The sequence below is a fragment of the Calliphora vicina genome, chromosome 5 (assembly GCF_958450345.1).
Source record: "Calliphora vicina chromosome 5, idCalVici1.1, whole genome shotgun sequence".
Lineage (NCBI taxonomy): Eukaryota > Metazoa > Arthropoda > Insecta > Diptera > Calliphoridae > Calliphora > Calliphora vicina.
The window spans coordinates 69,949,584-70,005,619 of NC_088784.1; the positions used below are offsets into that span (position 1 = coordinate 69,949,584).

The 56,036-nt window shown below is 30.9% G+C and overlaps 9 protein-coding genes across 11 annotated transcripts; 4 read left to right on the plus strand and 5 right to left on the minus strand.

The window, feature by feature from the left end:
- Positions 1-3,315: 3,315 nt before the first annotated feature.
- Positions 3,316-5,545, plus strand: LOC135960090 (putative ATPase N2B). Its single transcript, XM_065511296.1, has 5 exons — positions 3,316-4,008; positions 4,080-4,513; positions 4,582-4,753; positions 4,827-5,084; positions 5,153-5,545. Exons 1-5 carry the CDS (start codon positions 3,601-3,603, stop codon positions 5,273-5,275), a joined length of 1,395 nt encoding a protein of 464 aa, XP_065367368.1. The 5' UTR covers positions 3,316-3,600; the 3' UTR covers positions 5,276-5,545.
- Positions 5,546-7,463: 1,918 nt separating this feature from the next.
- On the plus strand, positions 7,464-11,490 carry Dera (deoxyribose-phosphate aldolase). Its single transcript, XM_065512251.1, has 3 exons — positions 7,464-7,579; positions 7,646-8,229; positions 10,920-11,490. Exons 1-3 carry the CDS (start codon positions 7,552-7,554, stop codon positions 11,271-11,273), a joined length of 966 nt encoding a protein of 321 aa, XP_065368323.1. The 5' UTR covers positions 7,464-7,551; the 3' UTR covers positions 11,274-11,490.
- LOC135960853 (uncharacterized) lies at positions 11,322-12,646 on the minus strand. Its single transcript, XM_065512252.1, has 2 exons — positions 12,334-12,646; positions 11,322-12,239 (listed from the first exon to the last, which is right to left on the minus strand). The coding sequence occupies exons 1-2, from the start codon at positions 12,352-12,354 to the stop codon at positions 11,487-11,489; spliced, it is 774 nt and encodes a 257-aa protein (XP_065368324.1). The 5' UTR covers positions 12,355-12,646; the 3' UTR covers positions 11,322-11,486.
- Positions 12,647-16,676: 4,030 nt separating this feature from the next.
- Positions 16,677-19,201, minus strand: Nup54 (nuclear pore complex protein Nup54). 2 transcript variants are annotated; one of them, XM_065511731.1, is made up of 5 exons: positions 19,040-19,201; positions 18,458-18,946; positions 17,246-18,180; positions 17,067-17,186; positions 16,677-17,002 (listed from the first exon to the last, which is right to left on the minus strand). In XM_065511731.1, the coding sequence occupies exons 1-5, from the start codon at positions 19,092-19,094 to the stop codon at positions 16,781-16,783; spliced, it is 1,821 nt and encodes a 606-aa protein (XP_065367803.1). In that variant the 5' UTR covers positions 19,095-19,201; the 3' UTR covers positions 16,677-16,780. The 2 variants fall into 2 exon arrangements, with proteins under 2 accessions (XP_065367803.1, XP_065367804.1); XM_065511732.1 differs by having other exon boundaries at positions 18,458-18,916; positions 19,040-19,182.
- A 473-nt stretch (positions 19,202-19,674) lies between these two features.
- On the plus strand, positions 19,675-20,349 carry LOC135961362 (zinc finger protein 821-like). The gene has a single exon (XM_065512860.1). The coding sequence runs from the start codon at positions 19,675-19,677 to the stop codon at positions 20,347-20,349; it is 675 nt and encodes a 224-aa protein (XP_065368932.1).
- A 419-nt stretch (positions 20,350-20,768) lies between these two features.
- Positions 20,769-22,509, minus strand: LOC135960462 (WD repeat-containing protein 89-like). The gene is made up of 5 exons (XM_065511754.1): positions 22,409-22,509; positions 22,163-22,343; positions 21,501-22,091; positions 21,212-21,433; positions 20,769-21,153 (listed from the first exon to the last, which is right to left on the minus strand). The coding sequence occupies exons 1-5, from the start codon at positions 22,434-22,436 to the stop codon at positions 20,922-20,924; spliced, it is 1,254 nt and encodes a 417-aa protein (XP_065367826.1). The 5' UTR covers positions 22,437-22,509; the 3' UTR covers positions 20,769-20,921.
- A 3,772-nt stretch (positions 22,510-26,281) lies between these two features.
- Positions 26,282-28,218, minus strand: LOC135960946 (WD repeat-containing protein 89-like). 2 transcript variants are annotated; one of them, XM_065512371.1, is made up of 5 exons: positions 28,134-28,218; positions 27,848-28,073; positions 27,229-27,792; positions 26,763-26,981; positions 26,282-26,552 (listed from the first exon to the last, which is right to left on the minus strand). In XM_065512371.1, exons 1-5 carry the CDS (start codon positions 28,138-28,140, stop codon positions 26,288-26,290), a joined length of 1,281 nt encoding a protein of 426 aa, XP_065368443.1. In that variant the 5' UTR covers positions 28,141-28,218; the 3' UTR covers positions 26,282-26,287. The 2 variants fall into 2 exon arrangements, with proteins under 2 accessions (XP_065368443.1, XP_065368444.1); XM_065512372.1 differs by lacking the exon at positions 28,134-28,218 and having other exon boundaries at positions 27,229-27,775; positions 27,848-27,970.
- A 5,432-nt stretch (positions 28,219-33,650) lies between these two features.
- On the minus strand, positions 33,651-36,413 carry Tmem18 (transmembrane protein 18). The gene is made up of 4 exons (XM_065511893.1): positions 36,253-36,413; positions 36,074-36,191; positions 34,310-34,458; positions 33,651-34,246 (listed from the first exon to the last, which is right to left on the minus strand). Exons 1-4 carry the CDS (start codon positions 36,316-36,318, stop codon positions 34,127-34,129), a joined length of 453 nt encoding a protein of 150 aa, XP_065367965.1. The 5' UTR covers positions 36,319-36,413; the 3' UTR covers positions 33,651-34,126.
- A 1,259-nt stretch (positions 36,414-37,672) lies between these two features.
- Positions 37,673-44,055, plus strand: DUBAI (Deubiquitinating apoptotic inhibitor). Its single transcript, XM_065510694.1, has 5 exons — positions 37,673-39,279; positions 39,396-39,557; positions 39,625-39,794; positions 39,863-40,781; positions 42,482-44,055. The coding sequence occupies exons 1-5, from the start codon at positions 38,353-38,355 to the stop codon at positions 43,031-43,033; spliced, it is 2,730 nt and encodes a 909-aa protein (XP_065366766.1). The 5' UTR covers positions 37,673-38,352; the 3' UTR covers positions 43,034-44,055.
- Positions 44,056-56,036: the final 11,981 nt, after the last annotated feature.

The window sequence follows — 56,036 nt, forward strand, 5'->3', positions numbered from 1 at the left end:
GATACATCAATATCTCCGAAATTCTTCCGGCTCAGTCGCTATTTAAAATCGAGAAAATCGGTCCACAAATGGCTGAGATATAAGGAAAAAACCAGGACAACCTCGATTTTTGACCTATTTTTGACCCATATCTGGATTACTAAATCATTAATATAGACAATATGGATATCTAATGATAGATATTTCAAAGACATTTACAACGACGTATATAAGACCATAGTAAGTTGGAAAAAAAAATTGAATAAACAAAAAAAAAATTTTAAATTTATGCATTAAACACATTCAAGACAGCAGGCTACCAACTTCAATCTGTCAAAAATAAAATGCACACGTTTATATGGAGACGATTATTTTAACGACAGCACAGCTACACGGCCACACGACTACTCATGCCGATGTAGCCGAATTAGGCTAATTTCTATTTTTATCAACTACAAAACAGAAAAAGTGTTGCTAATATAATAAAAAAAATGTAAATCAAATTAGTGCTTAAAAAAATATATATTTTTTACTTAATTAAGAGAAGTTTCTGATAACCATATTGAAATAAATTAATAACAGGTACATAATTAATTATAACCATATATATATTTTTACTCAAAATAATTGTTTCAGTCTTAAATACTTTGGAATGTTGTACGGTTATTTTTTATTAAAGTGGCACCACTGAATTATTAATCAGCTGTTTACTTTGTAGCTGTCGTCTTTAAAATAATTCAGTAGCTGCCACACGACTACAACTGTAACCAGCAGAATTTGTGTTCGTGTAGTCGAGTAGCCTGTTGTCTTGAATGTGTTTAATGCATTAAATAAAATAAATTAAAAAATTTAAAATAACAATCAAAAAAATTTTTTTCCAAAAAATGAAAAAAAAACAACTGGAAAAAAATTAAATTTTGTTTACCTTAAAATATTTAAAATTTTGAAGTATAATTTGGTGAAGGGTATACTATAAGATTCGGCACAGCCGAATATAGCACTCTTACTTGTTTTATATAAAAACTCAAAATATCTAAATTTGCTAATAACTTGGCCAATAAGCGTTTATTCAAGAAAAGGAGCTCGATCTGTGATCACTTATATTTCGTTCCAAAAATCGATTTTTTTATATAAAAACTCGCAATATCTAAAATTGTTAGTAACTTGGACAATAAGCATTTAATCAAGAAAAGAAGCTCGATCTGTGATCGCTCATATTTCTGAACAAAAATCAATGTTTTATATAAAAACTCAAAATATCTAAATTCGCTAATAACTTTGCCAATAAGCGTTTAATCAAGAAAAGTGGCTCGATCTGTGATCACTCATATTTCTGATAAAAACTCGATTTTTTATATAAAAACTCACAATATCTAAAATCAATAATAACTTGGCCAATAAGCGTTTAATCAAAAAAAGCAGCTCGATCTGTCATATCAAAGTGCAACATTTCCACTAAGGTTCGTAACAAAATGATATACAGTGCCGAACTTAAATATTCACACAGCAGATTTATCTTTAATCGTCCATATTTTTTAAACGAAGGCCCCAACATTCGTACGGCTTTCAACAAAAATATTTATTTACATATAACTTATGGAAATATATGGAAAAACTAAACATAAGGTGGCACATTTCAGAAAAATAATTATCTAATGTTTGGAAGTTCGATTTTAAGGGGGACAAAAATATTCACACAGTTTCTAATTTGTAATAGGAAAATAGTTTTTTTAAATAGTTTAATATTTTGTGGAGTAGCCTATCTTTTTAATGACTTCTTTTAATCGTCTTGACATTGAATCGACCAATTTTTTGGTTACGTCAGCTCCAATATTTTTCGATTCTTGCAACAGGACTTCTTTAAGTTGAGTCTTACTAATAATATGGTCCTTTCATACACGTCCGCAAAATTTATCCCACAGATGTTCTATGGGATTCATGTCAGGTGATTGCGGAGGAGTCTGGAGAATGTGGGGAACATGATGCACTATCCATAATTGGACGTCATGGGCTGTGTGTTTGGGGTCATTGTATTGTTGAAAATATAAATGTTCCCAAACTTTAACTTTAGAGCACACTGTAGTAGTTTTTCTTTTAAAATATTAAGGTATACAGTTTATCTGTATGCCTGTCTGTATGCTGTGTGAATATTTAAGTCCGGCACTGTATATATAAATACAATCGTACTAAAAAGTAACAATTCCAAATTTTTTATCTAAAAAGCATAAAAATTAAATGTCATACAAAATAAGTTATTTATGATTTGTATTGTCCCCAAAACACTATTTTACCACAACAATTGTTTTAAGCAAAATATATACTATATCCTATTGAATTTAATTAAATTTATTCGTTTATCAAAAAAATCGTTATAGTGGAATTATTGAGTTTTGTTATGGACCTCCTAATACAATGGCTTTATGCATAGGGTAACATAGAGACGAGACGTAATTGGCAGAAACCTAAGTCTGTTGTCAAAAACCTATGTATTTCTGGCAACAACAAAATACATGCTAGTCAATGTATTTTGTTTTTGTATCAGACATTTGTTGTATTTTTGTTTGACAAATCGGAGTGTCTCGTCTCTATGTATAATTCTCTATGGCTTTATGTTTTTACGCACTTCAAACTGCACTTTTTTGATATTTCGATTTGTAGAACTAACAGTAATTATATAAGAGTAAAGGATTCTTATCTGAACAGCTAATGAGCATTTTTGCCAATAGTACAATCAGTATTACATATTTGTATTTTTGGATAAACAGAACGAAAAGTATGTGACCTTATAATATTGACGGGTACCTTATATTTGGGTTTTCCTTATGTTTGATAATCTATTGAAAACTATATAAATATTTGGTTGGAAAGTGTAGAACAATTTTGTTTAATAGTAATATTGGTGTTTTAAATAATCTTTAACGGAATTTTATACAATTGCAAACAAATAGTACTTTAATTTAAACTACTTAATAATACAACGCTTAATTTAACACTTATCAACACTGTAACTCTCTGTCTCTCACCAAGTGTTGGTAATTTTGTTTTCATCAAAGCTCGAATATTTATATATAGAAATTTATACAAACAGTAATACACAATTGTAACAATCCCTAGTATAACTTAAATTTGAATAATTTGTTTACTGTTAATCATAATAGCAGACTATTCCACAGTTTTGGTGCAATTTAAACAATTTTGGACTTTTTTTTAGAAAAAGATTGATTAAACGATTATTCGAAAATCGTTTTATAGAACCCTACAACACATGTTGTTTATTTACGTTTTCATCAAGTAAAAAAAAAATACTCACACAGCTGATCGATTTGATGCCAGCGTTTAGAGAAAAAAAAAATAAACAGGAACCAACAAAAACAATGCACTAGTCACACCAAAAATTCACGGTCGTTGACGAAAGTTTCACCTCGCTCTTGAATGAAAATTCTAACTAATCGGCAGGTCCGCGTATTTATGTAATATGGTGAAGAACATTAGTTGACAATAAATCTGTAAATTAAGAATTAAATGCATAACAATTGTAATAAATCTACAATAAATAACTAGCGTTACATAAAAGTTTTGGTTGTGTAAACTGGCAGTTACGAATTGGTGACGTATGTCAAAATGTTCACCTCCAAGATAGTGGTACGTTTTGGGCTTTCAGCTTTGGAGCAACAACAATTTATATTGTTGGCTGCTAATGGACAACATGCAGCTAGACGATTTTATACACCAATGCAGTTGTATGAAAAGAAAGTCGAAGAAAAGCAATTAATGCCAGATAAAGCTCAAAAGAACACCGCTCAACAGTTGGAAGACTTATATAATACACTAAAGGAATACAAGCCAACGCCAGTCAAATCAGCTGTACAAAGCGGAGGTTTCTTTGGTAAACTGTTAAGTAAACAGAAACCTAGCGGCAGTGCAGTTCAGTTGCTAAATACTGCCTCTCCGAAAGGTCTTTACATTTATGGCAGTGTGGGCGGTGGCAAAACTACCTTGATGGACTTGTTCTATGATTGTTGTACCAATGTGAGTTAATTGAACATGTGGAACTAGATATTGTTTAATTAGATTTCAAATAATTCCAATTTTCTTTTTAGATTGACAAAAAACAGCGAGTCCATTTTAATTCCTTTATGTCCCAGGTGCACGGACGCATTCATCAGGTGAAACAAGAACGTGGCCCTAGAGATCGTGCTTTTAATACCGAAAAACCTGAACCCTTTGATCCTACATTACCAGTAGCTGAAATGATTGCTGCAGAATCTTGGTTGATTTGTTTCGATGAATTTCAGGTCACTGACATTGCTGATGCCATGATTTTGAAGAGTTTATTTACCCATCTTTTTAACGAAGGAATTGTTTGTGTAGCCACTAGCAATCGCCATCCAACTGAATTGTACAAAAATGGTTTGCAACGCAGCAACTTTCTACCCTTCATAGACGTTTTGTTAAATCGTTCCGATTTGTCGCCAATGGACAGTGGTGTTGACTATCGCCGTATCGCTCAGTCAGGTGATACAAATTATTTTGTGTAAGTACATATTTTATAATACAAAATTCTTAGTTTTAAATTAATTATTTTGATCTTAACCATTTTAGAACAACCAAAACCGATGCTAAAGCTCAAATGGAACGGATGTTTAAAATTTTATGTTCCCAAGAGAACGACATCATTAGACCTCGTACCATTACACACTTTGGACGCGATTTAACATTTCAACGTACATGTGGTCAAGTTTTAGACAGCAATTTCGAAGAACTATGCGATCGTGTAAGTATTACATTACAATACACATACATATACAAGAACATAAACTATTTTACTACTTATTATTAATTTATAGCCTTTGGGTGGCAGTGATTATATACAAATAGGGCAATTCTTTCACACGGTGCTAATACACAATGTTCCTCAATTAACATTATTAATGAAATCACAAATGAGACGTTTCATAACATTAATCGATACACTCTACGATAATCGCGTTCGCGTAGTCCTTTCGGCTGAAGTTCCCCTCGATCAATTGTTTAATTTTAGTGATAAGCCCACAGATATTGCCGATGATCAACGTATGTTAATGGATGATTTGAAATTGGGCGCGGTGAGTTGAAAATGGAATTTTTGCTAAATTGTATAGAGTTTTTATTTATTTCACTAATATATTTGCAGCAAGATACATCAGCCAGTGTTTTCACAGGCGAGGAAGAAATGTTTGCTTACGATCGTACCATTTCTCGTTTATACGAAATGCAAAAGAAAGAATACTGGGAGCAATGGGCCAAACATCGTTAGAACTACTATTTGAATAGTATGCAAATTTATGTTTAGCTTTCATCGGGTCACAAATTATGTTAGTACTTAAAGAATTAATAATAACAACAACAAAAATAGTATAAATATTTAAAAAATGTGTATGTTTTCAAACATTTTATTTTTATATGTTCTCTGTTTAGTACAATATTAATTTAATTTTTATTGTGTTCCACTGATTTCCTTTATTTTATTTATAGAAACAAATTTAATTTTTAAAAATATAAAGCAATAACAATATGTCGTCAGCAATATTTTGGTGTTTGAATTTAAACTGATTAGTTGAGTTTCTAATTTCCAGGACTTTTTCCGTTCCCGGGGAATAATAAAAAATCTGTTAATTAACGGGAATTTGTTAATACATACACAAAAACCAGTAAAATATTTCAAATCTTCGAAACGGCAAAAAAGGTAACGCTAATTTGGATTATTTAGGTAACGGTGATTTAGCTGTTGTAGCAGCAGTGGTTGCTGAGTTGACAGCCCTTGGTCGAGTGAACTCAGGTCATTACGGTGCGTAGAAACGTCTGTCGTGGAAATGGTGATTAAACGGTAACGATATTTGCTTTTTTTCGGTAGCTTAGCGATAATTTCGGTAACCAACCTTGGTAAAATTCAATAATGTATGTACTTGTATTAAAAAATTTAAATGGTCTGAAAAAAATTAATAATTTGTTTTGAAAAAGAACTTTTGGCAAAGTAATTTTAGTTGGCGGTGAAAATATTACGTTATTTAACCTTCATAAGATCGATCTTCGTGTCGAATTTGTCCCAAATAGAAAACACATTCCAATTTTTTTTCCTAAAAACCTATTGTTGACAGTTGAAATTAAATAAAATAATTCAAATTAAATTTTAATGTCAAAGTGGGTTAAATTTTACCCGAAGACCTTATGAAGGTTAAATCGTAATTCTTCTAATGTCAACTGTTTTCCTGTTGCTAGAAGCAAATAACTAATCTATGGATATAATCGAATGATTCGATTGGCAACGAATCACAACGAATCAGTTTTATACTGTAATTAGACTGTAACTTTAAGGAAAAACCTGTATAGAAATTCCCGAAATTTCTAGAAGATCACTCCAGGGAAATTTGTTCCGATTAGGAACCCTACTGCTTAGGTTTTTGACAATTGAATTTTATATTTAGTGAGTTATCTAGAAAAATATTTAAATACAAGCTGTTGGTGGCATGATCTTGATTTATGCATATTTTAAGATTTAATTAAAGTCTGAAACCTTTCGAATTTTATAATCAAAAATAAGTAGAACTGTCATTTTATTTTTTGCTGCAACTGTACACAGCTGATCTTGAATTTAAAACAAAACATATTTTTGTAATACATATATTTGTCTCTTTCCTTTTTATTTGGTTGTATGAAAACATGTTTTGTATAATTTCAAATGAAGATCAAGTCGTATTTTCAAAGACCCAATTGGAATTTTCTGTATTATTAAAACGTAAAACCTCAATAGAAAATATTGAAGTATAAACATAAGAATAATGTTTCAATAAAATATATTTTTAAATCGACAATATTACTTTAAATATGTCTATTGGTGAACAATCGAGGAACTAATACAAAGGGCTTGGATAGCCAATTATTATAAACAAAACTCTATGTCAAATATTGTTTTAATAGGCGGTCTTTGCATAATTTGTTTCTTAATAGCTGGTTTTGGACAAACGAACTCTTACATCCTTAACTCACTAAAAACATTAATATCTCCTTAAGTAATTATTCGATCTCAAATGTTTCGATATAATATTTTTACAAGTAACGACATACCATTAGATCTGAAAAGCAAATTTATTTTGGATGGGTTTTATTTTTGGTGAAGGCAGTATTCGATACCTATACCCATGATTTGAATATTACTGCGCACGGCCGAAGTCCGGCTATACAGAAAATTTTAATAACAGTACAAAAATTAAGAAAATATAAACTCTTGGGGATCTCGATTTGTTTCAAAAAATTTGTTGGTATATATCCCGCTTTTAAGGCTATTGAAAAGAAACTTTGTATAAGAATTATCTTAAATAGGCGGTCTTCATCCTGACGACCGCCTATATAGCTCATACCTATAACATAACATTTCCTACTGGGCCTCTTCATATGTTATTAATAAATTGATAAAGACAAATAAACATTTATATATGTATCTTTATTAACCAAAACACACACATTCTACTATTAAGCACTAAAGTTAACATTTTAAAAAATAGCACACAAAAAACTATAAAACAAAAAAGCAACATGAAAGTTAATAAAATTCTGCCATTTGGTATGTTAAACTCTAAAAAAATAATCCAAATAGATATTATTTATTCATATTAAACATTAATTCCAGACAGTACTTTGCTCAATGCCACCATTTCACTAAGACAATTGGAAGAAATCTCTAAAGAGATTTCCAGCCGTGGCCAGGTCTCTGGTTTGAACGAAGTTGTTTGGGCTCTAAAGGCACTCACACTCACCGACTTGACTACATTGGCGGGAGATGACACACAGGCCAATGTAGCCCGCCTCTGCCATAGAGCAGCATACCCCTTTCCATTGCATCTAATAGAAACAACCATAGAACAGACTTTGCACAAACAAATACATACGGGAGCAGTTTGTGTTTATCCAGCACGTGTAGCCGATGCTCGCAAAACATTCGAACAACTAAAATGTTACGATGAGATTCCTATAGCGGCTGTAGCCACTGGCTTTCCTACAGGACAATATGGTCTGAAAACACGTTTAGAAGAAATAACATTCGCTGTTGAGGCAGGAGCTAGGGAAATTGATATTGTTATAAACCGTCAATTGGCTTTGACCGAACAGTGGCAGGCACTGTACGATGAAGTGTGTGAGATGAGAAGAGCGTGTGGGGAAAATGCCCGCATGAAGACCATATTAGCTATTGGTGAATTAGGCTCAATGGAAAATGTAAGTTTAACAAGATTTTATACGAAATTATCATTCATTATAAGTGTAATTTGAACTGATTATTACAATTTTTACCGGCCGAAGTTCATTCAGATAAGATTAAATTATAAGCAGCAAGAGGAAATTTGTAGAAAAATAAAACAAATTCGATGTTGATGCCTCGCAGTGGTTAAACTGATGAGGAAAGGAAATAAATCGAGTTCGGCAACTATGCAAAATTTTAATATTAGCGTGTCAATTCAGATCATGAATTTATACGAGAAATGGCACTTCAGTCGAATTCACAATTAAAGTGTTGAATGAGGGTATATGTATATAAGTTTGTCATTCCGGGTATTACATTGAAAAATATTACCCTCCGCCCGTCTGTCTGTAAAAAAAAAACTCTCACAAACAAATACATAACCAAAATCAACAAGATAAAACCGTTTATCATGATTTCGGAGCATAGAGCCAATTACGTCTGTCTGTTGAAATCTATTTTCCGAAGCCCCCTAAAATGTACATACGTGATTGATATGTACATCAATATATACGCTGGTTCCTGTTCGGTTTGCTATTCAAATTCGGGAAAAGCGGCCCACAAATTGCTAGGTGAATTTTTTACCTATTTTTTTATCTATATCTGGATTTCTATGTCATTGACATGGACATTATGGATATCTAATGATATATATTTATAAGGCCTTTCCAACAATGCAGAACGACAATGGGTCAAAATCGGGAAAAATATTTTTTAACCAGAATTCTGTTCACAAACAATTTTTTTTTAACCCAATAAAATTTTTTCTCACACAATTTTTTTCACTGGATCGTTATAGATAGCGAAGTCCATATAGCCATGTCCGTCTGTCTGTATGTTGAAATCAACTTTCCGTAGCCCCAAAATAACTTACATATGTACATGATTCATACATCAATATGTCGGGAATTCTTCCGGCTCTGTTGCTATTTAAAATCGGCCCACAAATGGCTTATCTATATCTGGATTACTTAGTCATTAATATAGACAATATGGTATCTAATGATAGATATGTCAAAGTCTATTCCAACGATGTATATAAGGTTATAGTAAGTTGGACCTACAATGGGTCAAAATCGGGAAAAATATTTTTTAACCCGAATTTTTTTGCACCAAAAACTTTTTAAAAAATATTTTAACTCGAATTTTTTTTCATCAAACTATTTTTTTTGTCATAAATTATTTTTCCAAAAAAATTTTATTTAAATTTAAAAAAAAAAATTCGAAAAAACTTTTTTTTAAATTTGAAAAAACTTCTTAAAAAAAAATTTAATTTTGTTTACCTAAAAATATTTTTTCGATTTTGACCTATTAGTTAAATACTTAAGGGTATTCATAAACAAATTTTAAATATAAACAACGCTTAAAATCAAATTTAGTATGGAAATTTTGCTTTAAACCATTGTTTAAATTTAAACTTTTTTATGAATACGGTGGTTAGAAAAGTTTCCATTGTATTTCAACCACAAATGAATATTGTAGAAATTTCAAACTTATATATTACAGGCTTAAAATTGCAAGTAATAATTCGGGGCAAAATCGATCTCTCGGCTTCAATTCGTATGCTACCCAATTTCCCTGTTGTTGGTGAATCCTGCAGCTCACAAACGTTTTAAAATTGCTGCTTAAGTAGCTCCCAATAATTTAGCAAACTATTGTTGAGTTTTAGAACAATCTTCATGGAATAATGCCTCCAATTCTTGGTCTTCAAACTTTTTTGGATGGCCTGGGCGATACTTGACTTCCATGTCAAAATCACCACTTCTGAACCGCACAAACCATCTTACGCACATTAAAACCGATGGAACACATTCACCATAAGTTTTGGTGATCAATCTGTGTGCTTCAGCGGCACTGTTTCTCAAATTAAAGAAGTAAAGCAAAACTTCCCGCACGTGACGCATTGTTGGTACAAAATTCGACATTTTCGAAGCAAAACAAAATCTTTTTTGTTTACACTAGAATGTTCCATAACCAAGTGAGAATAAATGTCAGATATGTACCTTTCAAAATTAAATATATGTTATTAAAAACAAAAACCGCATTCAAAACATAAGCCATCTATTATAAATCCCGCAATATGGGACTACTATTTAAAACTTTTTTGTCTATTAACTTTTAAATGTACAAACAAATAATTGGATGGTTTTATTATATTTCTCTTTACTTTGGATAGACACGCAAGCTTTATAAAAAGCTTTTAACAGATTCAAGTTTAATGTATAAATACACTGTCCAACAAATTAAGACTTTTTGATTGGAACGGAATTGCGACCCTATAATTTTGAAAGGGCATGTTGATAGATCAGTTTTGTAGAATAAACTTATAGTCCAGCTGGCCTGGGTATTTTTTTTTTGGTTCGGTGTGTCAAACTTTTAAATTTTTGATCGAAGGGAGCATTATTCTAAATGCAAAAAAATGTTGTAAGTTAATGTCTGACAGAATTCTTATTGTCAGAGTTGTTTTGTGGAAGTTTATGGGTATCATTTTTATGGAAGAGCTTAACCCTATAGCTTCTCTCTTTAAGGGTCAAATATTCTACGAAAATTTTTGCCGGAACATTTCAGTGGTGATATCTTGCTCTGATATGCTGTTGGACAGCGTTATTAGTAGTATAAAAGATGGTGCTAATAAACATGTAACTTTTAAAAATTGTGTCTTTTTTAGGTCTACAAGGCCTCCATGGTCTGCATGATGGCTGGTGCCGATTTCATTAAAACCTCAACAGGCAAAGAGTCTGTAAATGCCACTATACCCGTAGGTTTAGTTATGATCTGGGCCATTCAGGAATTTCTACGTAAAACTGGTCAAATAGTTGGCTTAAAGCCAGCCGGTGGAGTGCGTACTGTACGCGAGGCAATAGCCTGGATGACATTGGTTAAAGAAACATTGGGAATGCAATGGCTGCAACCATCACTCTTCCGTTTTGGTGCATCTGGTCTGTTAGATGACATTGAAAAAGTGGTGCGTAAGGGACTGGCCGGGCAAGATGTACAGACAAATGCTGCTGCGGCGTATTAACATGAATTTATGTAACAATTGCATTTAAAAGAAATAATAAAAAAGAAGTTATTTTTTTCCTATTAATCTATGTATTTATAAATATGTAAAGATATTTGTGTGTATTTTTTTTTTTATTTGGACTTTAAATTGTACATTTTAATTTATTTATTATATACATAAGTTATTGTTGACTTATTAAATTCAGTTTGAAATACATACTATTATTCTAATTTAATATCTCCTTAAGTTTGTAAATTGTGTTATTAATGGTATTTGTAGCGCAGCAGCTGCTATTAAATCCTCCTCTCCTTGACTGATATAGTCATCATTTTGGTTTTCAACATCGGTTGGTGATCTGTCCAATTTATTCGTTCGATCTGGCACTTTCATGTCAACAGCAAAGAAAGTGTCATCAAAATTAATACGATTACGTTCATCGTTTAATAGGTAGACATCTTTTGGGACATTAACCGATTGTTTGTTGCTGGGAGAGGTCAATTGTTTTTCATAAGCATTCAGCCACTTAATATTGATGTGCTTAGCACCAGCATTAAACTTTTTTGGTAAGTTTTTTTTGGGTTTAACATCGTAAAAGTTTTCTTGGCTTTGGCCCTCTTTGGGTAGAGGTGGTGGCGTGAAATGTTCCATTTTACGGCTCTTCTCATCAAGTTTTGTATGCTGGGCATCGCTTTCATCATAATCGAACAGAGGTAAATAAAAGTTGAAGGGTTGATTTGCTGGAGGCTGCATAAATTGTATGGGTACGGCAACTTGCTGGATCTCGGCAGTTGGAGCATCAGAACGTTGTTGTAGATTAGAGGGTTTAAATATTTCGCTGGCTTTTCTCAAAAGCGCTTCCAAACGCTCAATTGTTATAACTTCAGGCTGTATTAAGGGCTCCTCATTATTAGATTTTCTGTCTTCAGTAGGTTTTAAACCCGGTGGTAATCCATTTATTATGTCCACAAATAGGAATATTAATATCTAAACAACAGAATATTTATTGTTAAACACAATTTCATTTTATTAATAGCATTGCATTTGTTAAAGTAATTCATTATTGGTTTTATTAACTCACTGTTATCACTTTTTTAAACATTTTATTTATTTTTTTTTTTAATTTTTCTTTATATAAAAATAATTTCAAAACTTTCTTTTTCTTCACGATTATTACGCCTATTTAACTCAAATGTAATGCACTTGTATGGCTTGCAAAAACTAAAGTAGATCTTGATGTAATCGTCAGCTACATTTATACCAGAAAAGTGGTGCTGTGCCGTAATGTTTAAACGGAAGCTCGGAAGTCTCTGTAAACAACCAGTAACATCGCAAATACAGTGAAAATTTACACAAGAAAGAAAATATTAACTGCAAAAAAGAGTCGACTTTAACAACAAAAAAAACTAGTTCCACACTCCAACCAACCAGTTTTTCTCAAGAGATTTTCCATTTCTCAGAAAAAAAAAACAAAGAAAAGCCAGCATTCGTATACATCCAATGTTAGGAAAATAAAAAAATCCATTTGAATGTATGTTGCGTATACTAGACATCAATAATAATCATGTTAATGTAACAGCAACATTAAAGCTGCTGCAACATGCAATGACTATAATGATGATGATGGAAAAATGGACAAAAATAAAATTCATAACTTCCAACCACTACAGATTACATACATATGTACGTACTTAACGTTTTATATGACGATCACGATGATACATATTTGTGTGCTAAGACGTAGGCGCATGTTGTAACCCGTTTTCTGTAATTTTTCTCTCTTTCCCTGATAGATGTGAATTTAATCGTATGTGTGTAATGAGTTCAATTTTTATGCTGTACTATTGCAAAACTAATTGTGTGTAAAAATATTTTGAACAAATACAAAAATTGTCGTTTAACGAACTAACTAAATGAAAAGTGAATTTAAGTTTTTCTGATTATTGCAGCCTAGAGTTTATTGACATTAATACTGTGAGATTGCATGTTGAGGATGTGAACCTGTTTCTTTCCTAGTATTGTTGTTTTAACAAAGACAAGTTCAAAGTTATTTTTGTAGATTTGAGATTACTGCTTTACATTATATGCAAAGTTGTTTTTTAAGCGGAAACGCATACTATTGAAAATATTCACATACATACATATTGTATTAATTAGTCAACACCCTCAGTAACTGTTTCACATACCATGTGAAAAAATGTAAGATTTAAAAAAAAAAGAAAGAATTGGCAGGATCTGTTTAAAATTCGTTCGGCTTAATCGTTCTTGTTGTATAAATAGGTGTAATACTTATAATTACTTGTACAGGGCTCAGTTTTGTCACGTGTAAAATATGTATCCTTTAGCTAATGGCGTTTTCTTTTCTAGCAAAAATGATGCCTTTATTCTGCCTTACATGTTTCACTCTCAGTTACAACAAATGGTAAAAAAAGGCACCACTTCTTAAACAGATTTTCTTGTTATTGTTTTTGAAGTTCGTTTGTGTTAATGAAATAGTTTTTGTATTTTTTGTTTAAAAAAGTATAGTTTTGGGATATTTAGAAGCTACATAAACGAAAATTGTATAATTGTATTTTGTTCTATTTTAATCATTAACAAGTAAGAGAGCTTTATTCGGGTGTGCCGAATCTTATATACCCTTCACCAATTGATACTTCAAAATAAAAATTTTAAATATTTTTAGGTAAACAAAATTTATTTTTTCCAAAGTTGTTTTTTTAATTTTTTGGAATTGGTTTTTTAAATTTAAAAATTTTTTTTTTGTTTTTCTTTTTTTTAATATTTGGCAAAAAAAAAATTTGGTGAAAAAACAATCGGGTTATAAAATACTTTATCCGATTTTGACCCATTGTAGGTCCAACTTACTATGGTATTATATACGTCGTTGAAATATCTATCATTAGATATCCATATTGTCTATATTAATGACTTAGTAATCCAGATATAGGTCAAAAATCGAGGTTGTCCTGGTTTTTTCCTTATATCTCAGCCATTTAGCAACCGAGCCGGAAGAATTCCGCAGATATTGATGTATGAATCGTGTATGTAAGTTATTTGGGGGCTTCGGTTAGTTGATTTCAACAGACAGATAGACATGGCTTAATCGACTCCGCTATCTATAAGGATGCAGAATATACATATATACTTTATATGGTCGGAAAATTATATTGTGGAAAATACAAACGGAATGACAAACTTATATATACCCTTCTCACGAAGGTGAAGGGTATAAAAATGTAAGACATGAGAGTTTGAGTAACCATTGATAAATTGTAAACGCCATAAAACAAGTTAGAACGATATATTCGGCTGTGCCAAATCGTAAATACCCTTCACCAAAGCAAACTTTAAAATAAATATTGAAAAAAAAACAATTATTTTATGAAAAAAAATTTAGTAAAAAAAACATTTTTGTGAAAAATAGGTCAAGAAACAGTTGAAGTTTTGGCTTATATTCTCAGCCATATTCTCAGCAACCGGGAATAGGGTGGATTTGCATCCAAATCCATGTCCAGAACTTCGGACATTATAAATACCGAGTTATATGCCAATATTATAATTGTCCAATTCACAATTGATGTCATACATATTTTTCCAAAAAAATTTTCCAAACAAAAACAAAATATTAATAAAAAAATTACGACATACAACGATACAACGCTACGACACCAATTGTGAATTGGGCAAATGTTTATTGAATTTGTACAATATTTGAATAATTTTACGTATTTTTGAGAATTTGTATCACAAATTATACTGATATGAATCAGCTGGTTTCAATAGAAAATAAACAAAAGAAAATGTCCAAATGATTGTGGTTCCGAAAGAGGAACAAATATATATCACACTTGTTGCCTATTGAAAATTGTATTTTTTTCTCTCGCTCTGCAAACCACAACTATTGTAAAGTGGTTGTAGAACGTCAACATACGGTTCGATATTACTTTTTTGACAACTGTCATTTGTGCAATAATCTGTGATTTGTATATTGAACGGTTTTATTTAACATTAGTTGTATACTAAGGTTTTTTTGTGGTTTGAAATGAGACTTGTTTAATAGAAATATGTATATTTGCTTACCTAATGGCTACACCTCCAAATCTGCAGTTACTTTTTTTCTTCATGAGATTGTTGTTTGTAACAGCATAAACAATATTACAATATTTTTTTTACACCGTGTTTGACTGTTAGTGTCCTCATGAAGATGATGTTCGGATCTTATTTAAATATAGCATGTGACAGTTCTTAAGACTGCATTTTGATAGCTTTGAATATTTCTCCCAAGATATCACCCAACGAAAGTGTCCAAACTGGAGCAGCATACATGACCACTGCCTAGTGTTGCCAAATGTTCCGATTTTCGCGGGATTATCCCCCCTTTAGACATTAATTTCGAGGTTTTCCACATCTAATAACTACTTGACATTAAGGTATTAAAATATTTGATTTTGAACCTAATCATTATTAAAAGGAAAAAAATATGTACTTCTAAACAACCATATGGTATGAATATTTATGCAAAATTTACTGCTTTGTGTTTAAATAATAATTTAAATAAAAGTGACTTCGTGTAGTCCCTTAGTTATTTTACAATCAATGTTGAATTTTAAAACACCATGTCTGTTATCTTTTGTATCACTTAAAAATAATGGATCTTAAGTGTTCAATAGACTCAGAAAGTTTTTAAAAATGGATGTCTTTCAGTTGTTATTATTGTAACAGCACTTGCTGCTGCTGAGTTGACAGGCCTTGGCCGAGTGACCTCGTGTTATTCCGGTGCATAGATCCACCTTTTTGGGAATGATGTGTTTCAGTCGGTCCATTTACTGGTTGAGTGACCATGTTAATCTTGTGGTCATCCTTTTCACTCCGTAACTAGATTCTTCCAATATGTTTGATATGACGTTTTATTCTGAAATGATTTTTTTTTAATTTTATCCTCATAGTTTCTCATGCTCTTTTCAGCTTTTGGCGAACGGATGGAAGGCAGGATAATTTACTTCTGGCAGAATTTTATAATAGTTTTGGTTAGGAGGCTACTGTTAACCACTTCTTTTTTCGATAGATTGGAAAGCTCCATAATTTCCCTTATGCCGTTTTGCTTATTCCAGAAATGTAATTTGCGAGAATCATTTGAAATGTGCAGTTAATACACCGTTTATCTTCTCAATTAGTATTACATTTGGTTGATCTAAAAACCTGTTCACAACATTAGTCCTTAAAATGTAATGTATGCAACTTTCTCCTTGACTTTCTTGACACCTTATAGTAGTGTGACCCATAATTGAAATCGATTTACCGGTCCCCAGCGTTAAGGACTCCATAAAACAATTATTTATTAAGAACAAAAATTAATTGCTGGATTCAGTGTAAGTACAGACTCATTTGTTGTCTTGATTTTATAACACTAAAACACTATAACACTATTCATATCTTTCTGTTGTATTTGTGAATATTTACTTAAAGATAATAACCACACGTTACATATAAAAATGGCTTAAAAAACTTAACAAGGTCTTTAATAACATTTAACCTCTTACCAATTCCGGCATACCATCAATAATTATTTGTAATGCCTTTAAGTCTTTCGTTACGGTATCCGTAAGAACTTCCATAGCTTTTTGTTGCATGCCCAAAAATGTTTTCATTTCTTCTTCACAATCTTTATCAAGAGTATACTCACTGCCGGACGTTAAAGCATACTGATTACGTTGCATACGCATTTGGGATAGTAGTTCACTAAGACGACCCTGAATTAAGAAAAACAATGAAATTTAAAAATAATAAGAAATAAGTAGAGTAAACAAAAATTACTTTAAACTGCGTGGGAGCTGAAACTAAAGCCTGCATATTTTCCAGTTTCGTGCGTAAAGCTTCTTCTTCGGGCGTTAAGGCTAGTCCCACTTTACGTGTACATTCCTGTTTAACTATTATCTGCAAAAAAAAACAATTATTATTAAAACTACCGTTATGCATAACATTTGTGGTTTTACCTTTAAAATTTTATGACTTAATTCGGCCAAATTACGTTTATATTCCATTATTTTTGCTGTAGCCGCCGTGTGTCGTTGTCTTAATTCAGACAAATCATTTTCCACTTTACGCAAATATAACGCATGCATTTCAGTTTCATTTTCCTGGCATTTTATACGATACTTAAGCTCATTAAAACCAATCATTGGTACTGGTATAAATTTCGAGGCATCTGGATTATCAAGTTTTGCTTGGCACCACATACGGGGATCAATACCTTTGGGTGGATTTTTCAAATATTCTTTAAGTTGATCTTCATCTGGCAGCACAAGAGCCAAAATTTCCACTATTCCCAGATTATTTAACTGGCCCTTAATATTGGGCTGATTTAAATAGTTGGCCAAATCTGTGGCTAAAATACGTTTTGTATCGTTGGGAGATAATTGCGACTTTTCCTCCAAGTATATAACAAGTTGACTTTTCTTATCTTCACTTTGTTTACTTGAGTCTATATTTACTAACAAATTTGGTTTATTGCCAAAGGCAGCATTCAATGTGTTAATAATCTGTTGTTGATGATTTTTAACTTCGGCCAGAGATTTGTTAAAATTTAATGCAACCAAACCCATTTTATTATCCTTGCCGGGCAGTCTACTGTAACCCATCGCTTTAAAGCGGCACAGGTAATTTTGTGGTGTTATTTCAACAGGTGCTGCATTCTGTGAATAAAACGATTTTCCAGTACCCCACATGGCCTGGAAGTAATTCCATTTGGCAATTATTGTATCACGTTCGTCACCATAAATTGAAACATTGAAAATTGATTGCGCAAAGGCATCGTCTGCTGATATGGGTGGAGCTTGTTGTTGCTGTTGGCCCATCATGAAACCAGTATTGCCACCGAAACCTCCAAATCCTGGTGTCACTGTAGTGTTTGCGGCGGGTTTGCCAAAACCTTAAATTTTTAAAAATAATGTCAATCTACTGTAGCATAAGTTTAAACAAGAGTGCACAATAGTATTTTTTAAACGATTATAACAGAAATTATTGAAAAATCGTATAGCAGAAAAAATTGTTTTGAAAGTTAGTTCAGAATGGTAGTGTACTTCTATGAAGAATGTCCAAGTACGGCTTGGGACAGTATAATTACACATACAACAGTCATGGTGAATTGTATAAAAGTTATATTAATGGTTAAAATATACAGTATTGTTAAATAATCAAAGACTTACTTGTACCAAATCCTCCAAAACCACCCGTCTGCGCTTGAGTCCCAAAGCCACCAAAGGCAGGTGCAGTCGATGTAGTTGAAGTGGCACCAAAACCACCGAAACCTGTAGCGCTACTTGTCGCTGTTGTACCAAAGGCACCAAAACTGGGAGCCGCCGAGGTAACCGTTCCACCAAATCCTCCAAATGCCGTTGTGGCACCCGCGGCTGCACCAAACAAACTGGGAGGCTGTGACGTTTGTGCAGCTCCAGTACCAAACGAACCGAAACCACCCAAACTAGGTGCGGTTGTGGTACTAGTATTTGTTGAGCCAAATCCACCAAAACCCCCTAAAGTTGGTGCTGAAGTTGCCGCCGCTGCCGAAGTACCAAAACCACCAGCACCGAATGCCGGTGTACCAAATCCAGTCTGTGCTGTTGAGGTTGCTGGCGCTCCAAATGCAGACGTTGTACCAGCTGCTCCTGTACCAAATGATGAAAATAATCCAGTTGCTAAAATATTGTGATGAATATTGATGATCTTCTTTTAGGGATTTCATAATGTGAAGAAAAACTACAACAGTGTTTGGAAAAGAAATCACTCACGTTTTGCCGGCGTGCTGGTAGCACCCAGAGAGTTATTGGCTCCAAAGAAAGACATTTTTTTTTGTCAATGTATGTTTATTTATTAGCAACTATTGTAAATGCTTTTAAACTTTTAAAAAATGATTTGTATTTTTTTATAAACTAATTCGCATTGTTTATAATTTGTTCACAAAACAAAAATAATTTGGCGCACACGAAAAATTTACACAATTATATGAAAAAATGCCAAATAAATAATCCAAAGCTGCCATATGTTTTGAAACATAGAGATAACAAGATATATGAGTAGTAATCGATAAAAATATTATTGCAGTTATTACAACCCATCTCCACTAGCAATTTTTATTTTTTTAACATAAGCAATAACTTTATGTTTATGTGCAAGAGTAGTTTCTTATTTTTAAGACAAATTTATATTTATTTAATAATTTTTCTGGGGTTTAATAATTAGATGGGGACGATAAGCTGATTATTGCAGCTTTGTGGTGGAAGCTGTAAAAAAACAATTTACATGTTGTTTTTGTAAATGTTGTATTTGTTGTAGAACTGACTTTTGCTTTTGCAAAACAGTTGAATCCTTGAAAAAAATTAAACTGTTATTTTTGGGAGTGAAATTATATTTTAAACCAATAAGAATGCGACCAAAATCATCACTTTCTAAACACACTAAAAGAGCACTGTACTTGAAATCAAAAAGGGCGAACGAAACTCCCGAAGAACGTGATGTCCGCCTGAGAGGTGAGAGAATACGAGCAGCAACATCTAGAGCTGCTCAGACACCGGACCAACGCGATGCACGTCTCGAAAGGGAAAGATTACGAACATCAGCTTCTAGAGCTGCTAACAAACGGGACCAACGCGATGCACGTCTCGAAAGCCAAAGATTACGAGCATCAGCATCTAGAGCTGCTGAGACACCGGACCAACGAGATGCACGTCTAGAAAGGCAAAGATTACGAGCATCAGTATCTAGAGCTGCTGAGACACCGGACCAACGAGATGCACGTCTAGAAAGTGAAAGATTACGAGCATCAATATCTAGAGCTACTGAGACACCTGACCAACGCGATGCACGTCTCGAAAGCCAAAGATTACGAACATCAGCATCTAGAGCTGCTGAGATACCATACCAAGGCAATGCTCATATAGGAAGGGAAAATACACGACTCTCAATATCAAGAGCTACTAATACATCGGATCAATGCAATGTACGTCTAAAAGAAAAACTATTGCGATCATCAACAACTAGATCTGCTGGAAGAACGAGATACATGTTTACGAATATAAAGGCTGAGATTGTCAATATCTAGAGCTATTTAAACATAAGAGTAACGAGAAAAGCACGTCATAAAAGTCAGCGATATAGAGCAACAACTCAAGATCTATGGAAACTTTCAACTTATTTATCAAACTATGGTATAAATTGAAAAGAAAAATTTGATTTGATTCTTTCTTCAAAATATATGTATTTCTGAATGCAAATAGTTCTTAAATAATTACATGCCGATCACGAGTCTGACCAAATATTTTAAACTGATTAAATATTTTCGATTTTTTACAGAAGTGAAAAAAAGTATTTTAAAAACAATTAAGAGTGTTATAGGTATTCGGCTGTGCCGAATCTTGTGTACCCACTATCAATATTTAGTTTTGGCCTTCTATGGGGACTTGAATCAGAATTTAGTGTTAGTGATTAATTTCTTAAAACTTTAAATAAATCACATCGATATTTATGTTAATATCATTATATATAAATTATTTATTGACAATAAAATATTTTTCTGATATAGTAGTAAAACAAATATGTATATAGGTATAACGGTATACATTTTCCGGAGTGATTTTAATAATTTATTCATTATGTATTATTGTTTGTCATTTGCTAATAAGGTGTTGTTTTATTAGATTTCTTCTTTTTGGCCTTCAAGTTGCTGTTGCTCGAATTGGAGGTGATTTGTGGTGACCACAGTGTAACTATACCACTTTCGCCAGCGGTTATTAAAATGTTTGAATTTACATCAAATACACTTTCGCGCACAATTTGTTTGTTGCCTTGGAAATCAACACCTGGCAATAATTGTTTATTCTGTACCATCAGAGAGCGCATTGTTTCACTAAAACACAGTACATTTTTAAAATTTAAGTTAATATAAAATAAAACGCTACACCTACCCTTTGTTTAAATTCGAACCAGTCAACAAGAAAACTCCACCGTCGGCCATATTGTGGCAATCAATAAGGTTGCAATTTGCTGCAGCCTTACGTTTTATGGTTTCGGTAATTTTAGCTCTTTCAAATTCAGCTATCAAATCGCCTTCTTCACATTCGTACAATTTAAAGTCATTAGTGTGTGTGATGCATGAAATTATATCTTTGTCGTAGACATTTTTATGCCTGTAAATGATAAAAACAAATGGTATCAGTTGGATGTCCCTTATCCTTAAACATTATTTAAGCTTACCAATTTACTTTATGCACACTACTTTCTGTATTAAGGGTCGTCAGTAGGGCATCATCCTCATCAGTTTTTTGTAAATCAAAAATATTGATCAAGCCATCGGTAGAGCCCGAACACAACAGATCGGGATTTTGTGGATGAAAACGCATAGTGGTTACATCATCTTGATGACTATCAAAATAACCACCCATTTGTTTACGTTCGCGCATATCGTAGAATAACAAAAATGCATTGTTATGATGTTGTTCGGTGCCAACACACAATACACGACTATTTGAATTACGATCGAAACAAATTATGTTCTTGGGCATAGATGCGGCTTCTGCCTCAGTCTCTGCACTATTTTGAAAACGTCCCACTTCACCTTGGGTGCGCAAATCGAAAAGACGTACCAAACCATTTGTTGTGCCGACCAATAACAAATTTGGCGTTTCATCCACAAAGCGTACGCCACAAATAGTAAAACGATTTGTAAGATCAATGGAGGGTGGCGCAATACAATCCGGTGTAGAATAGCTAAGACCATGTTTGGAACTTATGTCGAACAGATGTACCGAACCATCTGATAATCCAGCGGCCAAGCGTGTCAAAGAGCTAGAAATATATTATCACAATACATATTAAAAAAATGTGAAACGCTTTTAAATTTTTTATAAAAGACATACTCATCTTTTGCCAAACTAAGTATGTAAGTTTTCTTTAATGTTACTGCCGTTTCATCATGCACCACATATTTCTGTTGGAAATACTGTTCCAACTCGAACGGCGTGCATGTATTATCGTCTTCTATGACAGACTCTTCATTTGATTCATCATCACTGCTGGGCAAAGATACATCCTCTGCTTCTAATTATTTAAAGTTCGCTTAATATATATAACACCATTATAAATTGTTTAAATACAATACATACCCGCAAAACTATTTGTGGGTTTTGTCATTTTTTTTTCCTTTTTTAATGTTGTTTATGAAACTATTGCACTTATTAGTTCTTGAATATTATCGGGTTTCTCGATAACAATAACAAATATGCAACACGTGCGATTAGAGATGACAATTTTGTGTTATTTTCATCAAAAATATCGAAAAATCAAATAAACTTATAATACACTGAAAGAAATAAGTGGAAGTGAAGAACATAAAAATTGAGTCATGTTTCCACGGCAGTCTGTTTACACGACAACATTCGTAATTCAGTTTGACATTTATTTCTTCTTCTTGTTTATGTTTTGTATTTTTGTTTGTTTGGTGCGAATTTTAAATTTGTAATTTGGCAACAGAGAAGCAAGCCGACTCAAAAATTTCGGCGGCGGCTTATGAGCAACAATTTTCGGCGGCGGCGGCTAGCCGGCTCTACGCCGAGTTTTCTACCGGCTGAAAAAAATTCAGCTTAGCCGAATTCAAACAATATAAAATTAGCTTTTTACTTGGGGGTTACACGATCAAGTTTTGCCTTTCAAGTTTTAATACACTCACACTTTTTTACTAATACACTCACACTTTTAAGAATTGAAACGAACTTGCATTCAATTTCACATTCAAGTTGGTGTTCAATTTTTCATTCAAGAAAACAGCTGATTACATTTTTATGTCCAATTTGTACTAAAATTGTTTTCAAGTTGCGTGCTGCCTACGTCACCGCTTTCAATTTTTATAAATTTTGACAAACAGTATATGTAAAAGACTATCAAGAAAAACTTGATCGTGTGGCTGCAGTGTTAAGCAAATTATAAAATATTTTCATGTCAATTTGTCTCAACAGTATTCCTACTTTTTATTAATACCCAAAAAAGGTACTTTAAATAAAAATATTTTTATTTATTAAAAATTAATTACAAAATAAATGAATCAAAAACCAAGTTAAGGGCATAGAGAACACATAGAGCGGAAACTCTGCTGTCAAAGACCTAACTCAGTTGTCAAAAACCTAAGTGGTGAGAATGTATTAGTAAACAAAACTATGTGAAAACAAAAACAACACTCGTATATGTAACTTTTTTGAGTAATTTTTTTGTTTGAGTTTTTTTCTAGTTTCCGCTCTATGTATATTTTCTCTATTGGAAATGAATACCCTTTATATTTCTTTTGTGAAAAATATAAATTTTATGAAAAGTAATAACTGTTACGGTTCCTGACAATAATAGGTGTGTTCAGATTTTATATGTATATCTTAATTAAGCTTCACACAAAACAGTAAAAACAAGATAAATGCATATATATGGTATCACTGCCGCTAATTCAATTAAATACCGATTTTCGTTAGTATTCACTGATATTAAAAAAGAACCAAAAATTAATTGAATCATAAATTTGTAACTTCATATTTAATAAAATACGATAGAAAAAATGAGAATCGGCTAGCAATTAAGCCGCCAACTAGCCGAGTGATTCGGCGGCGCTCCGATACGGCTTGTTTCTCTGTTTGGCAATGGATAAAAAAGGTAAATAAAAACATAAAATTGTAGCATTATTAATTAAACAAATATAATTTAATTATTTTCATTATTAGAAAAAAGAAAAAGTGCAAGCAAGTGGGACCAGGGCAGCGAGCGGGCTTTATTAGAGGTGTGGGCTGAAAGAATGGCAGAGCTGCGTGGCTTTAACTTTAATCAGACTTTTTATTTCTTTTAATTTATTTAATACAAAAATCTTTTTCTTTATCTTGTTTTGTTTTGACATTTTTGTTTGGACAGCTGATTTTGATACATAAATAATCGATAAAAATTAGAGATGACAGTCATTCGTTCGTAATTCATAAGGTAATTCAAACTGAATTACGTACGAACAAGGTAATTCGCACTTGAAATTTTGTATGGCGAATCATGTAATTCAGTTCGAATCAACCTGTTTATTTCAGAACTACAGATATAGTTTTATTCATGTTCTTCTTGTTTATAATTTTATTTGTAACATTTTAAAATTATATTTTTGCGTGAAGTTAATTGTTAATAAGTTAATTGTTCGAAAAATCGTCTTTTTGCTGAAGAATTTTTTTAACGGGGAAAAAGTCAAATTAGTTCCACTAGAGGCTTGGATCGACGTCAAAATCCATAAGTTTAAGTTTTTCTTAATTAATTTGCCACGTTAAAAACATAAAGTAGACATGTTATATATCAATGGATAAAGGATATTGTATATTTTTAAAAAAATACAATTTTTGACAATTGAAAAATTCATGGAATATGTACTGTTTTGAAAAATATGACAAAAACTTCTTTTTATTGAGTTTTTGCGAAGATACACATTTTTCAAATTGAAATTAAATTATTTTTTTTTTTGAATATTTTCTGATGAAGTTAAACAATTATATAGACTTTTATGTTCTGCAAAAATAAAAACAAATTTTAAAATTTATTGTCAAGAATCCCGCAATTCCCGAAAAAGTTTTGAAAAATCACAAAATAGTATTTTTTATTTCTTTGGGTATAATATCCATACCAGGGGCGGGGCTATCGGAACTCTTTTTCAAAACCATATTGGAGAAAATATAATATTAATGTTGACTATGCGATTTGAGAATTTTTATTTTTTTTTTAAAAATTAAACTTTAAATTTTATATAAAAAATATGCGATTTTTTTGATGGATCGGTCCCCTCGGTATCAAATATTTTACATTTAAAATATTTGATGTTTGAAATTTTACATACAAACAAGTAAGAGATCTATATTCGGCTGTGCCGAATCTTATATACCTTTCACCAAATTATACTTTAAAATAATTTTTTTTAAATTTATTTTAAGGTAAACAAAATTAATTTTTTTTTAATTGTTTTCAAAATTTTTTTTTTCGAAATTGTTTTTTAATTTTTTAAAAAAAAAAGTTTTTTCCAAATTTTTTTAAAAAAAAAAATTTTAAATTTTTTTAAATTTTTTTTTTAAAAATTATGACAAAAAAAATATTGTCTATATTAATGACTTAGTAATCCATATATAGATCAAAAATAGGTCAAAAATCGAGGTTGTCCCGGTTTTTTGCTATCTATAAGGATCCAGAATATATATACTTTATAGGGTCGGAAATGAAAAATGTAGAAATTACAAACGGAATGACACTCTTATATATACCCTTCTCACGAAGGGTATAAATATGGCTTTTTTATGTAAAGTTAGCTTTTCAAAAAGTATAAATTCCGTATAAATCTTTTTAAATAACTAAAAAGAAAAATAGTACTTTTATCCAAAAAATTAGCAAAAATCATCTTTTTATAATATTTTAAATTCAAATGCATATAACTTTGGACTGAGTCATGATTTTTAAACAATTCTTTTTTTGACATATACATTTGTTGTTAGTACAAAAGTGGAGAAAATCAGGAAATATTTAAATTTCAAATGCGAATATCTCCTAAGCTATAATAGATAATTGGTAGCTATGACGAGGTTTTAGTGTAGTGCACGACATGGAGATTATATATATGTACACAAACAAAGAAATAAGATCGTTTTAAAAATGTAACATACAATAATGTTTCCTAATTTGGGGATCCTGGCCACGCTCCTGGCTGGTCCCATGAGGCCCAAATTCAAAACTTAAACTCGACAACACTTCCTCTTGCGCATGCGATATTTCATTCGAACCTGACTAACCGTTTAGAAGTTACAGATTTATTTATTTTTTGTACCACTGTGCTGACCGAACAGATTCTATAATTTACAAGTGTATGGGATTAACTATTTTTTGCTGTTTTTACAAATAAGAAAAAAGTTCTCTAACTAACCACTGGATATGAGAATTTATATTCAAATATTTTAGCTAGTTGTATTAAAAAAAGTAATAAACATTCATTTATTCTAATAAGGTGTAAATTTATTTGACTTTGGCTGTGATTTAATTTTTGAACTACCCGAAGGAGAACTATCTATAGTAGGACTGCTCGTTTTTGTTTCATTCCATGTTAGTGGAGTCCATATTGTTACAAAACCTCTTTCCCCCGCAGTTATAAAAATATTCGTCTTGGCATCGTATATACTTTCACGAACAATTTGAGTATTGCCTTCAAAATTCGTATGCGGTATTAATTTCCCATTTGTTAACGTGCAGGAGCGTAAAGTTGACCTAAATAAAAAATAAATTATTTGAAGTATAACTTGTATAAATAATGAAGACTTTTTAAAGTTGAAATAAAGTGATTGAACAAGCAGATATAAAAAAAATCGTTTTATTTTCAAATTTTAAAAACGAAGCAAATATTATTATCAGTAGTTTTAATCTAATAAGATTTTATATATATCTACATATATCTCAATCACTCAATTTAATACTTACCCATTGTTTAAGTTGGATCCGGTAAGCAACATCATATCATTATCGATAGTTCTGTGACAATCAATTAAATTACAATTTGCTTCGTTTTGACGTTTAATTATTTCAGTTATTTTCAATCGATCGAAATCCGCAATTAGATCTCCATCAAATTCATAAGCTTTAAAATCGTTTGTATCAGTTATACAGGACACTACATCATGGCCTTTGTTATTTGTATGCCTAAAATTATATTGCATTTGTATGTTTTTAATACAAAATATATTTAAATGTCTAAAGTCTAATTAAGAATGTACATATACAAATATATTAGTGGTAGAACTATTTAAAACAAATCGTTTAGTGGTTCCTAGTATAATTGTATCCAAATTGTTTCAGTGCGAGATAAAGAATTATTTTCCTAGCATTACCATACTGCAGGTTTAATAACAACCGATTTAAAAAAAATAAATAAATGTAAAAAGCTTACCAATTAATCTTTTGCACAGAGCTTTCAGTATTCATTATGCTCAAAATAGCATCTTCCTCGCTATTTGCTTTGATATCAAAAATATTTATCAAACCGTCTATGGATCCGGAACATAAAAAATCAGGTTTATTTGGATGAAAACGTAAAGAGGTTATATCGTCTTCATGACTCTCCGTGTATTTAAATAACTGATTAGATGTTCGTAAATCATAAAATAATATAAATACATGTTCCTGACGTTTCGTAGTTCCCATGGATAGTAATCGACCATTTGAATTACGATCAAAGGATAGAATATCTGAGGGAAAATTTGTATCTACAGGAACGTTCTCAAAACGAATCACTTCATTTCGTGTTCGCAAATCCAAGAGACGTACAAGACCATTAGTTGTTCCGACCATTAATAAATTTGGTGTTTCGTCCAAAAAACGTACACCACATATGGTTAGGGCTTGATTTTTTTTAGTTGATATTGGAGCTCTTATATATACACCATTTTCAGAACCGGTCTGAAACATGCGCACCGATCCATCTGACAGGCCAGCTGCTACGCATGTAAAAGAACTGAAGTAAATAATTTTTTTTTTTAATATGTATGTACATATGTATATTTACTTACTCATCTTTTGCCAAGCTTAATACATAACTGCTGTCAAACGCTACGCCTGGTTCGTCATGTATTTTGTATTTATGTGTGAATAATTTCTCCAATTCCAAAGGTGTACAAGTATCATCATCTTCATATTCATAATCGAATTCACCATTTTCCGACCTTCCATCATTATTATCACAATTTTCTGTATAGCCTACGTGATCCGATGATTGCGGTGTAAAGTATTCAGTTTCTAAATAATAAATACATAATTCATTAAAAGCTTCATTACGATGTGCAATTTATTACAAACTTTTCATATTTATTGTGGTAAAACTAAGAAGATATGCCACTAAAAACACAAAATTTCATTTGTTGACAAAATATTTACAATAACAAATACAACACGTGCGATTAGTGATGACATTCTCTTATTTCTTTAAGAGTAGCATTGCCAACTATTTGATGTTAATAATATAATTACCTAACGGGTTATGTAATTATTCGTTTTTCAAATACATTTTTAAATATTTGTCAAAAACTCTACATACGATATCGACATTTCATTTAATTTGAAAATACACATCTGCTCAAAATAATAGATACACCTAATTGGAAAAAATTTAAATGGCGGTAACATTGAAAATTTCCTCGCAAGCGTTAAGAATACATCATATTATTAAAATTTCTATCTGGCAATGTCATGTCAGTCAAAAATCTGGCAACTATTTGCTTTCATGTTGATTTTTAAAAACGAATTTATTTGAATTACAAAAAATTATTTGCTCATAAAAATAGATACACATCAGTAATTTGTAATTTTTTTATATACAATTTTTTTTTGTGCAATTTTTTGTTCCTATTTACGTGAAACAGTAAGTATAATTTAAATTTTAGCAACAATTTTATAAAAAATAGGACTCTTTTGAAGAAAATGGGACGAAATCATCATTGTACCGAAGATGAGAAAAAAATTGTTCAAACGATGAGAAATCAAGGAAAATCATTACGGGAAATAGCAAAGAGCATAGGAAGATCTTTACATTTTGTCCAAAATGCTTTATCTAAAAAACAAAAAAGAGAAACTCGCGGTAGACCAAAGAAAACCAGTCCAGAAACAGATAGGCGGATCGTCCTTATGGTTAAAAAAGACCCTTTCATATCATCGAAAGCTATTTCTGCGGAGCTATGTAACGAAATCAGTCCACAAACAGTTCGTCGTCGTCTTTTACAAGCTAAATTGCCGGGAAGAATTGCCAGAAAAGTGCCACTAATGCGCCAAAAAAATATCAAGACAAGATTAGAATTTGCTAAAGAGCACTTACAATGGTCCGGGTGTGAAGGCGAAAAAAAATGGAGAAATATTTTATGGAGCGACGAAACAAAAATAAATTTGTTTGGAAACGACTGCCAAAGAAATGTACGCCGACCAAAAGGAAAAGAATTCCACGTTAAATTTACAAAAAAGACGGTAAAACATGGCGGGGGAAACGTAATGGTTTGGGGTTGCTTTTCATGGAATGGTGTTGGTCCGATATTCCGAATAGAAGATACCATGAATGCTAGTGGGTATAGAGACATATTGGAAAACGTAATGCTTCCATATGCATCGGAAAATATGCCATTAATATGGACATTCCAGCAGGACAACGACCCAAAACATAGTTCAAGATTAGTTAAAAACTGGTTCTTGGAGAATAACGTACCTGTTTTAAGCTGGCCCAGCCAATCCCCTGATTTAAACCCAATAGAAAACTTGTGGAGTGAATTAAAGATAAGGCTTTCGAAGGAAGTTTTCAAAAATAAAGACGATTTATGGGAGAAAACGCAAAAAATATGGTACGAGATTCCATTGGAGAAGTGTCAGAACTTGATATCCAGTATGCCCGGAAGAGTGTAGAAAGTTTTACAAAACAAAGGTGGATATACTGGATACTAGCTTTACTTTAATAATAAACTAATTTTTTTAAGATAAAATTTATTATTAGCTTTTGTTTAATAAGAATTTTTAAAAATGTATCTATTATTATGAGCACCAAATTTTTCGAAATTTAAGAAATTTAATTTACTTTATAATATTTATTATTAATTATGAAATATTTTGTTTTTGTCATTTACTCTCCTTTTAACTATAAATAAAAATCGACTGAATTTTTTTTATAATTTTACAATATACCATTATTTTTTTTCGTTTTTAAAAAATAAATTTTGGTGTATCTATTATTTTGAGCAGATGTGTATATGTACATAGATGTAATTTTATATTTACGTCCATTAAAGTTTAATGAAATATTAAGGCGTAAAATTGTAAGAGAAGTCCTAGAAATTCCAAATAAAGTAGCGTAGAATTAAAAAATATAAGACAAATGCTAGTTTAACATTTTTGGAAACGGATGGTGTACATTAACTTAAAGTTAATTTTGGCAAGCTATTGACCATACATACTGATTTTCAAAAACATAAGTCTTGAAACAACTAAGTACATGTAAATCATTGTTTTGGACGATAGAAGATAATAGTTTTATTAATAATAGTTGATTGTTTTTTAAAAAATAAAAAAACATATTGTCGATGATGAGCACTTTATAAATATAAAGTGAAATGTTAGTGAATACATCCGTAGACAATACTAAATATCCAATCATTTTATGTTCATATATAAATTTCGATTAATATTTGACAAAAATCAATTTCAGCATTAAAATCGGAGTTTCATGATCGACCGATCAATAACGAAAAAATTGTTTTTACAGCCTGAAAATCGATTTTCAGCAATAATCGTACAAATTTACATGTCACTGGCGTTACATTCGGCAGTGCCCAATTTTATATATCCTTAACCAAAAATATTAGAAAACTAAGCCATTGCTGTTGTATCAGCTCTGCTGTCGTCCTGCGGATACAATTTCCATTTGATACAGCTGAGTTGAAAACCTTTATCAGAGTGAGACTCGGTCCGTTCCGTATTGAAGATCCAATTATTGTGGAAACTAATATTTTTCCAGAATTTGTCCCATTATCGGTCTAAATGTAAGAAAGGTTATTGTAGGAGACTGTTGTCGAAGGTTCTTCCCTAGGAAAAAACTTCCGGTTCATACAGCTGAGTTGATTAATACTAGAGTGGTCAAACCGGTTTTCGAATTATTCGAAAATCGATTATTTTCCAATTTTCCGGTTTTTTTAAACCGGTTTTTACAAAAGGACGGTTTTCGAGTTATTCGACAAACCGGTTTTTTTGTCTCGAATTATTCGAAAAAATCGAATATTTTTTTTATTTATTTTAAGATTCTGCGATTACTTTAAACAACACTTTTCTTCTAAATGTGTAATATGATTTCATGTTCAATGCCATTAACAAGTTATACATCAAGTACTAGGCGCAGTCGCGCGTTATTGTCATTTTTACAGGGTCATATTTGTTTTATGCCTTTGAAAATTTTGCGTCTGTTTGATTAAGCTTCGTATAACAGTTCCTGTTCTACGTAGTTTATAGTTGCATTAAACCTTAAGTTGCATTAAAATCGGCCCAAAAATATATAACATTTCGCTATCTTTTCATTAGAAATTCCAAATATTGAAAAATTTGACCTTTGACCTTCACGATTTAAAGGTTAACGTTTTCCGATTTTAGTAAAACTTTCAGACCATATTTAAAATTACCAGGATTATAATACTATGAATAAGTTTTACTTAAAATTTATAACAGTAAGGAAATTGGGTTCATTCGCCTAAATATGGACAAAAAATTAGTTTTTATTGAAAATCGCAAAATTTAAATCGCAGGTACGGAAAAACTAAGAGGTATTGACATAATTTTTTCATATTTTTATTCCCTATTTTGATCTCAATAAACCCCAGTGTGATGATCGAAAAAATCTGAAATTTTTAAAAATTTGAAAATGGAGTTTTGAAACAGCCGTTAAAAAAAATTATTTTTTTTGCCATACCTGCGAATAGGTTAACGGTATCCTACGAAGACAAAAACTCATATACAAGTAAATATGGACATATTTTAAGCAAAAATGAGCTTTTATTTTAATTTTTCTCGAAATATCTTAATTTTTTTCCTAAATTTTTTGTTCAAGTGGCCTGAAACACGTTAATGGTCTGGCGAATTTGTAATAACTTTAAAATTTTTTAATCAAATTTTGTCATTTATATCTCATTACAACGATAATTACGTACATATTTCGATTCTTTTGCATTCAACTGCAAAAGTATTTATTTAGTAGCAAAATTTTTTCAAAAACTGAAAAATTTGCATTTTTCTCTAATTTTGGCGATAATACAGTTTTTGGGTCATTTTGAACCAAAGGAGATACAGGGTTAATTTGCAAATTTTTTTTTTAATGTAATATTCATTAATATAAATAAATCTACATATTTCTAGAAAACAATGCAGAAATTTAACGAGTTTCACCTATTTATTCCATATTAACAGTAAAATTTTGCATATATCTGAATTTTGACCTCGATGCGCGTCCAGAAATCGTTGCCGGATTTGGCTCAAATTTTCAGCACTTAACATTTAGGCCTAGTGTCACAATATTCCACCCGGCACTCTTTGAAATCTAAAAAAAAAATCGGCTGTCACTCTAATATACATATTACCTATGTACAGAATATAGTATTCTGGGGTATTTAATTTTCTCACCCCCTGAATCCGCGCCTGCTGATCTGATACTTGATAGTTTACTTTGTAAATTAAAAAATTGTCAACGATAAAACATGATATACCGATACAGTTCAATTCCAAATAACAAAGATTTTTCTATAATTGTTCCTTATCTTATATTAACGAGATAGCAACTCATCAATTTGATTTAAACATTTTGTATACATATGTATGTACATTCAAAAAACAAATGGAGGAACTTATTCAATATTCTCTATCACAGATTATTACAGATAAGACCCAAATGACAGTTCTCAAAAAAGTAATATTGAACCGTATGGTTATTTTGACGTTCTACAAACACTTTTTAATGCTTGTGGTTTGCAGATTGAGAGAAAAAATAAAATGTTCAATAGGCAACGAGTGTGATATATATTTGTTCCACTTTCCAAACTACAACCATTTTGACATTTTATTTTGTTTGATTCTATTGCCATATTACTGGAACCAGGTTATTCATATCTGTGTAATATATGCCCTCTATCTTAGATTTTAATAAACAATCAGTGTATGTAAGTTTAATATAAAAAAATAATTTTTTGCTATTTCATTGCAATTTTTGTAATTTCTCTATCTAAAACAAATTATATTTCTGAATGCCTCTTTTTGCATAATTACTTTTTAATTCTATTATTTTTTATATGTCTGTTTTTTTTTACAAATTTGATCTGACCAAATATTTTAAATTGACTAAAGCGTTTTCGAAATATCGCCTATTCAATGCTACAATATAAATATGTATTTTATAGCCGGAATAGAAAAGGCCATCTATGTTTTTCATTTCGAATTCAAAAATAGGCATATTGTAATGAAATTTTCGAATTTCTAGAATCTCCAACAAAGAAAAAATAATGAAATCGATTTGCACAAACCGGTGCATAATTGTGAAATTATGATTAACTAAAATATAATAAAGGCCAAGAAAAGGCCATCTATGTTTTTCATTTCGAATTCAAAAATAGGCGTATTGTAATGAAATTTTCGAATTTCTAGAATCTCCAACAAAGAAAAAATAATGAAATCGATTTGCACAAACCGGTGCATAATTGTGAAATTATGATTAACTAAAATATAATAAAAGTTATCAGATTTTTTTAATTTAATAAAATTTTACCTTTTAATTTTGTTAGCTTTGCTGTTCTTATAATAAATCACTTTAATTTGTTTATAGTTTATGAAATATGTATACATATGTTTATTTATTTATTTAGTCCATAACAATTACTTATTCCATTAAAATATGGCATTTTTGTTGAAATAATATTTCCTTTATTAACCAGTACAATAGGTTTTAGCTTAACTTGCTACTAATTTCATAAAATTAAAAGAAAATCGTAATGAAAAACACCTTTTTAAGTCTTTAATATACAAAGTATTTTCTATATGTATAATGATTATAAAGAATTTTATAAAAAGCAATTGCTGAGTTAATCATTTACATTTAAGTATATAAAGGGCATATCAGTATTATTTTAATACAAAAAAATAATAACAATCTTGGATTATTTATAAACATTAAAAATACACTGTAAAATATGTATAGAAAAAATTAGAATAAAATTATGAAAGCTAATAGGAATTATAAGTTATAACGCTATTAGTTTGATTTTTTTTATCTAGTCTTTGTTGATTTATTGCTCTTTAAGATGGACTTCGGCTTTTTTCTTTAAGCGTTCCCGCCTAACTTTATCTTTTAATTGAGCAGTCTTCAGTGTGGCCATCATTTTTGTGGAATTATACAACCAGGCACCCTATGAAGATAAAATACATAAATGGTCATTAAAGTTCAAGTAGCAACATTTAAAATAACTTACAATCAACAGCATGCAATTGAGCAAGATGGGTATAGAAAATACCGTAGATATAAATAGACCATTACTATCGAAGTATTGTTGTTTTGAAAACGAACGCCAATTTAAAGCAGCATATTCATTTATAGACTCCGAGAAATAAACAGCAGATACTAAAAAAATATATTTATGAAGATATAAAGACATTTATAATTTTGTAAGAATATGTATAATGAACTTAGGACTTATAAATAACTTCTGATCTGCTATATTCCCTGATGGGAAATGTTAGCATAGCTTTGAATTAATTCAATTTAAGCTTAATACACTAAAATTATAATTAGGAATTAAAAACATCTCAGCCATTCATTCCGTTCCAACATCTAATTATTTAGCTTCATTCGAAGGCTTTTATTTAAATGAATTTGTTCATCGTTGAATTAATTCATAACAAAATTCATTCAAATATTCAATGATTAAATTTTTGTTAATTCAAATTTAATCAAAATATTTTTTTTATTCAGTTTTGGTTTTGTTTAGATATTAATCATTTACAAAATGAATTTAAAAACAATTATCTTAAGCCCTTTTGCAATAGTTTTGAATTGATGAATACTTGAAGCATTTAAAAAATTTTTAAAGCTACATATGGAATGGAATCGAATTCAAGAAAATTTAATAAAAAAATAATTCTATAAAAAAATGAATTTTCTAGGGAAAAAATTCAATACATTTGAAGTAAAAGGAAATAAGACTTTGAATTAATTCATAATGAATTCATTAACGGAATGGTTAAGACATAGTGAACATAGAGCTGAAACTCGAAAAAAACTCAAGCAAAAAAATTACTCAAAAAAGTTACACATACAAGTGTTGTTTTTGTTTTCACATAGTTTTTTTACTAATACATTCTCACCACTTAGGTTTTTGACAACTGAGTTAAGTCTTTGACAGGAAAGTTTCCGCTCTATGTGTTTTCTCTATGGGTTAAGAGATTAAATTAATTTTGATTTCGAAAATGGAATTAAGAATTAATTATTTCGAGCCTTTGGCAGTTAGTTAGAACAAGCTTAAAAAATTAAATTCAAAACACCAAGAATAACAATTCAAAAACTATTAATTACAAGTACTAAAAAATATTTTTTACTTGTTTTCTTTTCGGAGAGATCTTAGTCTGTTGCACTATAAAAGGAAACAGATCAAGATCTCTCCGATTTGTAGTCATCATACTGATATACAAACACTTGATTGTTGAACATTATTATCAGCCTAATCATGAATAAAAAATCATTGAGAGTTTTTTTTCTTTTCCCATTATTCCTATTCAAATTCAATGTTTAATATGGGAAAAAGGAAAAAAAAACTCCGGCGGATTTTTTATTCATGATTGAACTGAATACATCTTAATAATTTTCAATCAAATGTTTGTACCTATCTTGATCTGTTTCACTATTAAAGGTCTATTGCCAACACAACACGGTTAAAATAAATAAATAAAAATATAAGACACAATTATAACCGATCAAATACTAACAAACCCGTTCAAATATTTTGTAAAATGTGCGGATGCCACAGATAATTAAACATTAAATTGTTTATCTGTTTTTAATAAACAATATTATTTTCCCAAACTGAGTATAATTAACAATATTCACACATTGTTTCACACTAGAAACCTCCATTGTTTACTGAACCAAAACCTATTGCACCTCATGAGTGTGTATGCAAATTCACAGTCAAATTAAAAAAACAATTTTGAAGATACTAATTTTCATTAGAATAACTTACGCAATATTAGGAATAGAAATATTTGGAAATTCGTATTATTTCGAGTCATCAATGTTGTGGTCGTAGTCAATATATGCAATATGATCAAGCCGATTAACCAAGGATCTCGCCAATCAATCTGTAAATACAAATGATACATTATCGATTTCCTACTTGCATAAAAATATTTTTCAACTTACACTCATTAGAAACGACCAATAATCTGTGATCTCATTAACTTCTATCATATTTGGATCAATTGTCATGTTTCCAATAGAAATTTATTTAACAATATAAATTATTTTTTATTCCGGAATGGTAATACATTAACTTGGTTGCGTTTTTTGAATGAACAAAAGGAAAACAAAAAAAAAACACGCATACACTGAATTATAAGAATAAAACAAAATAAACATAAATATTAGATAAAGAAAGAGAAAAACAAAAAAGAGCAGAAATAAGGAAATGTAAATTATGTTGGGGTTGCCAACGTTTACAATTGTAAAGAGTTGACAAGACATGTCTAAAAATTTTAGTTCTGAGTTTTGGGGATTTTAACGAAATACACCAAAGTTTTTTTCAAAACTTATTAATTAGTAAAATAAATACTTTATCATTTCATCTTTTTCTAAAATAATTGAAACTAACAAAAAATTTTGTATGAGATATTTTGTCAGTTTCGTTATATCAATATAGTGAAGAGTTCTAAATTGGACACCCTAGAAAAACTTATTTTTTTTTTAGAAAAATGGAGCTGAAAAAAAATAATTTCAGAAGTCTAGCAAATGCTATTTTTTGTAAGTGTAATAACATTCCAATTTATTTCAATTTGACATATTTACAATGCTAAATCGCTTTTTGCTAACTAATGTTTTTGTTATATAAAATTAAAAAACCTGCATTTTTCAATAATTAAAATTTTGAATTTTGTAAAAATTGACAAATTTTATATATCTTTTAAAACTTTGAATCGTCCGAAAAAACAATATATTACCAAAATGATACATTGAAAATCATTTGACAACGGAACAAATCAAGATCTCCGTAACAGTTTATATTTTCATAATTTTTTTTTCTGTTAATATTCACATTTTCTGTATTGTCGGTCTTCGGCCGGGTGAAGGGACTTTTAACTCTGGGGTGTATCGAACACCGGCTTCGCTAAAATCACTCTTTCGGTATATCAAAATTTTCTGAAGTACTGTCATATAAATTCAAAAAGGAATTTTTGGTTCACAATATTAATAAACTGTACCATATTATATATCATATTAAAGGTATAGTTAAGCACTATTCAATGATACCCATAACGATCAGTTTGTTTTGCAAATATATGAGAAATGTACAATTATATGTATTGACTTTAAATTCCTATAACTCTTAAACTAAGAGAGAGCAGGCAAAAATATTAACGTTTTTGTGCTTCTAATTATGAGAGCTATCAACACCAAAAAAATTATAAAAATGTAGTATTCGGTTTACAGAACAATAGCAATAGTCTCAACGAATAGACCTTTTGTGTAACATTTTTAAACATTTATAAGTGTGGCAACATTTTTTTTGTTGATTTTCCTTTCTCCCAAAAATAAAATCAACTGTCAACTATTTCGTCATCTCTATTGTTCTTCTTCACATTTTTTGTAAAAGACATTTTACAATACAAAAAATTTTCACTCAAAACGAAAAAATTACACAGTTTTTACACAAATATTTGAATAAACAAGATAAACGATAAAATTTGCGAAATAAAATAGTGAAATTCGAATACAAATCAAAATAATTGCGATATTGAAGTGAAAAGTGAGAAACGACAGATAGAAAAAATAAAACACAGACAGCAGCAGCCAGTTAGAAAAAAAATTCGAGGAAAAAAACGAAAGGCGTAAAAAATACATACACATATAATTTTTGTAAAAACAAGCAAAAAAGAGAGATTTGCAATAAAATTTCTATTTTTTTTTTATAAATTTGTTAAAAAAGAGGAAGAAAGGAAAAAGATCATTGTTCTTTTTATTATTAAAAATCAAGCAGTGCATTAAACGTAAGATTTTTTGCAACAAAACACAAAAAAATCAAGGACACTTAACGACCTCGTCGTCGTTAGCGTTGACGTTAAACGCAGACACAACAACAAATTTATTACTTTTTAGTGGATAGTTGATTAACGGGACCAGGAAGTCAGTGTAGCTTGAAAAGTAAGTCAACTAAACGGACCTTTATAATTGTCTGAAGCCAAAAGATCACTTTTGAACACTCGTCTGTCTCATTGATCGGACGGGTTTAGCAAAGGGTGTTCGGATATGGCTGTTAAACAGAACAATACCGAGGGGAACGGTTCTTCAGCAGATGCGAATCAAGTAAATGGCGGCAATGGAGTAAAATCAACCGGTACCATTACAAAATCCAAAAAAATGAATCCTAATGGCCCTAATGGTGATATTGGCGGCGGGGCTTTGGCAGCTGGTGTTGGTTTAGGCGCAAGCGGTAATGCCGAGTTGCCCGGCTGCAGTGGTAATACAGGAGCTTCCGCTAAAGCTAAAGCAATGTCATCGGCATCAAATATTGGAGCCGGAGCGGCCAATGCGTCCGCCCAAAATAATGACATTTCCCACATTTTGCAATTGATCGAGTTGGTGGAAATGAAACAACAACAAGTGGATTTAAGTAAAGAAATGCTTAAAATCTATCACCATCTCATTGTCAAGCTGGCACGTGTACAATTTCCGCGGCAATCTCCCGAAGATTTGAAACGTTTCAAGGAAGATATGGCCAAGGTGGGAGCATTCTTTGCCAAAAGCACTGAGAAAAGTATATACTTTTACTCATATTTGCCTGTTGTTTGCCAACTTATTACCATGGCTGATGGTGAAACACCATCCTGTGCTTTGGCCGTCATCTTTCAACTCTTCAATTCGGAAATGGTTGTGGAGGCCGTACAATCATTGCTGGAACATGAAGTGCCCGATCAGAACATACGCAAGACTGTATGTCTATTATGTGAATGGTTGCGCATGTGTAATTTTTGCCAAAACTTGCACATCTGGATTATCGTCATTCTAAATGGTCTGCAGAAACGTAATAAAAGTGCTCTGGTTGAACAAATCGCATTGGAAAATATTGAACAGCTGTTTGCCTCGCTGATAGTGCCAGTTTTAAGACCGAAAGTAGCACCCATAGTATTTCATATGTTGTCTTCTATCGATCAAAGTCCCGAAGTTTTTCATAAGGTAAGTTGGTAGTTCGTAGGAACATAAAGACCTTTGCTTTTATTTTATGATATATAATCAAAAACAAACCAAACCAACAATGAGAAAATTATATCCAAATTTAAACTGTCTTACAGATTTTACCACGTTTTCCCCTCGTTATCAATATGCTCAAACAACAATCGAATAGTAGTGAGGAATATGCCGATAGTACCACGAAAATCCTACAGCAATTGGTTGATCGAACCAGTCAATTAATGTCACGATTTTGTCGTTACGATGATCTTTATGAACCAATAGTGAGTATTTGTTTTGTATTTTAACATTTATCAATTGTTATTTAATTTATTATTGTTTTTTTTAAAGGAATTGGCTTTAAAGGGCTTTCAGCCATCGAATAACTATATGAACTATGTCTATGGTTCAATAGATTCTTCATCATCCACTCAAAATTCCAACGCCAAAGTGGGTTTGGTTAATTTGGGTAATACCTGTTATATGAATAGTGTGTTGCAGGCTTTGGCCATGACTAAAGAGTATGTTTTTAAAAAAATTAAATAATTATTAAAGGGCAATTTTTTAATATAAAGTTTGTTTGCTTAAGGTTTTCTCGCGAGATACTGCTATCCGAAAGTAAATCTCCTCTGTTAATTAAAATGCAACAGCAGATCGCGTTTATGTTATATTCTACGCGTCAAGAATTGACACCCTCCAAAGTGCTAAATGCTACAAGACCGCCCGGTTTTTCGCCAGGGCTACAGCAAGATAGTTCTGAATTTCTGGGTTATCTATTGGAAACGCTGCACGAACAGGAAGTGGCTTTTCGTAAGAAAACCACAAAGACCTTGGAACATGGTGGCGTTAGTGGTAAAGAGACATCAATTAAAATTATGAAAAAAATAGAGAATGCCCAGGAAACGGGTGCTTCTGCTTTATATAAAGATGAAGAAGATGTGGATGGTGAGGGCGAAGGTGGTGTTGGAAATACAACAACTAACCCAAACATATCTACCACAACAGATGCCGCCGATTCTACTAAAAGCACAAATTTACAAACAACTAATAAATCTTCATCATCATCCACAACAACAACATCTTCCTCCGATTCTCTCTCAACAAAAACAACCACAACGTCTATTTCAACAAATTCACAAAATTATTCGACAATCGAAAAAACATTCACTGGCAAATTGGCCACGACATATAAATGCCTAAGTTGCGGTTGGAAGAGCTGCAACATTGATAGCTTTCGCGATTTACAACTTTCTTTTCCCGATGTCAAGAATGATTGTGCTTCCAATTATTCGGTACAAGATCTCATCGAATATTATTGCTCGTCGGAAAAACTCTATGGTGATAATCAATATTTTTGCGAACGTTGCAAAAAACTATCGGATGCCGAACGTTACATTAATGTAATTAGTGCGCCAAAGAATTTAATATTGACACTGAAACATTTCAAATATGATCAGAAATATCATATGCGTGCCAAATTAATGCACAAAGTATTTCATGATGAAAAGGTAAGCTTTTTTTTTATTTATAATTTATAATATACATCATATAAACATTTGAAATTGTGCTATAATGGCGGGTTATATCCAGAAAAAGATAAATTTATCATCTGCAGCTTGTTTGTTTACCTTACTTAATTACACTTAAAGGTTTTCTCAGTTATCAATGTAATATTTACTTCCCTGTAATTGGGGCGATAATTTTGTTTTGTATTTCAATATATTTGGCTTGCCAGCTGCAAACTTTTTCTTAGGCAGATGTTCACACCAAAAATATAGCAGCTTGTGATACATTAAATAATTTCTCAACCATTTATAGAGCGATTTTACTGATTTTCAATACCAAAATTCGAAATTACAATTTTGTAATTCTCAATTATATTGTAATATACCTTCAATTATCTGGGTACTTCGGAAATGTTATTTCAACAGATAGACGGAAATCGATTCTTCAATTATAAAAAAAATTCGTGAGTAGGGTAGTGTAAAAACTCAACATTTTGGAGGAGGATCTCGTAAAACTACTCCAATACAAGATAATTTAACAGCAAGACATTTTAAAGAACATTTAAACTGGTCAAGACAGAAATGGAATACTGTTCTCTTTTCGGATGGATTCAAATACTATTTAAGATGCAGTGATGGGAGAAAATTTGTAAGACGGCCAAAGGGTACACAAAAAGTAAAAGTAAAGTACTCTCGAATTTCATGGTGACATTGTGATTCCCTGTGTTATTGATAACACAGCTTCAAATTAATAATTTGAACTTAAATCTTAATTGGGAATTCTTTAGCTTCATTCAAATAATAGTTTTCATAATTGAGTTAATTCATAATAGAATTTATTTAACCTTTGAATTATTAAATTGTTGTAACAACAAGTCACTTCAAATCTAATACAAATTGAATTGAAATATTTTTCTTCATTCAATTTGTTTAGTTTTCAATATGTAATTTACAAATTGAATTGTAATAGATTTGAATTGAAGAAAAATTTAATCATTCAATATATTTTTAAATCTATTTTGCAGTGGATTTGAATTCAAGAAAATCTACATAAATGTTTCAATAAGTCATTAATTCTATAAAGAATGAATTCCTAAAGGAATGAATTCAACACGTTTGAAGTACAAAAATTCACGATGTCCACAGAAAAATGATTCGAATAAATTTGTATGAAAACTAACGAAAGAATTTTAAAAACTGTGTGCTTTTCATACAAATTTGTTCGACTCATTTTTCTTTCGACATCGTGGAACAGGCAGTATGCCTATGAATTAATTCATATTCCGTTAAGATTAGATATACAATTTATTTTGATTTCGAAAAGGTGATTAATAATTAATTCTTGCGAACCTATGCCCTTCAGAAATAGAGATCTATATAAACGGAAAGAAAAGGAAAAAATAAAAGGCCGATGGTATGGTTTATGTTGTCATGGTGAAGGTTATAATAATTTCATTTGTTTAAAAATCGGCGAAAAAAATCGTTAGTTTTAGGTATTTCGAAAATTGTATTAACTATGACAAGAATATTACGGAAATCGCCAGAAATAACGATAAAAAGATAGAGTAATAGCAAATTAATTTATTAAAAACAAAATTCTCATAAAATAGCACTTTGCGCCTTTGAATTCAAAGCTAAATATTTATCATAATAATATTTTCTATGTATTTATCGATATATATATGTATATATTTCATCAATAGGTTTCGCTTAAAGTTTGTTCCCCGGAAAATCTAGAAGAAATTGCCACAGTTCATTACGATATATATGCCGGCGTAGTCCATTCAGGATTCAGCATGGATTCGGGACATTATTACACCTATGCAGCAGATGCCAGTAATAAATGGTATAAATTTAATGATAGCATTGTGACACCATCGAAAACCGAGGAACTTCACAATCTAACACCACCAAATACACCATACATACTGTTCTATCAAATGGGGGCGCGGTCAAATGAAACACCGGAAACATCAGCCTCAACAAAAGTAATAAAAGTCGATGTACCGTCGCCGCTTACACTGGAAGAGTTGCCGCGGGAGTTGCGTGACATGGTGACACATGATAATTATGCTTTCAGTGAGGAACTTAAGATGAGACGTTACAAAAATGCCAGCAGTCTAAATGCGAATGCAATGAAAACAAAAGATCAACGACGAGACAGTTTCGAAGACGACGACGATGAACAACCACCGCCGGCCAGTGGTTGCGGTGGCAATGCTATGAATATAAATATGAATAGGTTTGTTTATTAAATTTAATAACTATTTACATACATACGTGCATACACATACATTTTATTCGCCTTGTAATGTTTTAATTTTTATTCTTCTACAAATATTTTCACAACTATCTTTTGTAATTTAAAAAAAAGAAAGAAACAAAAAACATACAAACTAGAAATTATTTCAAATGAGTTTTAAAAGTCGAAAGCATGAAATGAAAGAAAGTACTTTAAACGCAGATACTTTGAACAGAAATCGTCTAAAAAAAAAACTTGGTAAATGCGAGAAAAACAAAACACTATCTATAAATACTTTTAACACAAATTCAATTGCCTTTTGTACAATAATGTGTTTTTAGGGTTATTATGTTTATTATTTAGTACTCAGAAGTCAATCCTTAGGAAGACTACTGAAATTAAAAAAAAAAAATACAAAATTTAAGGAAAAGAGAACAATTTCGTAAGCACTTAATGTTTTGAAATTTTATTTTATTATACAACTTACATACATATACAAACAACATACTTATTTAAATATCTATAAAATACCAAAACTTTCCAAATTTCTTACACCCCTTAAAACCCCACCCCCTTTTAAACTATTTCTAAATGCTATTATTTAATTTTAATTTTATTTTTTTTGTTCAAATATAGGTTTTTAGTAGTTAGATAAAAAAAAAATAATAATAAAAACGAAAATATTAATAAAAATAAATTTTTGTGTGTAAAACAGGAATTTAATTATATACAGGCTAAACAAGCAAACAAAAAACAAAATGGAAATAAAATTAATAATTAGAATTCAAAAATATTTTGAAATTATTTAAAAAAAAAAAAAATAATATTACATCTACACAAGTATTGCAATAAAATTGGAATACTTTTATTACTTACAATATAATTACATATTATACATAAAATTATAATTATTAATATTAATATTCACATATTATTATAAAAGAAAAACAAAAGAAAACTATTATTACATACATAAATTATGTAAATACATACATAAATACATTGTATACATATGTATGTGTGTATATGCAAGTATATTAGTGTGTTTTTTTAATTAAAATTTTAAACGATGTGATTTTATATTTAATGTAATATCACAATGCTGAAAATTATGAATCAAGACGGACAATGTTGATTTACTCGTAACGCATGGACTCTGAATTTTGAAAATCCTCTTGCAAAGGAAATATTTTTTCCGGGTTTTCCATAAATGCTTTTATTAAATAAATATTTGTAAAATGAAATTAAATATTTAATGAACTTTGGCTTCTAATAGCCCAGAATATGTTTTCGGTGTATTTTGGGTTAATTTCGATTTTTTTCGGCAAATGTTTGTTGATTACAGATGTCAAAAATTAAAACATCGCAAGATACAAATTTGTATGTCACTTGGAGGAGTACTGTCACCTATGCTCTCCAATATATGGTAAAATCCAAGAAAATTTTAATATTTGGGTCATGAAGAAATTGAAATCAAAAATAACAAGAATATGTCGGTTTACTTACTTATATTTAAAAAATGGTCTAGAAATACATTTCTTGATATTTTTTTAAAAACTGGTTCAGAAATTAGTAATATGTACTTGACTAGAGCTACAAAACTGAGTAAAACAGGAAAAGTTCTACTAACGGACAGCTTCCGTAGAAGGACGAACTTCTCGGTCCCAGGATTTTGGTAGTATTTTTCGAACAAATTAATCTCCGTTAAGCGGACGCTTCTTTCTCCAGTACTGTGATTCCCCTTTTTCATTTTTGTGGTATATATGAGAAGAATGATAGAGAATGAAAGTTAGAGAGCAAGCACTTAAATGTATGCGAAATAGAAAACGCTGCAACACAAGTATAGTTCCCTTTTTTCTTATCGGTTTCAACGTGCGAGAGAGATGGTTTGTGCAGTTCAGAAGTGGTGACTTTGACACGGAAGACAAATATTGCCCAGGCCAGCCAAAAAAAGTTTGAAGATCAAGAATTGGAGGCATTACTGCATGAAGATTGTTGTCAGACTCAACTTGCTACTCAATCAGCAAGCAGGAGAGAAATTGGGTACCATTGGAATTGAAGCTGGGAGAGTTTTAAAGACGATTTTGTATGACTGAAATGCTGCTTGAACACTATAGTCATTACTTGCGCTGGAAATGGATCCATTATCATAATCCGAAGCGTAAGAGATCGTATGTGATGCACGGCCAATCAGCCAAATATCCATGGCGCTAAGGTAATGGGGCCAAAAGAGTGCTATCTATATGAGCAGGTTTTTTTTTTAGCTTGGTATCCATATGTTACCAGAAAGGTGGGAAAATGTCATACCTAACAATGGACAATACCTGGAATAAATTTTAAGTTGTACAGACGTTCTAAATAAAAGCTAACAATTTGAAACAATCCCACACTTTTAATATTATTTGGAACATTTCATTATTTTGGAACAAGGACGAAATCTACCGATCATAACGTTTAATTATTTCATCTACCCATCCCCCATAGAAATATCCTAGCGAACTAGGGATTTAATGAACGCCTTTTCAGAAATGCATCACTGCGCTGCATTTGATGCGCATCTGTAATTAGTTTGCGATGCTGATGTAAATCAGCTGAAGCTGATGCGCAGACAATGCATCAGCCATTTCTGTGATGCTTGTTTGATGTTTTTTTTGCGCATCATCTGATTCACTGTTGCTTTTCAGAACTCAAGACATTTGCAGTATTGCCAACTTTTGTATTTTAGAACGTACTGCGCATCAGATACAGATCACTGATGCATTTCCGAACAAGCCCTATAATTGTAACTGGTATTAGATACATGCATTATTGCTGTCCCGCAATGGACCTCATTGATCAGCGATACCTAATGGCGAGGTTTACATATGGCCCAGAATAATGCGCTCCGTAACACAACCTCATGTGTCAAGGAGACAAAATTGGATCATCTTCATCAGGAGACCAGAATGTGTTGTTGACAATACAGTTCCTTATAGCTTGTCATCAGCCTAGTCACCCCTACCATCCGATTGTGATGCCGGATCCCCTTCGCCTACTCAACCGGATGAACTTTCGATGCTTTCGTAATGATATCCAGGACGTCAACACATCAGATGTCGACTAATTGTTTGTAGCGACAGCTCAGAAAGCCATTAATGGCTATAGATGCAACATGGTCTTCCCAGGTATACAAGATAAGTCCTTGTGCTATTAAGAGCCTGATGTTGTAGTTTCCTCAATACTTTTGCAATGTCTATCAGGAAAGAACTCTCGACAATAACAAACAAAATCCCAAAATGATTCAGTAAAGTTGCGTCGAATTAATTTTGTATGGGCTTGAAGATGTAGGCGTGGCCAACAGTTTCAAAATTCTGTCCCATTATTGTAGAAATAAAAGAAAACTAATATTTTCCAATATTCTGCATGTTATACATGGCATAAATATACAAAATTACGTTTGAATAAATTACTTAAATATTTTTTAAATTGCTCTTACAACGAAAAAATGACCAAAAATAGTCTAACTTCAATAGCGCATAAAAATTAAATTCGAACCAACTTTGCCAAATTCGTTGGTGTTTTTTTTATCCGCATTTATAATTTCATTTCACGTTAGAATCATTGATTTATTCTCAAAGTGTTTTAAACTTAGAAAAGGATTAGATACTCGTATGAAACGTTAGGCACCAAAGGAGTCCGTAAAATTATCCAATTTGGTTTAAGGTGTATCCTCCCTACATTGTCTTAATCTAACAGCTAAACTGCTTTTCGGAAATGGATCACTATACTAAGCAACACGTTCAAATCGCATCAAACAGCATTAAATGAGCAGTTGAAACTAATTTCAGGTACAGCTTTGATTTATTTTCGAAAAATCGGACATCATGAATTGAATATACATACTATATATATGTATATATAAAAATCAAGGTTGGCTACCGATTCAAAAAGTTAAAAAGGTATTTTTGCGATAACTGTATTTCCTGTTATTTCGGCAGGGATGTTTAAATGATGTTTTAATGAAAAATTAAAAAAAAGTTGACAAAGTTGTAGATTTCAATCAGAGCTTCGAAATAATTAATTCAATTTGAGCATAATTCACTAAAATCTTAATTTGGAATTAAAAAATATCAGCCATGCCATTCAAAGGCTTTTATTCAAATAGAATTCATTCATCCATGAATTAATTCATAACGGAATTAATTCATAACAGAATTCATTCAACCTTTGAATAAATTAATTTTTGTTAATTCAAATCTAATGCTTTAAAATATTTTTTTTTTGCTTTCAATCATTTACAAAATGAATTGAAAAAAAAATTTACTTAGGCCTTTTTGTACTAGATTTGAATTTAAGAAAAATTGAATCATTCAATACATATTTAAAGCTATTTTGTAATGGATTTGAATTCAAGAAAATGTTAATGCTTCAATAAGGAATTACCCCCTTATTCATAATAAATTTTTATACCCTTCAGCTTCGTGAGAAGGGTATATATAAGTTTGTCATTCCGTTTGTAATTTCTACATTTTTCATTTCCGACCCTATAAAGTATATATATTCTGGATCCTTATAGATAGCGGAGTCGATTAAGCCATGTCCGTCTGTCTGTCTGTCTGTCTGTGTCTGTCTGTCTGTCTGTCTGTCTGTCTGTCTGTCTGTCTGTCTGTCTGTCTGTCTGTCTGTCTGTCTGTCTGTCTGTCTGTCTGTCTGTCTGTCTGTCTGTCTGTCTGTCTGTCTGTCTGTCTGTCTGTCTGTCTGTCTGTCTGTCTGTCTGTCTGTCTGTCTGTCTGTCTGTCTGTCTGTCTGTCTGTCTGTCTGTCTGTCTGTCTGTCTGTCTGTCTGTCTGTCCGTCTGTCTGTCTGTCTGTTGAAATCAATTTTCTGAAGGCCCCAGATATCTCCGGGATCCAAATCTTCAACAATTCTGTCAGACATACTTTCGAGAATTTTGCTATTTAAAATCAGCAAAATCCGTCCATAAATAACGGAGATATGAGCAAAAATCTGAGACAACCTCTGAAAATTTCATTAAAAAACACAATGTATTGCATGCTTTGACAAAAAAACAACAAAACGTATGCTTGGATGTGCAAGCTTTGTGTATTTTGTTTTTTTTTGTGTTTTGTTTCTTTTGGCGTTGTTGTTGTTTTTTATACAACTAAAGTTTAGTTTGGTTGTGTGTTGGTTTTTTTTGACAAAAAAACAACAAATCGTATGTTTGAATGTGCATGCTTTGCGTATTTTGTTTTTTTTTTGTGTTTTGTTTCTTTTGGCGTTGTTGTTGTTTTTTATACAACTAAACTTTTGTTTGGTTGTGTGTTGGTTTTTTTGACAAAAAATCAACAAATCGTATGTTTGAATGTGCATGCTTTGCGTATTTTCTTTCTTTTGTCGTTGTTGTTGTTTTTTATACAATTAAACGTATGTTTGGATGTGTGTTGGTTTCATTGCCTTGCGTATTTTGTTTTTGTTTTTTCTTTTGGTGTTTTGTTTCGTTTGGCGTTGTTGTTGTTTTTTGTGTTCTTGATAAATTTAGGATGTTGTACGCTGAAAGTGGACAATGTACATTAGAGTGACAGCCGATTTTTTTTTTTTAGATTTCAAAGAGTGCCGGGTGGAATATTGTGACACTAGGCCTAAATGTTAAGTGCTGAAAATTTGAGCCAAATCGGGCAACGATTTCTGGACGCGCATCGAGGTCAAAGTTCAGATATATGCAAAATTTTACTGTTAATATGGAATAAATAGGTGAAACTCGTTAGCTTTCTGCATTGTTTTCTAGAAATATGTAGATTTATTTATATTAATGAATATTACATTAAAAAAAAAGTTTTGGAAATTAACCCTGTATCTCCTTTGGTTCAAAATGACCCAAAAACTGTATTATCGCCAAAATTAGAGAAAAATGCAAATTTGTCAGTTTTTGAAAAAAATTTGCTACTAAATAAATACTTTTGCAATTGAATGCAAAAGAATCGAAATATGTACGTAATTATCGTTGTAATGAGATATAAATGACAAAATTTGATTAAAAAATGTTAAAGTTATTACAAATTCGCCAGACCATTACCGTGTTTCAGACCACTTGAACAAAAAATTTATAAAAAAAATTTAGATATTTCGAGAAAAATTAAAATAAAAGCTCATTTTCACTTAAAATATGTCCATATTTACTTGTATATGAGTTTTTGTCTTCGTAGGATACCGTTAACCTATTCGCAGGTATGGCCAAAAAAAATAATTTTTTTTAACGGCTGTTTCAAAACTCTATTTTCAAATTTTTAAAAATTTTGTTAAACAAATTTCAGATTTTTTCGATCATCACATTGGGGTTTATTGACATTAAAATAGGGAATAAAAAGAATAAAAATATGAAAAAATTATGTCAATACCTCTTACAGTTTTTCCATACCTGCGATTTAAATTTTGCGTTTTTCAAGAAAAACTAATTTTTTGTCCATATTTAGGCGAATGAGTCCAATTTCCTTACTGTTATAAATTTTAAGTAAAACCTATTCATAATATTATAGTCCTTGTAATTTTAAATATGTTCTGAAAGTTTTACTAAAATCGGAAAACGATAACCTTTGAATCGTGAAGGTCAAAGGCCAAATTTTTCAATATTTGGAATTTCTAATGAAAAGATAGCGAAATGTTACATATTTTTGGGTCGATTTTCATGAAACTTGAGGAAAATATAACATAAAGTCCAGAATTTAAAATAACAGCACAAAAATGGAAATTAACCCTTAGCAGCACTTGGGGTCCAAATTATTCTCAACTTTTAAAATCAAGAAAAACACAACCATTTTGACCCCAAGTCCTCTTAAAGGTTAAAATTCATTTTTGCACTGTTTTTGTAAATGCTAGACCCCAATATATATTTTCCTCAAGTTTCATGAAAATCGGCCCAAAAATATGTAACATTTCGCTATCTTTTCATTAGAAATTCCAAATATTGAAAAATTTGGCCTTTGACCTTCACGATTCAAAGGTTATCGTTTTCCGATTTTAGTAAAACTTTCAGAACATATTTAAAATTACAAGGACTATAATATTATGAATAGGTTTTACTTAAAATTTATAATAGTAAGGAAATTGGACTCATTCGCCTAAATATGGACAAAAAATTAGTTTTTCTTGAAAAACGCAAAATTTCAATCGCAGGTACGGAAAAACTGTAAGAGTTATTGACATAATTTTTTCATATTTGTATTCCCTATTTTGATCTCAATAAACCCCAATGTGATGATCGAAAAAATCTGAAATTTGTTTAACAAAATTTTTAAAAATTTGAAAATGGAGTTTTGAAACAGCCGTTAAAAAAAATTATTTTTTTTGGCCATACCTGCGAATAGGTTAACGGTATCCTATGAAGACAAAAACTCATATACAAGTAAATATGGACATATTTTAAGTAAAAATGAGCTTTTATTTTAATTTTTCTCGAAATATCTAAATTTTGTTTCTAAATTTTTTGTTCAAGTGGTCTGAAACACGGTAATGGTCTGGCGAATTTGTAATAACTTTAACATTTTTTAATCAAATTTTGTCATTTATATCTCATTACAACGATAATTACGTACATATTTCGATTCTTTTGCATTCAATTGCAAAAGTATTTATTTAGTAGCAAATTTTTTTCAAAAACTGAAAAATTTGCATTTTTCTCTAATTTTGGCGATAATACAGTTTTTGGGTCATTTTGAACCAAAGGAGATACAGGGTTAATTACCAAAACTTGTTTTTTAATGTAATATTCATTAATATAAATAAATCTACACATTTCTAGAAAACAATGCAGAAAGTTAACGAGTTTCACCTATTTATTCCATATTAACAGTAAAATTTTGCATATATCTGAACTTTGACCTCGATGCGCGTCCAGAAATCGTTGCCCGATTTGGCTCAAATTTTCAGCACTTAACATTTAGGCCTAGTGTCACAATATTCCACCCGGCACTCTTCAAAATTTTAACAAAAATTTTTTTCCATACAACTGATTGTCACTCTAATGTACATACATATATACTAATTATAAAAAATAATAATGCATCCACAACAAAGGTGAAGGGTATATAAGATTCGGCATAGCCGAATATAGCACTCTTACTTGTTAATTTTATAAAAGTTTTATAAAACAGTTTTATAAACCTGTAATAAATTTAAAAATTGATTATGAATAAGGCCTTCATTCTCAAGGGAATGAATTCAGTACATTTGAAATACCGAGGAATTTAGCCTGTGAATTAATTCATAATGAATTCATTAACGGAATGGTTAAGAGGTTAAATTTATTTTGATTTCGAAAAAGGAATTAATAATTAATTCTTTCGAATCTTTGATTTCAATAAACTCAATTCTTAAAATTCAAAAATTTGTATTTTTGTACTTTTCAATTATTTGTAGAATATCGGTAACGGTATTTACGATTATATCGGTAATTGCAGTTATTTCGGTAAGGGTAGCTTAGCGGTAACAGTAGTTGAGCTGAATGTATATTTTTAGGGTAACGGTAGCCAACCTTGATAAAAATGCATAATACATAAACTAAATGATAATGATCATTCATATAAAACAAAAATCTAAATGTAATTTTAAGAGAATTGAAAAAAAAACACATAAAATAATTTTCATCTTAATCATGAAAATAAAATTAAAAAATATATACATAAATTTGTATTTATTAATGTTTTAAACAGTTTATTAGTTTACATTAAAATATTACTTATTGTTTTTTTTTAAATAATATTTAACATTTATTTTTAAATACTACGAAACATTAAACAAAAGAATTGATTTAAAAAAACAAATTGAATGTGGAAATTATAAAAAAAGACTGGTATACAAAAACCAAAATTGGACCTAAGAGATCTGGTAATGATTTAAGCAAAAATAAATAAAAATAAAACTAAATTTTTAAAAAGGCGTTTAATAAAATACAAACATTAAATAAATGTTATATATTTAATAGTAGTTTTTATTTGTGACTAGCTGTTCCCAATTATGAATAAAAATTCCCCGGCAGTTTTTCTCCTTTTCTCAATTTTCCTATTCAAATTCAAATAGGAAAAAAATCCCGGGAACAAACTCCCGCGGAATTTTTTATTCATAATCGGGCAGATTGTGTTCGATTTGTGAATTTGTGAGAAGCGGTTTGAAATGGGTAAAAATAGTTATAAAGAAAAAAAACGTATTGTTGAATGATAATTTTTATTCATATAGGTTTGGGTTATGTTTGATGTACAATGAATCTTATGGTCATAGAATAAAGTAAACATAGAAGCGTTACTGAGAGATAAAGAACTTAAGTCTGTTGTCAAAAACCTAAGTTTTGCAACAACAGAATACATGTAAATCAATGTAAATATTTTGAGTTTTAATATAAAAAATCGATTTTTCGGCAGAAATATGAATGATCACAGATCGATCTTGATTAAACGCTTATTGGCGAATTTAGATATATTGAATTTTTATATAAAAAATCGAGTTTTTGTCAGAAATACTAGTGATCATAGATCGTGCTCTTTTTCTTGTTATTAGCGAATTTAGATATTTTGACTTTTTATATAAAAAAATCGATTTTTGGCCAGAAATATGAGTGATCACAGATCGAGCTCCTTTTCTTGATTAAACGCTTATTGACCTAGTTATTAGCGAATTTAGATATTTTTAGTTTTTATGTAAAAAATCCATTTTTGGCCAGAAATATAAGTGATCACAGATCGAGCACCTTTTCTTGATTAAACGCTTATTGGCCAAGTTATTAGCGAATTTAGATATTTTAACTTTTTATATAAAAAAGTCCATTTTTGGCCCGAAATATGAGTGATCACAGATCGAGCTCCTTTTTTTGTTTAAACGCTTATTGGCCAAGTTATTAGCGAATTTAGATATTTTGACTTTTTATATAAAAAAATCGATTTTTGGCCAGAAATATAAGTGATCACAGATCGAGCTCCTTTTCTTGATTAAACGCTTATTGGCCAAGTTACTAACTATTTTAGATATTTTGAGTTTTTATATAGAAAATCGATTTTTGGACAGAAATATGAGTGATCACAGATCAAGTTCCTTTTCTTGATTAAACGCTTATTGGCCAAGTTATTAGCGAATTTAGATATTTTGAGTTTTTATATAAAAAGATCGATTTTTGGACAGAAATATGAGTGATCACAGATCGAGCTCTTTTTCTTGATTAAACGCTTATTAGCCAAGTTATTAGCGAATTTAGATATTTTGAGTTTGTATATAATAAATCAATTTTTGGCCAGAAATATGAGTGATCACAGATCAAATTCCTTTTCTTGATTAAACGCTTATTGGCCAAGTTATTAGCGAATTTAGATATTTTGAGTTTTTATATAAAAAGATCGATTTTTGGACAGAAATATGAGTGATCACAGATCGAGCTCTTTTTCATGATTAAACGCTTATTGGCCAAGTTATTAGCGAATTTAGATATTTTGAGTTTGTATATAATAAATCGATTTTTGGCCAGAAATATGAGTGATCACAGATTGAACTCCTTTTTTGATTAAACGCTTATTGGCCAAGTTATTAGAGAATTCAGAATGTAGACAACACTGAAATGCATAATTTTAATTAGATTTTTAAAGTTTAGGGAATCCCCTTATATAAAAAATGTGTTGCATACTCTAAATTAGAATGTCCCGCTATCTCATTAGGGGATACCCGGCATTCCTCGGTTAACCTAGATGTCGTGACGACACCCGCTATTCCGCTCTGATAAACCTGAGGGAACGCATCCACGGAATACCATTCCTATCATCTACTCGTTCATCAGAGAATCTGGTTGGTTTAGCATGGAAACACCGGACATATAGTTAATACCCAGATGTTTACCCCTTGAGTATCACAATGGGATCGGTTTTGAATGGACCCAAGTGAGCTGCTTGAAGAGTGGCTACCCATGGAACCTAACCTAATCATCCTCTAAATTTATTTTTTTGTATGACAACGAATGAGTAATGGGATCGGTTTTGAATGGACCCAAGTGAGCTGCTTGAAGAGTGGCTACCCATGGAATCTAACCTAATCATCCTCTAAATTAATTTTTTTGTATGACAACGAATGAGTAATTTTATTTGCTATGTAATTTTATTTCTATTGATATTTTCTCGTGATCTCGTTTTCGAATTTGAATTAATAATTTTAGTTTTATATTTTAATAAAGCAGTTAATAATAAAAGAATTTCACGTTCAAGCGTGTAACACAGGTTTATATTGTAAAATTTTATGTTTTTCTCATGAAATTCGACAATTTTACTGCCAAATCGGTGTAGCCGTTTTCCGATTTTAGATAAATCGAAAAAAGTGGGCGTGGTAAATTTTTCATTCCGTAAAAACCTAAGTTTTACTATGACCACCATTTTTTTTTTTTTAACGTTTTATTGATTTATTGAATCTGTCTAAATGATGACCACCATTAAAAAAAAATTTGTCTAAATCGGTTCGTCCGTTCTCAACTGATGCAATTAACAACGAACGACATTTAAGATATATAGATATCCATCCATAATGAGTTTTTCGACAAAAAAAAGGTAATGCAAAGGTAATGTGAAAAGGTTTGAACTTTTTTCCATACACATTTTTCAAGGATTGTCTTTACGATTTATTTAATGAGCTCGCAAAGACCTGCGACTTAAGTAAAAGTCGATCTAGATGGCCAGTTCACACCACCTCCACGTGAGATGACCATGCCCACAAATCGATAGTGCTAAATGTCAAATGTGGAATGAGCTGTATAGCACGAAGCACAAAGCACCGTCCTGTTGAAACCACATGTCGTTGGTGTCCATATCATCCACTTCAGGCCGAAAGAAGTTGGTATTCATCGACCTATAGCACTCGCTGTTGACGGCAATAGTCTGACCAAACAGTGATTTTCGGGATGAATTGGACGCTTTTGGATCTCATATCGATTGGTATCGTACCGAATTCGACAATTTTGTTTGCTGAAGTTTCCATTTATCCAGAAATGGTCCTCACCGTAAAATGGGCGAAGCTCGCGGAAAGTTTGTTTATTTGGACTTTTTAGTTTTTTCCTATTTGATGACAATTTGGAATCATTTTCAATCGTTCTAGTCGGATCTCATAGCCTCCTGCATATGTTCACGCGACTTTAACAAACCGCAATGAATGAAGTTTGGGTCAAATCTTATTAAAACCCCCAAAACGAAACATTAGCTGATCCCGAACGCATCTTTAAAATTTATTCATAATTTATTTGTAAATCGATTTAAAAAAGTTTTGTAAATCGATTTAAAAAAGTATTGAATGAATTTAAATTTTTCTTCAATTCAAATCTATTACAAAAAGGCTTAAGATAATTTTTTAATTCATTTTGTAAATAAATAAAGAAAAAATATTTTAATACAATTTGTATTAGATTTGAATTAACGCAAATTTAAGCATTCAAATGTTTAATGAATTGTGTTATGAATTAATTCCATTAATTCATTAATTCAACGATGAATGCATTTTTTGTAAATAAAAACTTTTGAATGACGCTAAAGAATTAGATGTTGGGAATAGATTTATGGAATGAATGGCTGATAGTTTTTAATTCTGCATTAAGATGAATTGAACTCAAATTGAATTAGTTTATTAATTAGAAGCTCTGTTGCAGGGTAATGTACATACAGCATGTGAGCATTTTGGCAGCTTTGAATATTGCTCCACCTAGTAGCACTCAACGAGGATGACCACACTGGAGCCAATGTTTAGATTTACCTGTTGAAAAATTGTTTTAATTATTCATATGTTTGTCATGGAACACAATCGAAATAGAATATCAAAAACTCCCTTCATATTTCAAGCGAAACAGGGATACTACAATTATAAAATTCAATCTTAAAAAAGTACTTTATCTGAATAGAATTCAGTACCATTACAAAAAAAAGTAAACTTTTCTTTCCCTGATATTCATATTTTTAAAGTCTGGTACCACCAATTAGCACAACATGTCTCGCGATTTGACGTTTGCATCAAAAAAAAACACAACAACAGCAA

Coding starts and splice junctions, on each gene's coding strand:
- LOC135960090 (XM_065511296.1), top strand. CDS start 3,601: ATGTTCACCTCCAAGATAGTGGTACGTTTTGGGCTTTCAGCTTTGGAG. Junction 4,009..4,079: donor TCTATGATTGTTGTACCAAT/GTGAGTTAATTG, acceptor TTTTCTTTTTAG/ATTGACAAAAAACAGCGAGT. Junction 4,754..4,826: donor TCGAAGAACTATGCGATCGT/GTAAGTATTACA, acceptor ATTAATTTATAG/CCTTTGGGTGGCAGTGATTA.
- Dera (XM_065512251.1), top strand. CDS start 7,552: ATGAAAGTTAATAAAATTCTGCCATTTG. Junction 7,580..7,645: donor TAATAAAATTCTGCCATTTG/GTATGTTAAACT, acceptor CATTAATTCCAG/ACAGTACTTTGCTCAATGCC. Junction 8,230..10,919: donor AATTAGGCTCAATGGAAAAT/GTAAGTTTAACA, acceptor TGTCTTTTTTAG/GTCTACAAGGCCTCCATGGT.
- Tmem18 (XM_065511893.1), bottom strand. CDS start 36,318: ATGACAATTGATCCAAATATGATAGAAGTTAATGAGATCACAGATTAT. Junction 36,192..36,252: donor ATTGGTCGTTTCTAATGAGT/GTAAGTTGAAAA, acceptor TTGTATTTACAG/ATTGATTGGCGAGATCCTTG. Junction 34,247..34,309: donor TCAATTGCATGCTGTTGATT/GTAAGTTATTTT, acceptor TTATCTTCATAG/GGTGCCTGGTTGTATAATTC.
- DUBAI (XM_065510694.1), top strand. CDS start 38,353: ATGGCTGTTAAACAGAACAATACCGAGGGGAACGGTTCTTCAGCAGAT. Junction 39,280..39,395: donor GTCCCGAAGTTTTTCATAAG/GTAAGTTGGTAG, acceptor ACTGTCTTACAG/ATTTTACCACGTTTTCCCCT. Junction 39,795..39,862: donor GCTTTGGCCATGACTAAAGA/GTATGTTTTTAA, acceptor TGTTTGCTTAAG/GTTTTCTCGCGAGATACTGC.
- LOC135960853 (XM_065512252.1), bottom strand. CDS start 12,354: ATGTTTAAAAAAGTGATAACA. Junction 12,240..12,333: donor TGTTTAAAAAAGTGATAACA/GTGAGTTAATAA, acceptor TCTGTTGTTTAG/ATATTAATATTCCTATTTGT.
- LOC135960946 (XM_065512371.1), bottom strand. Junction 26,982..27,228: donor TCTGTGCAAAAGATTAATTG/GTAAGCTTTTTA, acceptor ATATAATTTTAG/GCATACAAATAACAAAGGCC. Junction 26,553..26,762: donor GGATCCAACTTAAACAATGG/GTAAGTATTAAA, acceptor TTTTTTATTTAG/GTCAACTTTACGCTCCTGCA.
- LOC135961362 (XM_065512860.1), top strand. CDS start 19,675: ATGCGACCAAAATCATCACTTTCTAAACACACTAAAAGAGCACTGTAC.
- LOC135960462 (XM_065511754.1), bottom strand. CDS start 22,436: ATGACAAAACCCACAAATAGTTTTGCGG. Junction 22,092..22,162: donor CTTAGTTTGGCAAAAGATGA/GTATGTCTTTTA, acceptor ATATATTTCTAG/CTCTTTGACACGCTTGGCCG. Junction 21,434..21,500: donor AGTGTGCATAAAGTAAATTG/GTAAGCTTAAAT, acceptor TATCATTTACAG/GCATAAAAATGTCTACGACA.
- Nup54 (XM_065511731.1), bottom strand. CDS start 19,094: ATGTCTTTCTTTGGAGCCAATAACTCTCTGGGTGCTACCAGCACGCCG. Junction 18,947..19,039: donor TACCAGCACGCCGGCAAAAC/GTGAGTGATTTC, acceptor ACAATATTTTAG/CAACTGGATTATTTTCATCA. Junction 17,187..17,245: donor TAAGTCATAAAATTTTAAAG/GTAAAACCACAA, acceptor TTTTTTTTGCAG/ATAATAGTTAAACAGGAATG.